The sequence below is a fragment of the Aedes albopictus genome, chromosome 1 (assembly GCF_035046485.1).
Source record: "Aedes albopictus strain Foshan chromosome 1, AalbF5, whole genome shotgun sequence".
Taxonomy (NCBI): domain Eukaryota; kingdom Metazoa; phylum Arthropoda; class Insecta; order Diptera; family Culicidae; genus Aedes; species Aedes albopictus.
Window position 1 is genome coordinate 55,697,586 of NC_085136.1, and position 71,846 is coordinate 55,769,431.

The 71,846-nt window shown below is 44.1% G+C and overlaps 2 protein-coding genes and 1 non-coding gene across 4 annotated transcripts; all 3 read right to left on the reverse strand.

The window, feature by feature from the left end:
* Window positions 1-26,930: 26,930 nt before the first annotated feature.
* Window positions 26,931-27,002, reverse strand: Trnaa-agc (transfer RNA alanine (anticodon AGC)). Its single transcript has one exon. It is a non-coding gene; the product is annotated as a tRNA-Ala (tRNA).
* A 5,601-nt stretch (window positions 27,003-32,603) lies between these two features.
* Window positions 32,604-33,196, reverse strand: LOC134288413 (uncharacterized protein K02A2.6-like). Its single transcript, XM_062853238.1, has 2 exons — window positions 32,981-33,196; window positions 32,604-32,915 (listed from the first exon to the last, which is right to left on the reverse strand). Exons 1-2 carry the CDS (start codon window positions 33,194-33,196, stop codon window positions 32,604-32,606), a joined length of 528 nt encoding a protein of 175 aa, XP_062709222.1.
* Window positions 33,197-66,009: 32,813 nt separating this feature from the next.
* Window positions 66,010-67,910, reverse strand: LOC109427500 (uncharacterized protein C6orf136 homolog). 2 transcript variants are annotated; one of them, XM_029855021.2, is made up of 7 exons: window positions 67,521-67,910; window positions 67,211-67,342; window positions 66,903-67,075; window positions 66,606-66,827; window positions 66,470-66,539; window positions 66,291-66,411; window positions 66,010-66,213 (listed from the first exon to the last, which is right to left on the reverse strand). In XM_029855021.2, exons 1-6 carry the CDS (start codon window positions 67,698-67,700, stop codon window positions 66,295-66,297), a joined length of 894 nt encoding a protein of 297 aa, XP_029710881.1. In that variant the 5' UTR covers window positions 67,701-67,910; the 3' UTR covers window positions 66,010-66,213; window positions 66,291-66,294. The 2 variants fall into 2 exon arrangements, with proteins under 2 accessions (XP_029710881.1, XP_019558595.2); XM_019703050.3 differs by having other exon boundaries at window positions 66,010-66,411.
* Window positions 67,911-71,846: the final 3,936 nt, after the last annotated feature.

Sequence of the window (71,846 nt, forward strand, 5' to 3'; positions counted from 1 at the left end):
TAAATATTTGAATGAAAAATGATCGATTGGCAAAGGTTGCGATGTTCTGCGTCTAATCATGATAAAAGTGCACAGCCATGCAAACTTTTTTCTGGAACTTGTTGGACTCGTAATGAACTTCAGTGAATCGTAACTCTGTTGAAGAGAATCATGGCTCACTCACCTGGTTTCATGAATCGATTCGTTGAGTCGATTTGCGAGTGAGTTACCCATGTCTAATACACGTAAAAACATCCGTTCCGATGCTTGTCAACATCCAGTCACGAAAACCAGAACAGACAAAATTGTTGCTTACAAATATACACCATGAACTAAAATCACAAACTCGTGAACTCTGTCCTGAAGCATATGCGTAACGCCTGTTCCATTCAAGAACATTCAAGGTTCAAGAACAAAAATCACATAATCGTGCACTGTGTTCGGGTATTTGGGAACTCAGTTCACGGAAACGGAAACTAAGTTCACGGGAACTAGATTTTAGTTCTTGGTAACAGAAACTTTCTTCACGGTAGCAACAATTTACAATGGTCTGTAATTGAGCGCTGGACTGGGAACAAAAACACCAGAAATGTATAACATAACCAGTTAGTTGACTGACATGTTCCTGTTTGCTGAAACAGATTCTCACCATGTTGCACCATAGGTACTTACATTTTCCTAGGAAAAAGATAATTGAATGATAATTACGGAATTCGTCATCACAATACCATTTCCATACAAGAAGAAAATAGATGTGATTCGAGGGGGAGCTGCAAAAACCAAACTGTAGCACCCGAATATGGAATTCTTCATTTCACTAGATGGAAATCTATCAGCTCTTAAACTGCATTGAATTATTATTTGTTATTTATTAGCATGAATGATTCTTTGGTGAAAGTAATGTTTTTAACTAACTAAGGAAACTAGAAGCAAAGATTCACGGCACTTATGTTGACAATCACTACTGGGTAAAAGTTTGTTTTTGAGCGAGCGTTATCAATGTTGACAGCGCGCGTGAAGTGAGTTTCTGCTATAGGGAACAAAATCACATATATGGTTGCATGAAGTCTGGTAAACGTGATTTGAGTTCACAATATTAAACGCGTTACTAATTGACAAGTGTGATTGAGCAGGCATGAACAGTGTTCTTGGATTTACGATAACTTATCACAAAATCTGGAAGCTTTGGTCACGTTTATCAGAACTATATCACGAATTTGAAAAAGCTGCAGGTTCCGTTTCTCGTGATTATTTGTTCCTGAATATTGGAACGGATTTCTAAGCGTGTATGTAGAAATTTAACGAAAAAGCGAAGGATCGGTACAATCATCACGCGGTCGCACATGTTTCTTTACACTGAATTAATTCTGAACATTGCCATCAGAAACGCATCTTTAACTGAAACAAATTGAGTGTTAATCAAATTCCCTCTCTCTCTCTCTCTCTTCTTGGCGTAACGTCCTCACTGGGACAAAGCCTGCTTCTCAGCTTAGTGTTCTATGAGCACTTCCACAGTTTTAAACTTAGAGCTTCCTCTGCCAATGACCATTTTGCATGTGTATATCGTGTGGCAGGCACGAAGATACTCTATCCCCAAGGAAGTCAAGGAAATTTCCTTTACGAAAAGATCCTGGACCGACCGGGAATCGAACCCGTCACCCTCAGCATGGTCATGCTGAATACCCGTGCGTTTACCGCCTCGGATATATGGGGAAGCAGGCTGAGAGAACGAAAAGCAGACGTCAATCAATTTTTGTTTTTTTTTTTTTGATCGACGAGGCGTTACGCTTCTTTGACATTTCATCACGACGTTCCTGAAGGGATAGCACTAAGACAGCCCGTTGTTTTGCCAAAACCTGCTGTGAGGCAGCACTATAGGTGCATATACGGCTAATTGGCACTAAACGCCTTGTCGTAAAGGCTACTATAATGCTGAAGGATTGCTATTTTAAATGCTTACTGGTTACTTGGGATATCTCAACAGAATTTAATCAAAGTTTGAACAGAAACTCTCACAAGACTCTAGTTTTGGATATATACGAGATCAACATTCTCCTGGACTCCTGGACGTAGTAAGGCCGGTGGGACACTGGGTCAAATCGGGTATAAAAAAAAACCAAATACGATTTGCACCCCCATAACATTCTTCTTAACGAAGTACTTCAGTTTGCATATTCCGATACCTCATGATAGTTGAAGTTGCTACAGGTTCGAATTTGAGATGTTTCTATAGATTTCTTGTGAGTTCTTGGGATATTTAACATTTCTGAACCATTGGATGGGCTACATTTATGTTTGTTGTTTTCAAATGGCATTAAACACGAGATAGTATTCCCTTATTGACCCCATAGCTCATCGGAGACACTTTTAGGATATGTGTTGACCTTGTATTTACTGAATATCTCGATGGATTGTCCGAATCCGCTATTACAAAACAAGATCACTCGAAATAATCTCCACGGATTATTTAATTTGTACCAATATTTGAAAATCTATATGTTGTTTGTTATATCAACAAACTGCAGAAGATTTGGACGATCTGATTGAAGTCATGCCTTGACTTCAGAGAACCGTAGATAGACTACAACTAGAGTTATTTGCACGCGGAAAACAACGATTAGCTCCAGAAACTAATACTTCATCGAGCAGCAGAAAGTAAATTCCTCAACCATATTCCTGAGTACCCGAGATGGCCTGATTCAAGTCAGGCCTTGAGGTCATCGAGCAGTCGAGAACCTGTCATCACATGTTTCACCAATGCGGAACCCCTGTGCACTACTTAATCTCATATTCTATCATGTGTCAATAAAAAGGTATCTTCTCAACTATTCCTAGGAAGATTTGATGACCTAACCTGCCTTGGTTTCAGAGAATTATAGATGAACAACAACAAGAGTTTTTGCACGCGGAAAAGAACAGTTGGCCCCAGAAACTAATACTACATCGAACAGGAGTAAGTAAAATTTTCGACAAGATTTCTTAGTACCCGGGATGGACTGATTGAAGTCAGGCCTTGAGTGCATTGACCTTTGGATAAATCAATATAAACTGTAATCACATGTTTTATCTATGTGAAACCTCTGTGCACTACCTAAGCTCATGCCCCCACCTTGGCCACCACCAGTTTTTTTTTTTTAATTCAAGCCAACTCAAAGATTATCAATAATTCAGAGTTCCAGAAAAAAAATTAAAAAAATCAACTATACTAATAATGATCAAATCATTTTTACTTGAGAACCCCAGGAAGTTTCTCCCAGGATTTTTCCAAGAGAACCACTTCAGTCTTATTATATGATTTTACCAAAAAATAAACTTTTTTGAATGGCTAAATTTTGTGATGTTTATTCATGGAATACAAAAACGGCAGCATGGGATTCTTTGAGAAATTCCTCAAAGTCCCTTGGTGTTTCTTCACCGTGAATTCTGCCATGGGCATCTTGCAGGGTGCAGATACTTATTTTTGGGTTTGTTGCAAGAAATGCATCAAGAATTCTTCTCACAATTCCTTCAGATTTTTTTTACAGATACTTCTGCAAGGATGCATCGACGAACTCATCCAGGATTTTTTTCATAGCTTTCTTCAGTGATTCCAGCATGGATTGCTCCAGAGAATTTTGCAAGAATTCCTCCAGGGATTCCTAAAGTAATATCAACAGAAATTCTTTTAGATATTTCTACAAGTGTTCCTTCAGAGATTTCTCCATATATTTCTTCAAGAGTTCCACAATAATTCAACCTGGAATAATTCCAAGTATGTATTTCAGAAGGAATATCTTCCAGAAACCCAAACAAGAAACTTTACCAGGGAATAGCTTAAAATTAATCCAGGAGTTGTACTATTGCACCAAACATTATTTTGGGAGGCCATCCAAAGACTCCTACAATAATTCATCTAAAAATTATTGAAGACATGGATTCCTTCAAATTGTTTTCCTACAGAAATTCTTCCAGTAATTTGTTAATAAAGCTTTTCTGGGATTTCCTAAGGGATTCCTCAAGATTTTCCTTTTAGAATTTCTCCAGGGATTCATCCGGGAATATCGTCTGTGTTTTTTTTTTTTCAGTAACAACTCCAGTGTTTATTTTAACAATTCCTCCGAAAATTTCCCCAAGAACACTTTTTAGAATTCCTACAGGAGTTCCGTTCTCTTGGAATTCTTTCAGGAACTTCTCCAGGAATTAATTCAATATCTTCTCCAGGGACTGTTAAGGGAATCCCTGGAATTGCTTCCAGGATTCCTCCTGGGGTTTCTTTAGGAACTCCTACCAGGGATTCCTTCAGGAAATGCTCCTCGAACTCTTCTTAGAATTCTTTCAGGATTTCTCCAAGGATTCCACCAGAATTTTTTTTCTGGGATGCCTTCATAAATTTCTTCAGATATATCTTGAGGAATTAATCCAGGGATTCCTCTGGGAATTGCTGCAGGGATTCCGCTAAAAATTCATCCAGGGTTTTCTTCTGAAATGCCTCTGGAAATTCCTCCAGCAAATTCCTCCAGGAATTCTTCTGTAAATTCCTCCAGGAGTATTTCTAGAGATTCCTCCGTATATCCCTACAGTCATTCTGTTAGGATATCCTCCAGGGATTCCTCTAAAAAATTTTGCAGGGCTTAACTCGGGAATTCCTTCTGGATCAACTAGGAATTTCTTCAGGGATTTATCAAGGAATTCCAACAGGAATTAATCAAGGAATTCCATCATAAATTATGTCAGAAATTCATCCCGGATTTCTTCAGGAAATCCTTAAGGGTTTCCTTCAGAAATTCTTCCAGAAATTTCTCTAGGCATACCTCCTGGATTTTTTTCCAGAATTCCTCCAAGAATTCTTCCAGATTTTCCTCCAGGAATTGCCCCAGGAGCTCCGCTAAAAATTCCTCCAGGAACTGTTTCTGGGATTTTCCAGAGATTTCTCCAGGAATTCCTCGATTTCTCCAGGAGCCTCGTAGCCGTGCGGTTAGGGTCACCAAACTTATAATCGCTCCATGCTATGGGGTGAGGGTTCGATTCCCGCTTCGGGCGTTGAAACTTTTCGTGAGAATAGTTTCTTCCCCGTTTCCACTGGTGCATGCTCCGTTGTCCGTTGTCTAATGTTAAGTTTAAAACAGTCTGTACAGCCGAAAGCTGAAGACGTTGTCCGTGTCTTTTTTCTCTAGAAATTCCTCCGGGAATTTCTCAGGGGATTTTTTCAGAAATTTCTTCCAGAGCTCCTCTTGAGATTCCCCCAGAAATCCATCCAGTACTTGTTGCAAACATTCCTCCAGATATTTCTCCAGGAATTTCTTCAAAGATTCCTCCAGCAATTTCCAAAGGAAACCCTCCAGGAATTTCTCCAGGAATTCCTCCAGGATTTTATCCAGAAATTTCTCAAAGAACTCTGCCAGGAAAGTTACTCCAAGAAATTCTTCAGGAATTCCTCCAGCAATTTCTCTTGGAATTGATCAAGGAATCGCTCCTGGACATCCTTCAGAATTTATGTCAACAATTTCTCCAGGAATTTTTCCAGAAAATCTTCTGAGGATTTCTCCAGAAAATCTTCTGAGATTTTTTTCAGAAATTCTTCCAGAAAACTCTTCAGGAATACCCTCTGGAACTTTTCATGAATTTCTCCTGAGGTTGCTTCAGGGATTCCTCCACGAATTTCTCCAGGGAATCCTCTAGCAAATTCTTCGAAGATTACTGCAGGAAATCCTCCAGCAGTTCCTCTAAGGATTCTTCCAGCAAATCCTCTTGGGATTTCTTCAGAAATTCTTCCAGAAAATTTCAGGGGGAATACTTTAATGATATTTACAAGGATTCCTCCGGGTATTCCTCCAGGAATTACTATCAAGATTCCTCCAGGGACTTCTTTACTAATGTCTGCAAGGATTCCCCAATTCTTTCTAGAATTCGTGTAGTGATTCCTCAAGGAAATCAATTATTTATTCCATCAGCAACTCCCACAGGAAAACCTCTAGGAATTCTTTCAGGCATTCCTCCAGGATTTAATACAGGAATTTCTCCAGGAGCCCCTCCAGGAATTTCTCCAAGAATTACCCCAGGAATTTCTTCAGAATTCGTCCAGGAATTGCTCCAGGGCATCCTTCAAAAAAATTTTGTCAGGAATTCTTTTAGGCATTTCTCCTAAGATTCCATCAGGAATTGCTTCAGGGATTCCTCCAGAGATTTCTCCATGAATTTCTCCAGGGATTTTCCCAGGGATTCCTCCAGGAAATCCTCCAACAGTTCCTCGAAGGATTCTTCCAGGAAATTCTCTGGGAATTTTTCAGAAATTCTTCCAGGAAATTCTCCAGGAATACCTATGGGAATTTTCAGGGATTCCTACAGGTTTTCCTGCAAGAATTCCTCTAGAGATTCCTTCAGGGATTTCTTCACAAATTTCTTCAAGGATTCCTCGGGAATTCCTTTGAGTATTTCTCCATAAATGCCTCCAGAAATTCATCCATGAATTTCTCACTTTTTTCAGAAATAGAAACAGTAATCTCCCAGAATTTCTCTGGAGATTCCTCTAGATATTCATCCAGTAATTCTTTCTAAAATTCCTCTAGAGATCCCTCCAGCAATTCCCACAGGAATACCTCTACGAATTCCTTCATTCATTACTCCAGGATTTTATCCAGAAAATGTCCCAGGAATTTCTTCCGGAATTTCGCCAAGAATTTCTTCAGGTATCCTTTGGAAATTATGTCAGCAATTCGTCTAAAAATTTCTCCAAGAAATCCTGTAGGGATTTCTTCAGAGATTTTTCCGCAAAATTCTCCAGGAATACTTTCAGGAATTTTTCAGGAATTCCTCCAGACATTCCTACAGGAATTGCTTCAGGGATTCCTCCTGGGGTTTCCCCTCGAATTTCTCCAGGGAATCCTTCAGAAATTCATTCCAGGGGTTCTTCCACAAAATCCTCCTGGAATTTCTCAAAGGATTTTTTTCAGAAATTTCTCCAGAAATTCCTCGTAGAGTTGCACTGGAGATTTTTCCAGGAATACTTCGAAGGGATTGCACCAAGAATTCATCTAAGAAATTTTGCAAGGAATATCTCGAGGAATTTCCGCAGGGTCTCATCTAAGAACTCCTCTTGGAATTACGTCAGGAATTTGTTCATAAGTTTTTCAGACATTCCTCCACGATTCTCTCTAGATTGATTGATTTATTTATCTTTATTTGAGAGACTTTCAGCCCTTGGATTCTCTCTAGAGATTTTCACAGGAATAGCATCACGGATTCCTTTAGGAATTTCTCTAAGAATTCCTCCAACCTCCAAGGATTCCTTCAGAAGATTTCCTCTATGAATTTCTAAAGAGATTTCTTATGATTTTTTTCTAGGCATTCGTCGCAGAATTCTGCCAGGAATTTCTCAAAAATTTCCACCAAGGAATCCTCCAGAAATTTATTTATATGATTTATAGAATTTCCTCATGAGATCACTTCAGAAATTTTACTAGGTATTCATCCCATATTTTTTCCAAGAATTCCTCCAGGGATTTCTTCGGGAATTCCTCCAGGGATTCATCTAGGTTTTCTTCAGGGATTTTTTCTGGAAATCTTCTAGGGATTGCTCCGGGAATTCCTCAAGTGATTTCTTCAGAAATTCCTCTTAGGTTCTCTTCAAAAGTTTATTTAGGAATTCCTTCGGAAATTTCTGAAGTCCTTCAATCTTCTTTTCAAGGATGTACCCAAGAACTTCTCCAGTATTACCTGATGATTTATTTGATTTTTTTTCAAGAATTTCTGAAGAAATTACTCCAGCGAACAGAATGGGAAGATAATTTAAAAAAGACGCATACAGGAATCTGTAAATTCTTGGTTAGTCCTCAAAAGAGTTCGTTATTTCCAAAAGAGTTCAGCAAGAATTTCTTAGGTACTTAAGAGAGTTCGACTGATATGTATGAACTAGCTACTTTATCGTTACTGCGTCAACAAGTGCAGTGCAGTGCAATATGATAGAAATCAAGTGAAACCAACCAAAAAATAAGCTACAGTTCACTTGACAAGAAATCCGATGTACAGACACAAACAAGACACCGACAATCCTATCTCTATGTCCATTCGAACAAAAAGCGACTAGTCAGAATTTTCCCTTTGAAGAAGACTCGAAACAGAGTCGAAACGTCAGGACAAATCTAAAACAGTCGTTTTGATTCCCCAAGACTGCAGCGCCGATAAAGTAGCTAGAATGTTTTTATATCATCGTGTTGCGTTTAGTTATAAAAGCTAGTAGGTAGAAATTTGCTGAGGGTACTTGCCCCCCCCCCCCCCCCTCCTGATTGAAAAGCTGGCTACGCCCTTGGACCGGATTCAGCGAACGAAGGATCTCTATTATTTTAATAGGGTATGTGTTCCATCATTAATCTCACGCTCCCATATTCATCCTATTCGAAAACAAGCGATTACGGCACCGATTGATTCTGTTCTTTGTGTTTTCATGGGTGCTCACTTCTAACAAAAAATAAAAAAATAAGAAACAAAACAAACAGCGCTTCAATCCTTTGTTTTTCGTAGGATGAAAATGAGAGCCACATGCTTAAGAAGGGAACCAATACCCTACTTGACTGAGTGAGCAAGCTGGGAGCCCTCCTCGACGATTTCGAACACAGGAAAAAACGACTTGAATGGCTGGTACAATCAGCACTTGAAGAAAACCAGCTGAACTCGACTATGTCGAATGGCTTGAGGACTTCCATCATGCTTTGTGGTGAGTGTTCTGTTGCCGGGGATAGAGGATGATCTGAACGATTGCAGTTGATAATACTGTCCGCATTCAGATGAACTAGGATACGAGGTAGATAAAGTCTTCAACCGAGGACTTAGTCCTCCACCATATCGAAAGTGTCCCCGTCTGTCGTAAGTAACACTGCTGTCTATTTGACGGTGTGCAGAAGAACGGTGATTAGCTGCGAAGGATACCCCACGAGCTCACTGCACTCTACGACGAATCTAGCATCCGCCAAGTAGCGAAAGCTAGAGGATACAATGGGCAGGGCATGTTGCGAGAATGCCAGACAACAACCCTGCATAGCTGGGGTTTGGAAGAGATTCCGATGGTATAAGAAGGCATTGAGGGTAGCGTCCGAGGTAAGCCGACTAGGTGTAGATTGATCTGGCAAATGTGGAATGCGGCCGAGGATGGAATGATAATGGACATAAAAAGAAGTAGGTGTGTATCATACGGCATGCACGATGATACTTCAAATATGCAAGAAAGTCAAGGAAATTACTATTGCAAAAATATCCTCTTCGGTTATATAGGCATTCGAGGTCTGGCAACCCGTCCTGGCTAAATTGAAAACCGGTAAGCAAATTGTATAATTAATTGACTATCAATATTGGCTTTCCGACGGTGGCGCGCGGTTGGGCTTACCTCTCGCGGAACGGTTGTGACAAGCACAAAACATTGTTTTATTAGAGGTTTGGCCTAGTGGAAGGTATCGGTATAAAATGCTCTGAAGAGGGTTTCACAATTCACTATGTAGTATTCTAGACATGTTGAAATGTACCAAATACAATTTATATTTGTACGATCTGTATTTCTGTATTCTAATATATTTGATTAAATAAACAGTTGTTCTATTTTTTTTATTTATTATCTTATGAATTCTATTTCTTCTTACTACCGTCGTTATATGTCTGAATATTTCATCTATTCTTTCTGATGTTTGTATCCATTTTCTTTTTTCTTTCTTTTTTTCTCCTCCAACCTGCCTTATTTATTCTTTGTTTTGAAGTTATCCACACTTTCTTCTTTTAATTTACACATAGTTCTGGTTTGCTATGTTATCCTGTTTAACCTGTTGATTTTGATGTTCTTCTATTCTGAACCTATTCCCAACTCTCCTGAACGATACATCCCACCCAGCTTTCCCTACTATGACGCTGCTAGTCAGCCACTCGCTCTTCCATCAATAGGGTTGCTAATTGATTCCTTTTTTAACGCCCGACTGTTGTTGGATTGAATGTTCGCACCCTCTTCCACGTTTACACAAAATCGATTCACAATCGAGCCAGCCATTAGGGCGCGACATCGATGGCGTGGCGGCGGCCGACGGTGGCTTTTAATGAAATTAGTTAGCACCGATTATATCGATATTGTCCCGTCATGAATGACCCGGTAGTTTATTGAATCTATGTAAACTTTGTAGAACCGTGTTCAACCATCGACGTCGCCCCGACACTTTAATGCAGTGTTGATTGGAATTCACACCGTTCTAAACGAGCCGGAAAACCAGTTGCACATTGCAGCAAAACTTTCCCTCTCGGCGCCGGGAGTCTGGTACAACCGGACCAGAATGGGAACAAGGGTTTCGCTTCTGTTTAACTTTTCCCGATTCTTGGGAAATTCTTCCGGGGGTTCGGAAAGTTGTGCTTTTCAGAGGAGTCCTCATTATTTGCATAAGGTTTTTGTGCTTAATTTAATTAATTAGGAGATCGTCCCTTCGGCGCCTGGCCTCAACTGTGTGTGACTTCCGGTGAGGAATTCGCTGCATATAACTAAATCAGACTTCCTAAGTATACCGAGAGAGAGAGGAATCCCGGCTGCAGTCGAGAAATGTAACTAAATTGGTCGGAAAAGTTTGACAATAGCATCTGCTACTGGTTCTGCCGGCAGGCGCGGTTGGGATGAGGAAAACTGTGGTCGAACTGTCGCAAAACAACTTTAACTTTCTTCGCTGAAACTTGTTTATGCATTTACTACTGTAGAGAACTGAAGTTGGTAGTTAGGGGGAAATGGAACAAAACTATTCGAAGGGGTATTCATTATATTAAACTTAATTTCAAACGCGTCTTGTTTAATTGACAGTTACTGCATTTCTTTGTATAATTCACTTACTCGAGTAAATCATTAACTTTAAGAGCTCTCTCAGTTTACATCTAGTACATTTCTTATTAAGGTTTCACGTGTTTCGGTATTTTTTCTACATCACAGATGTGAGGTCTATGTTTTTGTCCTCACAAAAATCCAGGCACGATTATTATCCAGCGTCACAAGTTCAAGAAATAACAGACGGAGTGGAATGCTATTAGCCGATACCCGACTCACCAGAGCGCGGTACAGGGTGGCATGAGAGTTAAAAAACGAATGAACGCAGCAAGAAATGGTAGAACGAAGAAACTGTGATTGCTGAAGCGCAAGAAAGCATGGATCGGAACGATATGGAGAGGTTTTATGCAACTGTCAATAATGCGCGGCACACAACTACGCCAGTGATCGAGAATGAAATTTGCTGACTGCCGATACAACGGTAACAGCCAACTGGAAAAAGCATTTCGAAGATTTGTTTATTGTAAACTAAGTTGGAAATATTGAATGTGTTGCGAGAAACAAGATTCTTATACAGGGGATACTCAAAATAACTATGACAGGTAAAATTTACACTTTTCAACAAATGTTCTACTCGCTGTAACTTTCCGAAAAGGGCATCAAACATTCTCTAATTTTTACTGTAAGTTTATCAACTAGTTGTGTATCCTTGGACAAAATTTGGAAAAGATCGGGCTATTCTCCACGAAGTTTTAAAGGTTCTAGAAAAAGGTATAATTATTCGATAGCCAACTTTGAGCTGTTATAACTCCGGATTCAATGAATCGAATGCATTGAAATTTTAATCATTCATGACGAATATAATGAGCTATTAAAAACTTTTGACTAAACTTAAAATTCTTTTCACGAAACAAAATAATAACGATTATATTATTTTTCTGACATATGACCAATTTATCCAAAACGTCATCATCGTTTCAAAATTCGAGATAGTAATTATAGTTCATTTAAATTCCCTCTAATTGACTTGAATATATTTATGTTTCGAAGGAAAGCTACCAAATAGCCGGTATTAAATTGAAAAAGTAATGGGATGCATATGAAAAATAGACAAATTTACTTATAAAACATAGAATAAATGAAATCGCTATTACTTTTTTTCTTAATAATAATTTCAAATTAAGTCAACTGTTTTTCAAAGTTCAATATATTAGTCATAAATGATAAAAAATTCATTGCATTCGGTTTATTGAATTCGGAGATATAACAGCTCAAAGTTGGTTATCGGATAATTATAACTTTTTCTAGAATCTTTATAACTTCGTGTAGAATGACCCGATCTTTTCCAAATTTGAACCACACATACACAACTAGTTGATGAACTTACAGTAAAAATTTTACAATGTTTGATGCCCCTTTCGAAAAGTTACAGCGAGTTGAACATTTTTTGAAAAGTGAAAATTTTACCTGTCCTAGTTATTTTGAGTATCCCCTGTAGCTTCGAATGAGTGTAATCAGTTTCGTACCTTTTAATTCCGCCCTATGTTGCTTATCCTTTGACAGATACGCGTATTTCGACTACCACTTGTAATCTTGCTCAGTGTCAGTTATCCACTGGATAACGAAACTGATTACACTCATTCGAGGATGGTATTCTGCTTAGAGGGCTTGAAAAGTCGGTACAAGATTCTCATAGCTGTTGAGGGTCAGCACGGTAATGGCCTTGCATAAATCTGGTATTTCTTCAGAAATTTCTCAAGGGATTTCTCCTTGGTGAATTTCCACCATGGACATCTTGCCGGGTTCCGATAATGATTGTTTTAGGGCTTGTCCCAAGAAATGCTTGAGAAATTCCTGTCACGATTCCTGCAGAAATAAGGAAGCATAGAAAAATAAATCCAGGCTTTCCTCCGGGAATTTATCCTGAGAAGTATTTCTGCAGGAATTTCTTTAAGAAAATTCTACCAGAGATTATTCAAAAACCCTAGTCGTGCATTGGGGTCATTATGACCCCTTAACGTGCACTGCATCAGTGGGTTGAGCGTCAGCTAATGCACAAAGAAGGTTAATCCAGGAATTCCTTCAAAATTTCAAAAATTCCTTCAAAACTTCGTCCAGAACAGGCATTCCTTCAGGAGTTGCAGGAATTTCCCTGAGAATTCCTACTGGGATCCTCAAGGAAATCCTCCAGGCACTCTTCCAGGAATTTCACCAGGATTTCTTCCAGGCTTTCCTCCAGGACTTCATACAGGTAATCCTCCAAGAACTCCACCAGTAATCACTTCAGGAGTGCCTCCAGGTACTTCTCCAGGAATTACTTTAGGCTTTTATTGGGGTATTCCTCCAGAAATTGACCCAGGAATTCGCCCAGAAGTTTCTCCAAGAATTGCTCCTGAAATTCCTCTGGGGATCCTACCCGGAAGTCCCCCAGAGATACCTCTAGCAATTGCTTCACAGATTCCTCTAGGTATCCTTCCATGAATTGTTTCACGGAGTCCTTCAGGAATTCCTCCAAGGATTCCAAGTGGTATTCTTCCAGAAATTCCACCAGAAATTTCTACAGGAATTCCTGCTGAGATTCCTCCAAGAAAGGCTCCAGGGATTCCTCTTGAAATTTTAGGTTCCTCATGAAATTCCTCCAGTAATCCTTCAGGGAATTCTCCTGAGAGTCCTCCAGGAATTATATCACGCATTCTTTCAAGACTTTCTCCAAGAATTCCATCCGGCATTCCTACAGAGATTTTACCTGTTATTCTTCTAAGGATTCCTCTAGGGTGTTCTCTGGGCATTCCTTCAGATATTCCTCCAGGTATTCCTAAGGGCATTCCCCGGGGTATTCGTCCGGGCACTTCTCCAGGAATTCCTCCAGGATTTCCTTCACGATTTTATTCCGGAATATCTCCAGGGACTCGTCTAGAAATTGCTCAAAGAACTTCTCCAGGAATCACCTCAGGAATACCCTCAGGCATTCTTCCAAGAATTTCTCCAGAAAAATCTCCAGGCATTTCTCCAGGAACTCCACGAATCCCTCCTAGCATTTTTTCAGGAATCTCTCCAGAAAATTCTTCAACAAATTTCCCCAGGAATTCCTCCCAGAATTCCCCAGGCATTTTTTCAGGAATTATTCCAGAAAATCCTCCTAGAAATCTTCCAGGAATTCCTTCAGGCATTAGCCTAAGCCCCTAAGCATTACTCCAGAAATTCCTCCAGGAAATCTTTCGGAAATTCCTCTTGGGACTTCCCCAGGAATTGCTCCAAGAATTTCTTCAGGGATCACCCCAGGAATACCTTTAGCCTTCCTCAAGGAATTTCTCCAGGGATTCTTTCGGAAATTCCTCCAAGGATTCTTTCAAGAATTGCTTCACGGATTCCTCCAGGAGTTTCCCCAGGGATTTCTCCGGGAATTCCTTCAGAGATTCCTTCGGGAATTCCTCCAGGAATTCCTTAACGTATTTTTCCAGAAATAATTCTATTTAATGGAGGTAATCAATTATAAATAATCTAATCTCCCAGTTATTGCCCCAAGAATACCACCAGCGATTCCTCCAGGTCCCGAAATTTATCCAGACATTCCTTCAGGTATTCCTCCAAGAATTCTTCTAGTACGTCCTCTAGGAATTCCTTCAACGATTCTTCCAGGGATCCTTCCAGCAATTTGTCCAAGAATTTCTCCAGACATTCTTCCAGGACTTTTTCCCGGGATTCGTTCAAGAACTCCAACAGGGATTTATTCAAAGATTTCTTCGGCATTATATCCGGAAATACCTGCATTTTTTCTTATAACTACTTCAAGGATTTCTAGAAGAATGCGTCCAGTGATTTGTATTAGAATTCTTTAAGGCAAAACTGGATTCATTTCCTCATTTTTGGTTTTTAATTTTTTTTTTTTTATTAAAAAACGAAGCAATATTTTCAAAATCGGTTTTCGTACACATGTAGAGCAACAAAAAATGAGGAAAGCTTCCAGTTTCGTCTTAAGATAATTTGGATGCAAACCCGAATAAAAAAATACAATAGAAAAACCGAACATTGTATTGTAACAGTACTATTTAAAACCATATTTTTACAATAGACACCGTTGTAAAAATAAAAATACAAAAACAATTAAATGTAATGTGGTTAACCATGCAGTAAATTGTAAATGAGATTTTTACAATGAATGGTATAGGTTGTTAAGTATCGTAACAATACAAAAAAAATCCCATATATTTTTTTGCAAAACCATACATTTTATTGAAAATAAATTGTTCCAAAAACCGATACATGGGTTCAAAAAACCTACATGGTATGGTATATTTATGGTTTCAAACAATAACGTGTATAGTAAATATATTGGTTTGGACTGTAATTTCAGTACTGGCTATACCATTAATTGAATGGTTTGCGAATGATTCTCTTTTGTTATGATAACTCATCATACATTCTAAGAATGGGTAGCCCCTAATTGCATTAACATTTGAAGGTTAGGCTTCCATGCTCCACCAGCCAGATAACTGGGTTTTGCAAACTAAGCATTGTTTGTGGCAACACTTTGAGCGGCATGATGGAACTATGCCGAGCGTGCTAAGTGTTATTATACCACTAATGTAGTTGGCATGAAGTGGTGACGAGTTACATAAGTAGCATTACAACGTGCTTAACCATTATTACCACATTTGAGGCACCCGTTTGACAAAAGCTTGGAATACATAACAAATTTTAATGCCGAATTAACTCAGAGGTTAACTCATGACAAAACTTTCAAGTTCGATTCAAATATAAGCTTTGTGTTCCAGACTAAGTTAGCGTACCCGTAGACGCACCTATATTAGAAGTCGTTTCAGTGTCCAGTCCATATGCTAAAGATGCCTCTATGTCAAAGATAAATTTCGTCAATCGCATTTGATTCGGTTGTGTAGGTTAGGTATTGTCGTCGCGGTTGATACCCAAGTTTCCCTACACGCGATAATCGTTTTTCTCCAAATCTATACGTTAAACCGAACGTCGGACATAGCATGCTGGACGACGGACATACATACATTACATTTATTTGTTCCACATCATTAAGACAAGACATAATCAACAATAGTACGCCACAATACTCGGTTTGTGGCTGCCGCTCTCCATCCTCGGTCACGCCCAATGCTCGCCAAGTCACGCTCCACCTGGTCCGCCCATCGTGCTCTCTGCGCTCCACGCCTTCTTGTGCCAACCGGATCCGTTGCAAACACCAGCTTTGCAGGGTTGTTGTCCGGCATTCTTGCAACATGCCCTGCCCACCGTATCCTTCCGGCTTTGGCCACCTTCTGGATGCTGGGTTCGCCGTAAAGTGCAGCGAGCTCGTGGTTCATCCTTCTCCGCCACACACCGTTCTCCTGCACACCGCCGAAGATCGTTCTTAGCACGCGTCGCTCGAAAACTCCGAGTGCTTGTAGGTCCTCCTCGAGCATGGTCCATGTCTCGTGCCCGTAGAGGATTACCGGTCTTATTAACGTTTTGTACATGGTGCATTTGGTGCGTGGGTGAATCTTTTTCGACCGCAGTTTCTTCTGGAGCCCGTAGTAGGCCCGACTTCCGCTGATGATGCGCCTTCGAATTTCACGGCTCACGTTGTTGTCAGCCGTCAGTAAGGATCCGAGGTAGACGAATTCCTCCACCACCTCGAAAGTATCCCCGTCTATCGTAACATTACTACCCAGACGGATCCGGTCGTGTTCGGTTCCGCCTACCAGCATGTACTTTGTTTTTGAGGCATTCACCACCAGTCCGACCTTTGCTGCTTCGCGTTTCAGGCGGGTGTACAGTTCTGCCACCGTTCCAAATGTTCTAGCGATAATGTCCATGTCGTCCGCAAAGCACACAAATTGACCGGATTTTGTGAAAATCGTTCCCCGGCTGTTGAGCCCGGCTCGTCGCATCACACCTTCCAGCGCGATGTTGAAGAGTAGACATGAGAGTCCGTCACCTTGTCGCAGTCCCCGGCGAGATACGAATGAACTGGACAGTTCACCCGAAACCCTTACGCAGTTTTGCACACCGTCCATCGTTGCTTTAATCAGTCTAGTCAGCTTCCCAGGAAAGCCGCTTTCGTCCATGATTCTCCATAGCTCTGCGCGGTCGATACTATCGTATGCCGCTTTGAAGTCGATGAACAGGTGGTGCGTTGGGACCTGGTATTCACGGCATTTTTGGAGGATTTGCCGTACGGTAAAGATCTGGTCCGTTGTCGACCGGCCGTCGATGAAGCCGGCTTGATAACTTCCCACGAACTCATTTGTTTTAGGTGACAGACGACGGAAGATGATCTGGGATAGCACTTTGTAGGCAGCATTCAAAATAGTGATCGCCCTGAAGTTCTCATATTCCAAATGGTCGCCTTTCTTGTGAATGGGGCAGATTACCCCTTCCTTCCACTCCTCCGGTAGCTGTTCGGTTTCCCAGATCCTGACTATCAGCCGATGCAGACAGGTGGCCAACTTTTCTGGGCCCATCTTGATGAGTTCAGCTGCGATACCATCCTTACCAGCTGCTTTGTTGGTTTTGAGCTGGTGAATGGCATCCTTAACTTCCCTCAGCGTGGGAGTTGGTTCATTTCCGTCCTCCGCTGCACTGGCGTCGTCGTTCCTTCCGTTGCCGTGGGCTCCCGTGCCTACGTTCTCCACGCCGTTCAGGTGCTGATCGAAGTGCTGCTTCCACCTTTCGATCACCTCACGTCCGTCCGTCAAGAGGCCTCCGTCTTTATCCCTGCATATTTCGGCTCGCGGTACGAAGCCGTTGCGGGATGCGTTGAGCTTCTGATAGAACTTCCGTGTTTCTTGGGAACGGCACAGCAGTTCCATTTCTTCACACTCCGCTTCTTCCAGGCGGCGCTTTTTCTCCCGAAAGAGGCGGGTCTGCTGTTTCCGCTTCTGCTTATAACGTTCCACGTTCTGTCGAGTCCCTTGCTGCAGCATTACCGCCCTCGCTGCATTCTTCTCCTCCAAAACCGTTCTGCACTCTTCGTCGAACCATTCGTTCCGTCGATTCCATTCCACGTACCCGATGGTGCTCTCGGCTGCGTCGTTGATGGCTGCTTTCACTGTACTCCAGCAGTCCTCTAGAGGGGCCTCATCGAGCTCGCCCTCGTCTGGCAACGCGGCCTCGAGATTCTGCGCGTATGCTGAGGCGACATCCGGTTGCTTCAGTCGCTCTAGGTTGTACCGTGGCGGTCGCCGGTACCGTACATTGTTGATGACGGAGAGTTTTGGGCGCAGTTTGACCATCACCAGATAGTGGTCGGAGTCGATGTTGGCGCCACGATAGGTCCTGACGTCGATAATGTCGGAGAAGTGCCGTCCGTCAATCAGAACGTGGTCGATTTGAGATTCCGTCTGCTGTGGTGATCTCCAGGTGTAACGATAAGGGAGGCTGTGTTGGAAAAAGGTGCTACGTATGGCCATATTTTTGGAGGCGGCGAAATCAATGAGTCGTAGGCCGTTTTCGTTCGTTTGCTGGTGGGCGCTAAACTTACCAATCGTCGGTCTGAATTCCTCCTCCTGGCCTACCTGAGCGTTCAAATCTCCTATGATGATCTTGACGTCGTGGCTTGGGCAGCGGTCGTACTCGCGTTCGAGCTGCGCGTAAAATGCGTCCTTGTCATCATCAGTACTTCCGGAGTGTGGGCTGTGCACGTTTATTATGCTGAAGTTGAAGAATCGGCCCTTGATCCTCAACCTGCACATTCTTTCGTCGATCGGCCACCAACCGATCACGCGCCTCTGCATATCACCCATCACGATGAAAGCTGTTCCCAGCTCGCGTGTGTTGCCGCAGCTCTGGTAGATGGTATGATTACCTCTAAACGTTCGCACCATGGATCCTGTCCAACACACCTCCTGCAGCGCTACGATGCCGAACCCGCGGTCCTTCAGTAGATCGGCGAGTATGCGGGTGCTCCCAATGAAGTTGAGAGATCGGCAGTTCCACGTACCGAGTTTCCAATCACAAGTCCTTTTTGTTCGCTGGGGTCGTTGCCGTTGGTCTCGGTTCGTATTATTCTGTTGCTGATTTTCCGTTACAATGGGTTTTTACGGCTGGCTCGTAGGGCCTGACACCAACCCCCTACTTTCCGGAGGACCATAGTGCACAGTTGAGCTTAGAGTCCTTCCCTGGCACTCGGACGTAGATCAGCCGCCCCTAACATGGGGATCAGACGCTGTTGTGAGCCGCTCCTCCTGGAGAACAGACGCTCAGGTTTGCCGAAGCAAACCCCCCCTTCCCTGTCAGCCTACGACCAAAGGTCCCACCGGGGTTGGTTACCCGATCTTCCCTAAGGTTGCTCATAGTTTCCGGCCGGTACCGCGTGGAGGTAGGGATAGGAGTTGCTGGGCAGAGGCTAGTGGATCACAATGGGATCTGAGTTGCGCAGCATACCCAGCCTTTACCGTGCCGCTGGACGACGGACCTGGTCCTCTATTCAGCGCACTATAGGATACTGCAAGATGACGCCATGAAGCTGTGAACTGATAGTTCAGAGAGCTCTTCACCTGGTATAAGTCACTGACAAGGGGAATGACATATCTTTTTTCTAACCGGAAAATCCACATTTATCCGTTCCTAACCGTCGCTAACCGATGCCAACTAAGCAGCAGTTAGACGGTTAGCAACGGATAAATGCGGCTTTTTTCCGGTTAGCAAAGGAAGTGTCATTACCCTGGTCTTTGGTGGAGATCCGGAGCCATAAAATTCTCTAAGAAGTCATCCAGGAATTCTTCCACAATTATTTCCAAGAAATCCTTTAGGAGTTCAGCCACGGTTGTGTTCAGGAATCCACCAACGAATTCCTTCAAGAATACCCCCTGCAGCTCCTGCAAATGAATTCCTTCAAAAATTCGTCCTGCAAATTTGACAGGAGTTTGTCCAGTGATTTTTTTTTCACTAAAAAAGCTTCAAGAAGTTATCCATGGATTCGTTCAGAAACTCCTTCAGAGAATTTGGAGTTTTCTAGGGATGTTTTTAGGGTGTTCCTTTAGAAAGTTCTTCAGGAATTCTCGAAGGAAATTCGAAGGATTCCTTCAGAACTTAATGGAACTGAAACTATATTTACAATATTGTGAAATCACAAACAAGCATATGTCTCACTTTACCCACTTCCAATCGTTTCTCTTTCTAACGGACTATTCAAATATTCTGTAGTACGCAAATATTTCGCTCATGGCGCTCGCATCGTTTATGCTCCTGTTTGACATTTGCTCACTACCGCCATCTACTCAGTGGGTTTGCGAAACAACGTATAAATAGTATTGGGCGATTACACTTTTGTGAAAATGATTTTAATCGCTCTTTGTTCCAAATAATACGTCTGTTTGTTTATGATGAAATCATGGTGTAACAATGTTCAATAGTGAAGTGTTATATAATTATAATTCAAGCTTGTGTTGTGACGGATACGCCACAATACCCAAGGTAGCCTAAGGAGTTTAAATAAGCTGGTTTCCAGCCAAAAGTTTATGAGAGGTGGTCTATTCCGAGTTGCGACTTATCTTGTGACTACGGCCTGAAGTACACAGGGTCATATATTTAACAATGAATGAACTAAAGAAACAACATCTGTTAAGATGTTTGAGTATTGATTACTTTTTGGACTAATATTTGACCCTGTGTACTGGGATCTTAAGATGCCTCTTCTATTTCAGAACAAACGAACGAATGGAGACGCATGGTTTTTCATCTGTTTTCGCAATATAGCACAGCACATGAAAGTGAAAAATAGGTGAAGAATATGCCGAAAATCCTTCAACGGTGTGTTCTGGAATACTTTCCCCTCCAACGCCACCATCAGTGATTTGCATTCGAAAATTTCCTTTCGAATTGAATAAGACCAACAACCATTCGAATCCCTATCCTTTCGCCGCCGCCGTTCCTCGTTCCCATCGATTCAAGGAGAACCACTTTCGTGGTTAGCTTTTCCATTTTGCATTTTAATTATTTAATTTCGCTTCAATCTGTGTCTCCCGGCCACCGCCGCCAAGTGTCTCCCCGTCGACGACGTCTGATTTCGTTCGTGTCTGGAGAGATTCCTCTGCTGTTCTGTGCTCTGGGTAACTTACCTTGCGCGCAGTTGGTTGCACTACAATACAAAAACTTCCTTCTGCCGTCGTAACCGCCGGTTTCCCATTCTAGAAGTCCGACAAAGAGACCAACAATTCTCCGAAGAGCAACAGCAGCAATAGTGCGGCAGAAAACTTTAAATTGAGATTGATCTGTTTTGTTACCGCAAATTCCCATTTGAATTTAATTTCGTAACTTCGGATGTCTGTCCCTGGTTCCTGCCTGGGTGGATGCTGTAGTGCAGCCTTTCTCTACTGGACTGTCTGACTGAAGGAGGAAGGTATTTATTGCGCGTTTGCATTTGCAACGAGGTGAAGATTTGCTCCACCATGAATCAGTTGCAAATGGTCCGGGTCGTTCGGGACGATGACGACGACGACGTTGGGAGTAGAAGATTGGCTTTCAATTACGTTCTTCTAGGAGGAATCGACAGCTGGTAGGAGTAACTATTGAGGAAAACAGACAGGATCTAGGGCAGAATGATAAAAACGCACCGTAGCCTTCCGTTTTTCGCGTTGTGGACGATGGCTGGTTCTCTCAGCAGCTGATGCAGCACGTGGTTCTTTCCTTCTCCAAGTCTCGTTTGCCATCTGCACTCTGCCGTAGATGGTACGCAACACCTTGATCAATCGTATCAGTTTATCCAAGAATCCGTATTCGTGCATAATCTGCCATAACTGGTCTCGATCAATTGTAACATACGCCGATTTGAAATCGATGAACAAGTGATGTCTGGGCACGTTGTATTCACGGAATTTCTGCAACACCTGGCGGATGTCGAACATCTTCTTCTTCTTCTTCTTCTTCTTCTTTATGGCACGACGTCCCCACCGGGACTTGGCCTGCCTCGCTTCAACTTAGTGTTCTTTGAGCACTTCCACAGTTATTAATTGAAGGGCTTTCTTTGCCTGTCATTGCATGAATTTGTATATTGTGAGGCAAGGACAATGATACACTATGCCCAGGAAGTCGAAAAAATTTCCCCGACCGGAACGGGAATCGAACCCGCCGTCTCCGGATTGGCGATCCATAGCCTTAACCACTAGACTAACTGGAGACCGAACATCTGGTCCGTTATAGCGCGTTCACCCATGAATCCAGCCAGATATTGCCCCACGAACTCTCTTGCAATCGGTAATAGACGGCGGCATTAAATTTAAGAGAGTATCTTGTAGGCAGCGCTCAGTAGTGTGATCGTGCGATATTTTCTGCAATCCAACTTGTAGCCTTTCTGTAGATGGGACACACGATATCTTCCATCAATTCCACCGGTAATACTTCCTCCTTTCAAATCTGGGTAATGACCCAGTAGCACCACACCAGTTCTTCTCCACCGAATTTTAGAAGCTCGTTTGGTAGTTGATCTGCCCCAGCGGCTTTTCTGTTTTTCAACCGGCTAACCTCCTCCTCAATCTCTTGGAGGTCAGGGGCCGGAAGTCTTTCGTCCTGTGCATATACTCCTAGATCTGTTACCACGCCACCTTCGGTACTTGCAACGTTGCCATTGAGGTGCTCATCGTAATGCTGCCGCCATCTCTCGACCACCTCACGCTCGCTCGTGAGAATATTCCCGTGATCATCTCGGCACATGTCGGCTTGTGGCACAAAGCCTCTGCGCGAGCGGTTAAGCTTTTCGTAGAACTTTCGTGTGCTTAGCGCGGTACAGCTTTTCCATCGCTTTGCGATCTCGTTCTTCCTGCTGGCACTTCTTCTTCCGGAAGACTGAGTTCTGCCTGTTCCGCGCCTGTTTGTATCGTGCCTCATTCGCTCTCGTACGGTGTTGCAGCATTCTCGTCCATGCTGCATTCTTCTCGTTTTTCAACTGTTCACATTCGCCGTCGTACCCCAGTCGTTTCTGTTATTCGGAATCGCGAAGCCTAGTGCTGTAGCTGAGGTACTACCTAAGGCGGATCGGATGTCCCTCCAGCCATCTTCAAGTGTAGCTGCGCCAAGCTGTTCTTCCGTTGGTAGGGCCACTGCTAACTGCTGCGCGTAGTCTTGAGCCACTTCTACGTTCGACTTCGACGCGTGGTGATAACTGTCGAAAGTTTTGAGCGCATGCATACAGCGAGTAAGTAATGATCCGAATCTATATTCGCACTGCGGTATGTGCGGACATTGGTTATATCCGAGAAGAATTTACCGTCTATTAGAACGTGGTCGATTTGGTTTTCTGTTTGATGGTCGGGTGATCTCCAGGTGGCTTTGTGGATATCCTTACGGGGGAAGAAAGTGCTTCGGACTACCATACCACGGGAAGCTGCAAAGTTTACGCTTCGCTGGCCGTTATCATTCGATACGGCGTACAGGCTGTTTCGCCCGATTACCGGTCTGTGCATTTACTCCCTTCCTACCTGCGCGTTCATGTCGCCGACAACGATTTTCACGTCACGCGGCGAGCAACCTCTAGCAAAGCTCTAACTGCGCGTAGAACGCTTCTTTCTCGTCATCAGGTCTCCCTTCGTGTGGGCAGTGGACGTTGATGATGCTGTAGTTGAAGAAACGGCCCTTAACTCTCAACATGCACATCCTTGCGTTGATCGGCTGCCACCCGAACACACATTGTCGCTTCTTGCCCAACACTATAAATCCATTGGCGATGCCACAGCTTTGGAAGAAGGTAGCCGCTCGATGCCCGCTGTTCCACACTTTCTGTCAAGTTCAACAAAGTTCTTGCAACGCCACGATGTCGAAGTTGCAGAGATGTAATTCATCGTAGATTATCCTGTCACATCCTGCGAAACCAAGTGACTTGCAATTCCATGTTCCAAGTTTCCAATCGTAGTCCTTTTTCGTACCTTACCTTACCGATCAGGCAAAGGCCGGGATGGCCTCTGCTGTACATAGTAGCCGTCTCCATTCCACTCGGTCCATGGCTGTTTGTCTCCAGTTCCGCACTCTGCGTAGGGTCTGCAGATCGTCCTCCACTTGGTCGATCCACCTAGCTCGCTGCGCTCCACGTCTTCTTGTACCGGTCGGATGACTCTCGAGCAGGGATGGGATCATTCATTTGCAAAGATTTACATTCACTTGATACTATCTTAGTTCAGAAGCATTATATCAAAAAACTATTTTTGGGTGAATTGAACCTTGTAGTTTTATCACAGAGAACAGACGTCCAAGCTCGTGTAGTGTAGTTGTGTAAAGCATTGCAACGGTTGTTTTGAAATAACTGGGAATGTGGCCATTACGCGGCGCTGTCAAATTTCGAATCGGGGTACAAATTTGCCGTTGTTTTACCTTTTGGCGCTAGTGTCACCAAGTGTGCACCCTAGTATAGTTCCACCAAGAGAATGTGTTGGTTTTACTTGGAAAACAATAATAGAATTCTAGTTCAACTTGTTTCTTAATGAAAATAATGAAACTAATTATCAATGGGTTGCTCAAATTTTGTTGCTGTGTTTGTTAAATAATCAAAAACATCTGGTTATATAAGCAAATACAGCTCAGAATCTGAGTAAGAAAATTTAAAGGTGCGCTAGTGAAATATTTCTTCAGAAAGCGCCATCATGGTGTCGAAACAAGTTTTTGAGTGGGAAAGTCACCGTCGTTGTCGCTACTGAGCTTGTTATTTATTTACACAAGAATTTCAAGCAATTTTGTTCGAGCATGTTCGTCTGTTCTCTGTGCTATCACACAATAGAAGAACACAACAGCATGACGAGAAAGGAATATTTCCGGAACGAAGTAAATGCAAACTACATACTTGTGTACAGTTTGACGATACACGAACGAATGATTTATTGACTATTTACATTCACAAATATAAACAATAACACTAGCTGACAATACACAACATGGTGTTCAGGGAATTTATGGACCAATCAAAAAGCGTTCGTCGCCCGTCGGTCAGAGCAGTGGACAACAATCAAACACCAATTTAACGCGTTGTACTTCGGACGGTGGGAACCTTAGGGTTCCCATCACAGGCGAGTATTCATGTGTAATTTCCTCTCCTCATGCACTCAACCGACTTACGTTGCAGACAAACACCGAGACCATCAGTTTGAACATGTACTACCAGAATGTTCGAGGTACCAGGATCAAGATTGACGACTTGCTGTTGAATGTGATGAAATGACCGTATCGACTCCCTACAATTATTTGGACAGTCGATCACCGTCTTTCGTTGCGATCGTAGCAGCATAAACAGTGACAAAGCGAGCTTTGGAGGTGTGCTGATAGCAGTTGATCGAATAGAGGTTATAAACTATAGAGCATAGGTTCCCAAACTTTCATGTCGCGCGACCCCCTTTTGCCAGCAGACGTAGTTTTCGCGACCCCCCATAGAAATTCCCTCATTTGATCTCTGTTACAGTTAAATATTTTACTGTCCCTTGCGACCCCCTGGATAAAGGCCGGCGACCCCCCTGGGGGGTCGCGACCCACAGTTTGGGAAACCATGCTATAGAGGAAGAATGTCGCTAGCGTCGCCGCTGCAACATCTCTTGCTGGCGAAGATAGGGAGGTATATAAGTTTCAAAGCAAAAATGTATGCAATTTGACAGATAGATACCCGGCAAGTTTGCGAACGAGAACACAAGGAACAGCAGCGACATTCGTCCTCTATAGTTTATTAACTCTATTGTTGATCGTCGTTATGCCAGTGCTCAGATCCGCATGCGCCGCGGTGAAATATTGGAACAAGTGTTTGTAGATGTTGCCATTGGTCGAAATCGCCTATTGATTGGTGCTGTGTATATCCCACCCGACCGAAGCCGTAACGTGAATCTGATTGAGGAGCATGTGGCCTCCGTTCGTGAACTTTGTGATCGCGCATCCTATGATGACCAGGTTTTGATATGTGGTGACTACAATCAGCCCCGTCTTCAGTGGATAAGGACCGACGATGGCGATGTACAGCTAACTGCATGGAAACTCATCTGTATCTCCTGCGTTAGTGAGGCTGCAGTTCCGTTGTTGCCAATTGATCTGCCTCATCCACCGCTGGTAATGCTGCTTGCTGTTCAACGTGAGTGTGAACGACAGACCGACGACTCGTCGCATGCCGCTGATGAAGCAGTTCCTGATTTTAACAAGATTGACTACAATGCTCTTCAGGATTATTTTACTGCTTCTGACTGGAACTGTTTGAACACTTGTCGAAATGTCGATGAAATGGCGGAGAATTTCTGTTCTGTAGTTCAACAATGGATGCGAACACACGTTCCTATCCGAAGACGACCGTTCACGCCGGCTTGGAGTACCCCATTACTCCGGAAACTAAAACGTGAGAAAAATACTTGCCAACGTAAACATCGTACCCAAAAATCGTTTGGAAGTAAGCTTAATTTTCAGCGTGCTAGCAATACGTATCGCAGACTGAATACAACATTGTACAAGGCTCACGTTATGAGAGTGCAAACTAATCTTCGGCAAAATCCAAAAAGCCTTTGGAAGTTCGTCAACAGCAAAAGGAAGGATCCGACTATCCCTAGGAATGTGGTGTACGATGATGTGGAAGCGTGTTCATCTGCGGAGTGTTGCGAACTGTTCGCTAAGTTCTTTGCTTCTGTGTTCGACCAATCTCCTGTTTCTGAAAGTCATGCTGAGTCTGCCCCCTCAGGTGTTCCGCTGGACTTTATTAGTCTGACTCCTTTCATAGTTACTCCTGAAATGGTTATCGCTGGCGCAAAAAAAATAAAGAGCTCGCTGTCTGCAGGCCCCGATGGCATTCCATCAGTATTGCTGTGTCGTTGTGTAGCCGTTCTGGCCGAGCCGCTTTCCGTCATTTTCACCAGGTCCCTCAATGACGGCGTATTTCCGGAGATCTGGAAGCAGTCATTTATGTTCCCCGTTTTCATGAAAGGCGATAGAAGAAATGTGTAGAATTACCGGGGAATAACCAGCTTGTCAGCCGTATCGAAGCTCTTTGAAATCATCGTCAGTGAAGTTTTCCTTAGTAAGACAAAACACTACATTTCAACTGATCAGCATGGATTTATGCATGGAAGATCTGTCGCTACGAATTTGCTCATCTTCACCAACACCTGCTTAACTGCTACGAAGGACTCACTCAAAGTGCAAATTTTCGGTAATACCAATCCGTGTGGTCAATTATGAATTTCAAATAACTCAACGTACATATGTACAGATGGGTAAATTATTGGTTAAATTGGGAAAAAATCCACAGCTCAGGTGAGATTTGAACTCACGACCCTTATTCGCTAGACAAGTGCTTTACCAACTAAGCTACCGAGCCAATTAATGACCCGGCAACTTAGTTTGTCATAACTACGAAGGACCACGCTCAGGTTGATGTTATATACACTGATTTGAAGGCGGCTCTTGACAGAATTGATCACAACATTCTAATGGCCAAGCTCACTCGTTTGGGAGCATCCAAAAAGCTTGTATCGTGGCTCGCCTCTTATCTGACCGGGAGACAACTTCGTGTTAAAATTGATTCCTGCGTGTCGTCGGCATTCTGCAACGCTTCGGGTGTTCCACAAGGAAGTAATTTGGGCCCTTTGCTGTTCGTTTTGTTCTTCCACGATTTCGCTTCGAAATAAGGCGTAAACTGCAGGCTCAACTATGCTGATGATCTGAAAATTTATTTGGTAATCCGATCGTTAGAAGACTGTCATCGTCTGCAAAATTTTATCGACCAGTTTTTTGAGTGGTGCCACGTGAATAAATTAATTGCCAGCATTCCGAAGTGCTCCGTTATGACATTTCATCGTTTGAAATATCCGTTTCGGTTTGATTACCATATCAATGGAACCATTCTTCAACGGGTGAAAGAAGTGACAGATTTAGGAGTGACACTGGATCCAAAATTGACGTTCAACAAGCACTACTCATCGATAATAGCTAAGGCTACACACTAAGATCAGCTCGGTATTTTTTCCATCTTTTTACTGAGTTCTCAACAGCAGATTTAACTCGGTACGCTCGGTTGTTTATTTTGCGGATATTCTGTAAATGAGTTACCGAGCTCAGCTATCAAACTGTCAAAAGTTACTGATGCACGGTAAATATCGTTACTGGTGAACGGTAAATACGATTACCGAGTGTACCGAAAAAAATCTGCTGTTGAAAACTCAGTAAAAAGATGGAAAACATACTGAATTCAGTGAAAAAAATACTGAGCTGGAACATCTGAATCTTAGTGTGTAATCTTCAGTTGGGCTTCATTGCAAACAGGGATGGAAAATGTCGCGGAATTTCATGAAAAAAAATGTCATGACATTTTTCTATTTACACCACTTCCGGTGTAAATTTCTGTTCGTACGCATCACCAGTCTATAACGCTAATTAGTTATGGATAATCAATGATGTCGTCAATTAACATTTCCAACTAAGTGCAGTGAAATTGGCGAATAACGAAATGACATTTTCCATCCCTGATTGCAAAAATCGCCAAGGACTTCACTGATCCTCACTGCTTGAAGTCATTGTATTGTGCGCTGGTACAACCGATTCTCGAAACCGCATCTGTTGTTTGGACGCCAAATGATGTTACTTGGACTTTGAGGATTGAACGAGTTCAGCGAAGATTCATCCGACATTTACCTTGGCGTGATCCACTCAACCTTCCAGCATATCCAGCTAGATGCAGACTGCTTAGCATGGACACGGAAAATACAACAAGCGATGTTTGTAGCTAAACTGCTGATGAATGACATTGATTCACCTCGTTTGCTGTCAATGCTTGATATTCGTGCTCCACAACGATCTCTACGGAATTGGTCATTGCTACAGTGCAGATTTTACCAAACTGCGTACGGCTATAATGAACCGATGACATCAATGGTTCGAACGATCACGTTGGTAGAGAGCTTTTTTGACTTTGGAGAAACATTAGTGCGTTTCAAAAATAAGATAAGTCGTACGTCTGTTTTATAATTTGTTTTTGTGTTAATGTTAGGACGTAGAGTTCCGATTTTTTATTCATTAAGAATTTGTAGTCAGATGGATTATAACAAAAAAATAAATAAATAAATAAACATGATCATGGTGTATCCCTCCCTCATAATAGTTGCCTCGATTACGAGGCCATTTTTATTAACGTCACTTTAAACTATAAAGTGACGTTAAAAAATGACCTCGTAATCGAGGGGTGCTTGACGAATGCACAAATTACATATTTCCAACAATTTCCAGCTAATTTTTTGTTCGAGCCCAAATGTCTGTTCTCTTTATTTTATTTTTCATCCTACTCAAGATCCAGATCTTTGAAACAATTCGACCTATCTGGGCCCAAAACCTGTTGGGTCAAAGAAATGGAGGCTTTCTAAACAGTTGGATGAAATTCACATCCATTTTACGTCGGTTGATGGTTTGTTGACACTGTCAGGCGTTGCAGTTATTGGATTTTCATTCGCTAAGTGACACGTAAACATGTTGCAGTTATCGAACGTCTACTGTAGTTTATAACTAATATCGCTACCAGCTCCACTTGTCTTTTTTTAAAATCCACAAACTGTGAATGAGTTTTATTCCACAAGATGTTGATCTACACACATGTCAGCTGAAGTGCTGAACTCATCGTTCAGCAAGTGCAATTCTAACGTTCCGTTTTCAAATATTGTCGGTTATGCTACAAATGTTAAAAATACTGAGAACTTATTACCTCGCAATTGTTGTTAAATCCTTCCGTTTTTTTTCAATTCCGAGTCCCTTATGATAAATGCAACTCATCACTCTACAATAAAGCTCTTTAAAAACACCATCATCGTGGTACTTGGTTGAATCAAAACTAAGATAAATAAGTTGCAAGCAACCAAGTGTCCCCCTTCTTTTCATTCCTAGAGCAGTGTCATCTGTCTCCATCACGAAGACGACGAGAATACCGAAGGCATTTACGCAGACCGGTTGCCCTTTTGGCATTCTTTCTTCCTATGGTGCCCTAGAGAAGTCTCAATTTCAGTACACCACTTCTCAAACCAATGGAAGACACTTCTTACACCATCTGAAAAACGGGAAAAATAGCAGAGGGAAGTCAGACAAACGGTTATAATTTATGACTCCTAAATAGTTGGGTAATTAAATTAAGACTTTGCGGTGGGGTTCAGTTGGTTGCTTGAGTCATCGTGTCTTCTGTCCGTGGAGAAGGGGAATGCGGAGTGAAAGACACTTTCTTTGGTAATATGAAATTTGACTACGAATAATTGAAATACACACTCTGTCTAGATGTCTGCACATGCATGTAACATAAGCATAATTCAAATATTGTAATGCACCATTCAAGCACAGACAAACAGACGTCTCACTCTACTCCCTTCCCGTCGTTACCCTTTTTAGCGGTTAGTTCAAATATTTTGTAGTTCGCAAATCGCTCGGTCACGGCGCTCGCATCGTTTTTGCTCCTGTTTGACGTTTGCTCACTACCGCCACCTACTGAGTGGTTTGCGTAACACAGCCTGGTTAGCATTGGGCGATTATGTTTTCGCGACGATGATTTTTATCGTAATTTGTTCCAAGTGGTACGTCTGTTTGTCTGTGATTCAAGCCTTCGTAGTGGAGTTTAACGTATACGTAACACTAGATTGCTAAAGCTATAATAGGGCATACTACCAACTAGCAAGCAGTTCTTCCTTTTCTTATATATTCAATATGTGTAGAAGTTGATACAGCTACTCACTATCGTGCTTGAGAAGCTCGGCCGGGAGTTCGTCCTTCCCTGTAACCTTGTTGTTCTTCAGCCCTATAATAACTGTATTGACCTCGTCTAGCGTCAGAAGTTCCACAACCTGCCCGTAATCGCCGATTTGAATTCTGCCTGTTGCGCTTCTGTTTCCATCGTTCAACAATTCCTCGAAGTGCTCTCTCCTCCTGGAAGCCACCATTGCAATGTATTGTTTTGTCTGTCAGCACGTTTCCATCGCGGTCGATGCACATGACGGGAGAAGGCGCTGCATTTCACTGCACGCCAGTGACTGTTTCGTAAAACCTCCGCATATCATTCTGTTCCATACTCTCTTGCGCTTTCTTTCTGCGGTGGATAAATACTAGAAATTTCCACATACATAAATGATCTGGTGTACATGATATATAGGAACAATGTTGTGAATCGCTAGAGAAGTAGGTTTGAAAACCTTGATGACAATGCAGGCTTTGCATTTTTGTTTATTTGTTTACCCTGTGCATTAACTTCCATTTGTGAATTCTATCAGTTGATGCAATTTGCCCCAGCAGTGAGTTTCCCTACTACAAGGATGAAACATTGAAGGATCTCCAAATGACAGAAAAGAAACATTCCCATCATAATGCAAAGGGCACCAGTCTGGCGCATTGTATCGGCAGGCGGGCAGGCCCTCACCTCATGTTCCCATCGGAGCATTGAGGTTAAGTGAACCCAAAATAACACTCAATTCCGTGGCGCCCAGCTACTACCGCTTACCATCGCCATCGAGAAATAGCCTTGGTTAGATAAGGGTACCGCCAATTTCACATTTGCATTGTTAGCGCCTGGGTTCCGGTCGGTGTGGTGGGTTCTTCCGTCCGTACTCTCGTTATCGGTTGTTGTTGTTGTTGTTGGTTGGGAGAACACTAATGACGGCGGGGCGCTTAGGTGGTTCCCGATGCCGAGCAGCAACAATAACATCGACGACGCCGAAGAAGGAATGGCGCGGATGGACGACGATGATGGAGATTGTTATTTTCATTCCACTTCACTGTTTGGAAGAGGAGAGCTCAGAAAAATATGAGAACGACAATTTGGCGTTCACTGCCTGTTTATTCCGTTTATGATGCAAATGCAAAAGAACGTGGTACCTATCGGCCTCTTAAGGGTCGTTAGTGTGGCGCAACGATAACGAGATGGATTGCTTTTGCCAATAAACACTAAGAACATAGCAGAGACGGGTAATTGCTACGGAGAAACAGCAAAAGCAGGCTTCTTAGACAGCTGGAAATCATAATGTTGGATTGTAAAAGCATGAAAGCATGGATCGGAACGATATGTGAAGATTTTATACAACATTCAATGGGGAATGGGGCTAGTGGGAACGAGACCAGTGTTGCCAAAACTACAGAATGATTTGTATTGCATGTCCTGATCATTTTCGTTCATCTCATGTACTTATCTGATCTTGAATGTTCTAAGAGTCAGATAGGGTTCAAACAGTTTGTTGTATATCCCGGGAGAAACGCAATTCCGTTGGGAATTCGGACGGCAAATTGCGTAGCACAAAAAGAAAACGCGTGTGAGCTTGTAGTACTAACTAACAGAATGAATCTTTTTATTTATTATTGTTGGTGTACATTCGGGTGGGAAATCAAAGTAGTTTATATGTCAATGTATGATAAAAATAGGGTAGCCCGGAATTCAAGTTGGCTATAACATCTCTTCCCCCCTTAATTCAAGAAAATCACAAATCAAGTCTTGTAGGCGGTCGCGTTGCCTTGCCGGATCTTCTCGGTGGCTGTCGGTAATCTCTCTGAACCGGCGGGACAGAAACGGTTGAACCAGGAACAACTGCCACTGGTTGATTCGTGTTATCTACTCCTGCAGTGTCCTATCAGTCGGCGATGATGGTGGTTGGAAATCCGGTTCTTATACTGGTTCGTTCGACACGTTGTTTCCTGCACTGATGTTCGGACCAGTATCCTTTGCTTGTGATGATACTACAGCTGGAATATTCGGTAGCTCACACGGCAACGGTACTCTGGTGCTCTCCAACCTGGAACCAACTTCCTTGAGCTGATCGATGTGTCTTTTCCATGTTCTTCCGTCATCCAACTGCACGTGGTAGTGCAGCTTACCGAGTTTTTCAGCAATGACTCCGTATTTCCACTTGTCGCTGTCAATGTAGTCTCTAGCCGCAACTCTCGCCCCCTTCGGAATGCTTCGTTCTTTCTATGTAACATCCTTTCTGGCAGTTTCTGGATTCGGAATCATCAAGTCCAAACGAGACCACAGCGGACGATTGTAGACCATCATAGCCGGAGACTGTCCGGTTGCTGGATGAAAGGTGTTCCTGTAGGTGAGCAAAACGTTGCACAGCTCCGCTTGCAGCATCGCCTTGTCGCACTTCAAACTCTTGAGCTTGGCCTTGAATGTCCCGAAGAACCTCTCCGCTAATCCATTCGTTGACGGATGGTATGGTGCACCCATCTGTTGGTAGATGCCATTCTTCCGAAGGAAGTCCTGGAATGCTTCAGAAGTAAACTGAACGCCATGATCCGAAACCAAGACTGAGGGAATCCCATATGTAGCGAAGTTTTCACGCAGACTTGTATGGTAGTCGCTGTTGTGATGTTGTTGAGGATTTTGACCACAGGCCACTCGGTGTACGCGTCTACCAGCTCAATGAAGTAGTTTTGCATGAACGGCCCCGCGAAATCCACATAGATGCGCTCAAACGGTCTCACCGGTTGTTGCCAACAGCGAGTTGGGGCTTTGGCCGGTTCAGCTCTCGTCGATTGGCAGCAACTGCAGTTTCGCACCATCTCCTCAATCTGGCCGTCGATACCCTGTCACCACACGTAGCCACGAGCCAGAGACTTTAGTCTTGTCATACCAAAATATGTTGAGTGCAGTTCGCTGAGGACTATATTTCGCAGACTCGAGGGAACGTACACTCTGATCCCGCTCAGAAAACAGCTTTCTGTACGGTGAACTCCGACTGATCAACTCCAAAACGGCGACCCGGCTCAATACTTCTTCCAGTTCGCAACGTCTTCACGGTATGATCAACGGCGGTGGCCTTCGCGAGCTCTTCAACAGTTAACGGCAAAGTCCCGATCATGTTCACCTCTAGTATGTCCGTCTCTTCAATAACGTTGTCCGGTTCTTTCTCCTTCAGCGGTAGTCTCGAGAACGCATCGGCATTCCCGTGTTGTTTCATTGGTCTGAATTGGATGGTGTAGTCGAACGATTGCAAGAATATCGCATAGTGTTGCATTCTTGACGCTGACATTTTCGGAAGGCCCTTCGTGTCCGACAGGATTTGCTTCAGGGGTTCATTGTCCGTGACCATAATGAACCGTCTGCCGTACAGGTATTGGTAGAATCGCCGGACTCCGAAAATTATCGCGTGTGCCTCCCGGTCAACCTGCTTGTACGCCTGTTGTATTGCGTTCAACGTTTGTGAAGCATACGATATTGGTCGCTCCGAGCCATCAGGATAAACGTGGCTCAATACAGCGCTGACCCCGTACGGTGATGCGTCAGTTGCCAGGACCAATGGTAGTAATGGGTTGTAATGTACAAGAAACCTGTCTGACTGCATCTGCTGCTTCACGCTGTTGAATGCCGCTTGACACTGCTACGACCAAACGAATGGAACAGCATTTTTGAGCAAGTTGTTTAACGGGTACAGTGTCGTACTGAGGTTGGGAAAGAACCTCCCGTAGTAATTTATTAACCCAACGAATGATCGTACTTGGTCTTTGTTCGCAGGTGTCTGCATGTTTTGAACTGCCTCAACGGACCTTATGAATACCGGTTTTGTCGATTCGGTATCCGCAGTATTCTATTTCGTCGGTGAAAAACTGGCATTTGTCGATATTGATTCGCATATTGTAAGCACTGAGGTGCTTCAGTACCTCTGTCAGTCGGCGCAGATGCTCTTGATCATTGGGACCCGTAACACGAATATCATCGAGAAATACAGTAACGCCCGGTATTCCGGTAATCTCCTCCATCAACCGTTGCCATATCGCTGGCGCAGACGCAACCCCGTACATCAATGGTCCACTGCACGAATATATTCTGGCCTGCTTACTCTCACACAGTGAATCAAAATTCAACCATCGCGCAACAATAATGACAATGTCGCAACCTGTACTTGTTGCGACAAACAAACCCATGCGACAAAAGTTTGTCCCAACTTGAAAATAATGGGATTAACATCGTAAACCACGAGTTTAGAGATTTTTATGACTTGCATTGCGATTTTCGAACGGTAACTTCGAGTTGGTAAACACTGCAACTCTGGCGAAGCTCTATCATCAAACAGTTTCGACTTTGGGTTAGCAATAATCGATTATTCACGAGTTGAAAAGTACGCAACAAACTCAGTGTCCGTTTTGTCTGCAACAAAAAAATCGAGATCCTGTCATTATCTGTTACCAGTAGGGATAAAGAGTAATCGTCGCACCTTCTTTGTTGCTTGTTTTGTGCCTCTTTTGTCTGACAATTCTCTTCACTGCTCTCACACGAAATTTGACGTTTGAGAGGTGCCGACACCGCTCAAACGTCAAATTTCGTGTGAGAGTAAGCAGGCCAGAATAAATTCGTGCAGTGGACCATAGCGTTGGCCGGTACAGACCCTTATGCGTATTCAGAGTCAATACCTCACGATCCTCTTCCTCATCTTCAAGCTCTAGATAGGCTTGAGTTAGGTCAATCTTTGAAAATTTATCTCCTCCGGCAACGTTGGCAAATAGTTCCTACATAGTAGGCAGCGGGTGTTCGTCGACGACCAAGTTAGGGTTGACTGTGATTTTATAGTCGCCACACAATCTTAGGGCATCGTTATAGTTAGGCGTGAGAGTGGGAGTGCGCGTGTGCGAAGCCGCAAAAAAGAATATCAACAATAGCAAATCCACGAAAATCCTGTGTACGCGCACTCCCACTCTCACTTTGACGCGGTACTATGGCAGCGCAGTTACCCGATTGTTGGCCTTCATCACCGGCACTAAGGGCGTGGCCCACGCACTTTGGTTGACCTTTTCTAGGACACCATCCTTCACCAGCTTTTCCAACTCCTGTTCAACAGTACCACGAAGAGAAAACGGCACCGGTCGTGCCTTGATGTAAACTGGAACCGTATCCGGCTACAGGCGTAGCTTCGCAGACAAACCTCGAATCTTCCCGATAGAGTCGTCGTAGAGATTCGCGTACCTCTGTACCAGCGCTTTGACATCAGCAGTAGAAACTTTCGGTAGTTCAGCAGGAACACGCTCCGGAACCGATGTAGCAACAGCTATCGTTGCAGGAACCTTCGGCAGTTTGGTAGTTACGCTATCTGGAACCGGAACAGCAGCAGCAGCAGCAAGTGCATGAACATCCGAATAGGCCACGTCGTTAAGATCAATCCGCAACCTTCGCATCCATTGACGGCCCAGTGGGTGTTTCCTCATGCTTGTAATGTATGTACAAAGCAATGTCCAGCATTCCCTCGATACCGATATTCGTATTGCAGAAACTAACGAGCTCCATATTCGGCGGGTGTAGCTTCTTGCCGCCGAAGAATCTCCGGTGGTCATCTACGTTAATGATCGAAACAGGAGCTCCCGTATCAACCTTGGTATCAACTTCGAAGCGTACCTCCTTTCCGTCCACCTTGACTTGGAACCGAGGGGCTCGGCAACTGCATCCAGTTTGCACAATTCCTCCAGCGTAACGACCTCGTTCTCGTTCTCGCGAATCCGTTGGAATCCTCCTCCAACAAATTCGCAGAAGATTTACGGTTTACGGTTTTCTTCGCCTTTAGGCACACTCTCTGTAGGTGTCCAACCAATTTGAAAAAAGTTACAGACGGTATGCATATGTGGACACTTCGGTAGCATTCACCCTTCGATTCCCCAGTTTTCCCAGCACCTTTATTTGTCGTATTTCTCTTTGCACCCTTTACCTGCACTTTGTAGCTCCTTTGACGATCGACCAAGCTGGCGTCCGGTCTGTCCTGCTTGGATTGGATCTCTCTTCCTCCCTTAGAAGATAGTTCCATGGAAACCGCCATGTCTCGAGCCCGGATCAAAGTCAGATTTCGTACTTCCAACAAACGAGCTTGAATCGTCCGGTCCTTGAGTCCAAAAACGAATTGGTTGCGTAACGCCGTTGAGGTAATCGTTAAACTTGCACGTGATGACTAGCTTCCGTAGAGCGATCAGGTACTCGTCGATGGATTCATCTGGACGGTCATCCCCTTGGCGCCGGCACTTGAATCTGAAGTTTTCCAGAATTTCAAGCGGCTCCGGATTGAAATGATCCTCCAGCGCAGTAACAATATCAGCATACGTTCGTTGTTGGGGTTTCTTGGGTGCCAGTTTGTCGCACAGAATGGCATACGTTTCTCCGCCCATAAAGTGCAGCAGCAGAATCGGGTGAGACTCAAAGTAGTTCATATGTCAAGGTATGATAAAAATAGGGTAGCCCGGAATTCAAGTTGGCTATAACACAGTTTCTGACGGAACTTTCGAAACTCACACAAGCTATGCTTAACCCTTTATAAGGCCGAGAAAACTAGAAGAGTAATCAACGCATACTATTATGGAAATGATTATACTCATGATTAGATGTACAAGACAATTTTTGTTTGAAAAAAACTCTCAAAAATTTAGGTGGCAATATAGTTGCTACTGCCCGTTTACCCCAAAAACGAACTTTTGAGGTGGCAATATAGTTGCCACTGCCCGTTTAGGCCACCAACGCTGGTGGCAATATTCTTGCCACTGCCCGTTTAGGGTACTTTTCTTCTTTTGACTTCGCCAAAAAGCCGGAAAAGAGATCTTAGAGTGGATTAGGGCTTAACCCATAATTTAAACTGTGTAGTTCAGCTCATATCAACCCACAATTTGATTATTTCTTAAAATATTTACCAAATCTATAGTTTTACAATATGTTTGAGCTAATTTTCTTCACGCGGTCAAATTTAGCCATTTTTGAGGCTACAAATGGATCCCAAATTATTGTAAAAGCTTTGTTTAGCACCAAAAGAATACCAGGCGTTGTTAGTAATCCTAATTTTGCGTAAACCAAAATGAAGTTCGAAATAAATTGTTATAAAACAGAAAAAAATAGAAACAGTAGGTGGCAATATAGTTTCCACTGCCTTATAAAGAATTAAGCTTAAGAAATTTCATTGAAAAACAACGTCACGAAAAGGTAGTCGCCCAATGCTAAACATACTGTGTTTGGCCGTGAGTGAGTAAGGGGTGGTACTCACTTCGTAAGTACTGTGTAAAAAGATAGGCCAAGAAACGGTCAAGAAACGATTTTCTGTCGAAATTTCTTGAGCGGTACTCAGCTGAAACGGAAAAATCGACGAACTTGATGATCAATGATGATGGTGACAAGCGTGGTGATGATTGTGTCGATCAAGCCAGCTGTCAATTTTTCTTTTGGGAAAAATACCCTGACCAATTATTCCGCAAGGAAAAGTGACGTTTCTCGCGCTGCACAGTAGGCCTGTCCAGCTTTTCAAAAATGTTCTCTGATTCTCAAGTCCACCCCCATATTTTGATTGGCATCCTAGAAGAAGTAACTGGTCAAAATTTCAGCCAAATCCATTGAAATTAAGAGGTGCATCAAATCAATTTTGTGTTTTTCGACTATTTTTGAACTTCAAAAAATCATAACTACATTAAAACTTGTCAAAACTTAATTCTTTTGGCAGAAATTGAAAGCTATACTTGTTTGCTACAACTTCTCCGAATAACGTGTGCCAATAAAATTGAAGGAAACATGTGTAATTATCACATTTGGGATCAGAAAAACCTTAAAAAGTTGATTTTTTGATAGATTTTGTTCTGGAACACCCTAATATACGTAATAAGTTGGATTTTTCAAAACGGCATCATATTCTCCAATGTTTTGTGGTGATTTGCTTCATCGACACCAAAGCTGTAGAAGTTGAGCAAAAATTACTAAAATTCGTGAAAGCCAAATGTGGCCTTAAAACTAGCTTTTTGGAGGAAATCACGTTGTGGCGCGAAATTGTACTGAACGTAGTAGCTTTGCTTCCTTGTAGTTTGCCTTGGCTACCCCCTATCACGGGTGATAACAAACAAGCGTGATGACAGGTGTTGGCTATCATATCAGTGCTGACGCGATGCCACTTTTTGCGCGCCAAAGCGTGATTGCGCCCGAAAAGCTAGTTTTTAGGCCACATTTGGCTTTCACGAATTTTAATAATTTTTGCTCAACTCCTACAGCTTTGATGTCAAGGAAGCAAATAACCACGAAATATTGGAGAATATGATGCCGTTTTGAAAAATCCAACTTATTACGTATATTAGGGTGTTCCAGAATGAAATCTATCAAAAAATCAACTTTTTAAGGTTTTTCTGATCACAAATGTGATAATTACACATGTTTCCTTCAATTTTATTGGCACACGTTGTTCGGAGAAGTTGTAGCAAACAAGTATAGCTTTCAATTTCTGCCAAAAGAATTAAGTTTTGACAAGTTTTAGTGTAGTTATGATTTTTTGAAGTTCAAAAATAGTCGAAAAACACAAAATTGATTTGATGCACCTCTTAATTTCAATGGATTTGGCTGAAATTTTGACCAGTTACTTCTTCTAAGATGCCAATCAAAATATGGGGGTGGACTTGAGAATCAGAGAACATTTTTGAAAAGCTGGACAGGCCTACTGCACAGTGGCTGATTTCGTCATTTTAGCGCGCTTAATTAATAACTTTTTTACAATGAAGTTTAGCGTCATGGTGTCTTCGGGGAAGTTTTTTACTATGATAAGGAGCTTCTTTTGAGCTTCTGTGAAAAATGATCAATCCCCCTAAAAGTGAGATAGAAAATTTATTTTTTGAATTTTTCAAGATACGAGGTTGGTGTCTTCACAAAAGTTGTAGAAAATGTTGTTTGGAGCAACTTTGCCGAAGACACCAAGTTTGTAACTTCGTTACTTTTCAAGATACGTTACGTTTTCTTTCATCGACCCCTTGAAAAAGGTTTTTGCGCAATAACTTTCTAAAAATTGATTCTACATTTTTCTCATGTTCTGCAAAGTTATAGATAATGGTAAAACACACAACTTTGCCGAACATGACATCTAGCTAATTCCAAAATTAAAATAGTTATAACGGTTTTTATAGTTTGTTGGGCCATATTTCAAGCATATATAACTTAGCTATAGGCAAATATATGCAAATTTCCTTTAACACATGTGAAAGTACATGTAATTGCCTCTCTTAGAAAGCCAAAATCATCAAACTGTAAGAAACTGTAAGATGGTTTTTGTATAGAAACTTACATCCATTTATGTTACTCTTATATGGGATTCATATATATTTTCAACATATTTATTTGACAATTCATGTCAGTTTGCATTTTTATTGTTATTGTAAGTGTGTGTTAATATAAAGAAAGGTTTGTTGTGTATTCTGGGTCATTCATGAAGTATGTTACATAAAAATTCACCAACTAGTTCTATTTTCTTACTAACTCACAATGCTCCACGTGGTCCACGAAAAAAAAACGCATAAATTGAAACTTCTTTCGTCGGATCACGATTTAACAGCAGCTTTCTTTGAAGTGAAATAAGATTTATAATTTACTATAACCAATGTAGACATAGATATGTACTAGTGAGAGCGTTGACAGCATATGTCACGCGCATGTTTGGAATTTTTTAAGAAATGGCACTTCATTCGCTCTATTCGTGGACTACGTGGAGCATTGTGAGTTAGTAAGACAAAAGAACTAGATGGTAAGTATTAATGTAACGTACTTCACGAATGATCCAAAATGCACCACAAACCTTCCTTTATATTAACACACACTTACAATAACAATAAAAAGGCAAGCTGTTAATGTAAGAGTAACATAAATGGATGTAAGTTTCTATACAAAAACCATCTTACAGTTTCTTACAGTTTGATGATTTTGGCTTTCTAAGAGAGGCAATTACATGTACTTTCACATGCGTAAAAGGAAATTTGCATATATTTGCCTATAGCTAAGTTATATATGCTTGAAATATGGCCCAAAAAACTATAATAACTATTTTACTTTTGGAATTAGCGAGATGTCATGTTCGTCAAAGTTGTGTGTTTTACCATTATCTATAACTTTGCAGAACATGAGAAAATTGTAGAATCAATTTTTAGAAAGTTATTCCTTCGGGGATTCCTCCAGGAATTCCTTCGGGGATTCCTCCAGGAATTCCTTCGGGGATTCCTCCAGGAATTCCTTCGGGGATTCCTCCAGGAATTCCTTCGGGGATTCCTCCAGGAATTCCTTCAGGGATTCCTCCAAGAATTCTTCCAGGAATTCCTCCAGGAGTTCATCCAGGAATTCCTCCAGGAATTCTTCCAGGAATTCTTCCAGAAATTCCTCCAGAAATTCTTCCAGGAATTCCTCCAGGAATTCTTTCAGGAATTCCTCCAGGAATTCTTCCAGGAATTCCTCCAGGAATTCTTCCAAGAATTCCTCCAGGAGTTCTTCCAGGAATTCTTCCAGGAGTACATCCAGGAGTTCTTCCAGGAGTTCATCCAGGAGTTCTTCCAGGAGTTCATCCAGGAGTTCATCCAGGAATTCCTCCAGGAATTCTTCCAGGAATTCTGCCAGGAATTCTTCCCGGAATTCCTCCAGGAATTCCTCCAGGAATTCTTCCAGGAATTCCTCAAGGAATTCCTCCAGGAATTCTTCCAGGAATTCCTCCAGGAATTCTTCCAGGAATTCCTCCAGGAATTCTTCCAGGAATTCCTCCAGGAATTCTTCCAGGAATTCCTCCAGGAATTCTTCCAGGAATTCCTCCAGGAATTCTTCCAGGAATTCCTCCAGGAATTCTTCCAGGAATTCCTCCAGGAATTCTTCCAGGAATTCCTCCAGGAATTCTTCCAGGAATTCCTCCAGGAATTCTTCCAGGAATTCCTCCAGGAATTCCTTCGGGGATTCCTCCAGGAATTCCTTCGGGGATTCCTCCAGGAATTCCTTCGGGGATTCCTCCAGGAGTTCCTTCGGGGATTCCTCCAGGAATTCCTTCGGGGATTCCTCCAGGAATTCCTTCGGGGATTCCTCCAAGAATTCTTCCAGGAATTCCTCCAGGAGTTCATCCAGGATTTCCTCCAGGAATTCTAGCAGGAATTCTTCCAGGAATTCCTCCAGGAATTCTTCCAGGAGTTCATCCAGGAGTTCTTCCAGGAATTCCTCCAATAATTTCTCCAGGAATTCTTCCAGGAATTCTGCCAGGAATTCTTCCCGGAATTCCTCCAGGAATTCCTCCAGGAATTCTTCCAGGAATTCCTCCAGGAATTCTTCCAGGAATTCCTCCAGGAATTCTTCCAGGAATTCCTCCAGAAATTCTTCCAGGAATTCCTCCAGAAATTCTTCTAGGAATTCCTCCAGGAATTCCTCCAGGAATTCTTCCAGGAATTCCTCCAGGAATTCCTCCAGGAATTCCTGCAGGAATTCCTTCGGGGATTCCTCCAGGAATTCCTTCGGGGATTCCTCCAGGAATTCCTTCGGGGATTCCTCCAGGAATTCCTTCGGGGATTCCTCCAGGAATTCCTCCAGGAATTCCTTCGGGGATTCCTCCAGGAGTTCCTTCATGGATTCCTCCAGGAATTCCTTCGGGGATTCCTCCAGGAATTCCTTCGGGGATTCCTCCAAGAATTCTTCCAGGAATTCCTCCAGGAGTTCATCCAGGAATTCCTCCAGGAACTCTTCCAGGAATTCCTCCAGGAATTCTTCCAGGAATTCCTCCAGGAATTCTTCCAGGAATTCCTCCAGGAATTCTTCCAGGAATTCCTCCAGGAATTCTTCCAGGAATTCCTCCAGGAATTCTTCCAGGAATTCCTCCAGGAATTCTTCCAGGAATTCCACCAGTAACTCTTCCAAGAATTCCTCCAGGAGTTCTTCCAGGAGTTCATCCAGGAGTTCTTCCAGGAGTTCATCCAGGAGTTCTTCCAGGAATTCCTCCAGGAATTCTTCCAGGAATTCCTCCAGGAATTCTTACAAGAATTCCTCCAGGAGTTCTTCCAGGAATTCTTCCAGGAGTTCATCCAGGAAATCTTCCAGGAGTTCATCCAGGAGTTCTTCCAGGAATTCCTCCAGGAATTTCTCCAGGAATTCTTCCAGGAATTCCTCCAGGAATTCTTCCAGGAATTCCTCCAGGAATTCTTCCAGGAATTCCTCCAGGAATTCTTCCAGGAATTCCTCCAGGAATTCTTCCAGGAATTCCACCAGGAATTCTTCCAAGAATTCCTCCAGGAGTTCTTCCAGGAATTCTTCCAGGAGTTCATACAGGAATTCTTCCAGGAGTTCATCCAGGAGTTCTTCCAGGAATTCCTCCAGGAATCTCTCCAGGAATTCTTCCAGGAATTCTGCCAGGAATTCTTCCCGGAAATCCTCCAGGAATTCCTCCAGGAATTCTTCCAGGAATTCCTCCAGGAATTCCTCCAGGAATTCTTCCAGGAATTCCTCCAGGAATTCTTCCAGGAATTCCTCCAGAAATTCCTTCAGGAATTCCTTTGGGGATTCCTCCAGGAATTCCTTCGGGGATTCCTCCAGGAATTCCTTCGGGGATTCCTCCAGGAATTCCTTCGGGGATTCCTCCAGGAATTCCTTCGGGGATTCCTCCAGGAATTCCTTCGGGGATTCCTCCAGGAATTCCTTCGGGGATTCCTCCAGGAATTCCTTCGGGGATTCCTCCAGGAATTCCTTCGGGGATTCCTCCAGGAATTCCTTCGGGGATTCCTCCAGGAATTCCTTCGGGGATTCCTCCAGGAATTCCTTCGGGGATTCCTCCAGGAATTCCTTCGGGGATTCCTCCAGGAATTCCTTCGGGGATTCCTCCAGGAATTCCTTCGGGGATTCCTCCAGGAATTCCTTCGGGGATTCCTCCAGGAATTCCTTCGGGGATTCCTCCAGGAATTCCTTCGGAGATTCCTCCAGGAATTCCTTCGGGGATTCCTCCAGGAATTCCTTCGGGGATTCCTCCAGGAATTCCTTCGGGGATTCCTCCAGGAATTCCTTTGGGGATTCCTCCAGGAATTCCTTCGGGGATTCCTCCAGGAATTCCTTCGGGGATTCCTCCAGGAATTCCTTCGGGGATTCCTCCAGGAATTCCTTCGGGGATTCCTCCAGGAATTCCTTCGGGGATTCCTCCAGGAATTCCTTCGGGGATTCCTCCAGGAATTCCTTCGGGGATTCCTCCAGGAATTCCTTCGGGGATTCCTCCAGGAATTCCTTCGGGGATTCCTCCAGGAATTCCTTCGGGGATTCCTCCAGGAATTCCTTCGGGGACTCCTCCAGGAATTCCTTCGGGGATTCCTCCAAGAATTCTTCCAGGAATTCCTCCAGGAATTCATCCAGGAATTCTTCCAGGAATTCTTCTAGAAATTCCTCCAGGAATTCTTCCAGGAATTCCTCCAGGAATTCTTCCAGGAATTCCTCCAGGAATTCTTCCAGGAATTCCTCCAGGAATTCTTCCAGGAATTCCTCCAGGAATTCTTCCAGGAATTCCTCCAGGAATTCTTCCAAGAATTCCTCCAGGAGTTCTTCCAGGAAGTCTTCCAGGAGTTCATCCAGGAGTTCTTCCAGGAGTTCATCCAGGAGTTCTTCCAGGAGTTCATCCAGGAGTTCTTCCAGGAATTCCTCCAGAAATTTCTCCAGGAATTCTTCCAGGAATTCTGCCAGGAATTCTTCCCGGAGGAATTCCTGGAGGAATTCTTGGAGGAATTCCTGGAGGAATCCCTGGCGGAATTCCTGGAGGAATTCCCGGAGGAATACCCTGAGGAATCCCCGGAGGAATTCCTGGAGTTCATCCAGGAGTTCTTCCAGGAGTTCATCCAGGAGTTCTTCCAGGAATTCCTCCAGAAATTTCTCCAGGAATTTTTCCAGGAATTCTGCCAGGAATTCTTCCCGGAGGAATTCCTGGAATAATTCTTGGAGGAATTCCTGGAGGAATCCCTGGCGGAATTCCTGGAGGAATTCCCGGAGGAGTACCCTGAGGAATCCCCGGAGGAATCCCCGGAGGAATTCCTGGAGGAATTCTTGGAGGTATTCCTGGAAGAATCCCTGGCGGAATTCCTGGAGGAATCCCCGGAGGAATACCCGGAGGAATTCCTGGAGGAATCCCCGGAGAATTTCGTGAAAGAATCTCCGGAGGAATTCCTGGAGGAATCTCCGGAGGAATTCCTGGAGGAATCCCCGGAGGAATTCCTGGAGGAATCCCCGGAGGAATTCCTGGAGGAATCCCCGGAGGAATTCCTGGAGGAATCCCCGGAGGAATTCCTGGAGGAATTCCTGGAGGAATCCCCGGAGGAATACCCGGAGGAATTCCTAGAGGAATTTTTGGAGGAATTCCTGGAGGAATCCCTGGTGGAATTCCTGGAGGAATCCCCAGAGGAATCCCCGAAGGAATTCCTGGAGGAATCCCCGGAGGAATTCCTGGAGGAATCCCCGGAGGAATTCCTGGAGGAATTCCTGGAGGAATCCCCGGAGGAATACCCGGAGGAATTCCCGGAGGAATTCCTGAGGGAGCTCCCGGAGGAATTCCTGAAGGAATTCCCGGAGGAATTCCTGGAGGAATTCCCGGAGGAATTCCTGGAGGAATTCCCGGAGGAATTCCTGGAGGAATTCCCGGAGGAATCCCCGAAGGAATTCCTGGAGGGATTCCTGGAGGAATCCCCGGAGGAATACCCGGAGGAATCCCCGAAGGAATTCCTGGAGGAATTCCCGCAGGAATTCCTGGAGGAATCCCCGAAGGAATTCCTGGAGGAATCCCCGAAGGAATTCCTGGAGGAATCCCCGAAGGATTCCTCCGGGGATTGCTCCAGGAATTCCGCCAGGAATTCCTCCGGGGATTCCTCCAGGAATTCCTCCGGGGATTCCTCCAGGAATTCCTCCGGGGATTCCTCCAGGAATTCCTCCGGGGATTCCTCCAGGAATTCCTCCGGGGATTCCTCCAGGAATTCCTCCAGGAATTCCTCCAGGAATTCCTCCGGGGATTCCTCCAGGAATTCCTTCGGGGATTCCTCCAGGAATTCCTTCGGGGATTCCTCCAGGAATTCCTTCGGGGATTCCTCCAGGAATTCTTCCGAAGGTTCCTTCAGGAATTCCTCCAAGGATTCATTATGGAATTCCTTCGGGTTTTTTTTTTCCAGGAATTCCTCCGGGGATTCCTCCGGGAATTCCTTCGGGGATTCCTCCGGGGATTCCTCCGGAGATTCTTCCGGGGATTCCTCCAGGAATTCCTCCAGGAATTCTTCCGAAGGTTCCTTCAGGAATTCCTCCAAGGATTCCTTATGGAATTCCTTCGGGTTTTTTTTTCCAGGAATTCCTCCGGGGATTCCTCCAGAAATTCCTCCGGGGATTTCTCCAGAAATTCCTCCGGGGATTCCTCCAAAAATTCCTCCGAGCATTTCTCCAGGAAATCCTCCTGGAATTCCTCCGGGGATTTTTCCAGGAATTCCTCCGGGGATTCCTTCAGGAATTCCTCCGGAGATTCCTCCAGGAATTTCTCCGGGGATTTCTCCAGGAATTCCTCCGGGGGTTCCTCCAGGAATTCCTCCGGGGGTTCCTCCAGGAATTCCTCCGGGGATTCCTCCAGAAATTCCTCCGGGGACTCCTCCAGGAATTCCTCCAGGAATTCCTCCAGGAATCCCTCCAGAATTTCCTGGAGGAATCCTTGGAGGAATTCCTGGAAGAATCCTTGGAGGAATTCCTGGAGGAATCCTTGCAGAAATATGTGGAGGAAATATTGGAAGAATTACTGCAAGATTTTCCGGAGTAATCCAGGAGGAATTCTTAGAAGAATTCCTGGAGTATTCCCTGGATAAATTGCTAAGGAATTCCTTGAAGAATTTCTGGAGGAATCCTTGAAAAAAATCCTGAACGAGTCCCTGGAGGAATCCCGAAGGAATTCCTGGAAAAATCGACGGAAGAATTCTTGAAGGAATTCCTGGAAAAATCCCCACATCCCATAAATTCTTGGAGGAATCCTCGGAGAAATCCCCGGAAGTATATCTGGAGGAATACCTGGAGGAATTTGAAAAATTTCTGGAAGAATTCCTTAAGGAATTTAAAAAAGAAATTCTGGAATTTTTACGATAAGAGTTCTTGGAGGAATTCCTGGAAGAAACTATTGGAAAAAAATCTGGAGAAACTCCTGTAAGAATTCCTGTAGAAATTGGTTGAAGAAATCCTGGAGGAATACCTGGAACATTTTCTGAAGGAATTCCTGGAAGAATTCCTGGAGGAATCCCTGGAGGAATCCCTGGAGGAATCCCCGGAGGAATTCCTGGAGGAATCCCCGGAGGAATTCCTGGAGGAATTCCTGGAGGAATCCCCGGAGGAATTCCTTGAGGAATCCCCGGAGGAATTCCTGGAGGAATCCCCGGAGGAATTCCTGGAGGAATCCCCGGAGGAATTCCTGGAGGAATCCCCGGAGGAATTCCTGGAGGAATCCCCGGAGGAATTCCTGGAGGAATCCCCGGAGGAATTCCTGGAGGAATCCCCGGAGGAATTCCTGGAGGAATCCCCGGAGGAATTCCTGGAGGAATCCTCGGAGGAATTCCTGGAGGAATCCCCGGAGGAATCCCCGGAGGAATCCCCGGAAGAATTCCTGGAGGAATCCCCGGAGGAATTCCTGGAGGAATCCCCGGAGGAATTCCTGGAGGAATCCCCGGAGGAATTCCTGGAGGAATCCCCGGAGGAATTCCTGGAGGAATCCCTGGAGGAATTCCTGGAGGAATCCCCGGAGGAATTCCTGGAGGAATCCCCGGAGGAATTCCTGGAGGAATCCCCGGAGGAATTCCTGGAGGAATCCTCGGAGGAATTCCTGGAGGAATCCCCGGAGGAATTCCTGGAGGAATCCCCGGAAGAATTCCTGGAGGAATCCCCGGAAGAATTCCTGGAGGAATCCCCGGAGGAATTCCTGGAGGAATCCCCGGAGGAATTCCTGGAGGAATCCCCGGAGGAATTCCTGGAGGAATCCCCGGAGGAATTCCTGGAGGAATCCCCGGAGGAATTCCTGGAGGAATCCCCGGAGGAATTCCTGGAGGAATCCCCGGAGGAATTCCTGGAGGAATCCCCGGAGGAATTCCTGGAGGAATCCCCGGAGGAATTCCTGGAGGAATCCCCGGAGGAATTCCTGGAGGAATCCCCGGAGGAATTCCTGGAGGAATCCCCGGAGGAATTCCTGGAGGAATCCCCGGAGGAATTCCTGGAGGAATCCCCGGAGGAATTCCTGGAGGAATCCCCGGAGGAATTCCTGGAGGAATCCCCGGAGGAATTCCTGGAGGAATCCCCGGAGGAATTCCTGGAGGAATCCCCGGAGGAATTCCTGGAGGAATCCCCGGAGGAATTCCTGGAGGAATCCCCGGAGGAATTCCTGGAGGAATCCCCGGAGGAATTCCTGGAGGAATCCCCGGAGGAATTCCTGGAGGAATCCCCGGAGGAATTCCTGGAGGAATCCCCGGAGGAATTCCTGGAGGAATCCCCGGAGGAATTCCTGGAGGAATCCCCGGAGGAATTCCTGGAGGAATCCCCGGAGGAATTCCTGGAGGAATCCCCGGAGGAATTCCTGGAGGAATCCCCGGAGGAATTCCTGGAGGAATCCCCGGAGGAATTCCTGGAGGAATCCCCGGAGGAATTCCTGGAGGAATCCCCGGAGGAATTCCTGGAGGAATCCCCGGAGGAATTCCTGGAGGAATCCCCGGAGGAATTCCTGGAGGAATCCCCGGAGGAATTCCTGGAGGAATCCCCGGAGGAATTCCTGGAGGAATCCCCGGAGGAATTCCTGGAGGAATCCCCGGAGGAATTCCTGGAGGAATCCCCGGAGGAATTCCTGGAGGAATCCCCGGAGGAATTCCTGGAGGAATCCCCGGAGGAATTCCTGGAGGAATCCCCGGAGGAATTCCTGGAGGAATCCCCGGAGGAATTCCTGGAGGAATCCCCGGAGGAATTCCTGGAGGAATCCCCGGAGGAATTCCTGGAGGAATCCCCGGAGGAATTCCTGGAGGAATCCCCGGAGGAATTCCTGGAGGAATCCCCGGAGGAATTCCTGGAGGAATCCCCGGAGGAATTCCTGGAGGAATCCCCGGAGGAATTCCTGGAGGAATCCTCGGAGGAATTCCTGGAGGAATCCCCGGAGGAATTCCTGGAGGAATCCCCGGAAGAATTCCTGGAGGAATCCCCGGAGGAATTCCTGGAGGAATCCCCGGAGGAATTCCTGGAGGAATCCCCGGAGGAATTCCTGGAGGAATCCCCGGAGGAATTCCTGGAGGAATCCCCGGAGGAATTCCTGGAGGAATCCCCGGAGGAATTCCTGGAGGAATCCCCGGAGGAATTCCTGGAGGAATCCCCGGAGGAATTCCTGGAGGAATCCCTGGAAGAATCCCCGGAGGTATTCCTGGAGGAATCCCCGGAGGTATTCCTGGAGGAATCCCCGGAGGTATTCCTGGAGGAATCCCCGGAGGAATTCCTGGAGGAATCCCCGGAGGAATTCCTGGAGGAATCCCCGGAGGAATTCCTGGAGGAATCCCCGGAGGAATTCCTGGAGGAATCCCCGGAGGAATTCCTGGAGGAATCCCCGGAGGAATTCCTGGAGGAATCCCCGGAGGAATTCCTGGAGGAATCCCCGGAGGAATTCCTGGAGGAATCCCCGGAGGAATTCCTGGAGGAATCCCCGGAGGAATTCCTGGAGGAATCCCCGGAGGAATTCCTGGAGGAATCCCCGGAGGAATTCCTGGAGGAATCCCCGGAGGAATTCCTGGAGGAATCCCCGGAGGAATTCCTGGAGGAATCCCCGGAGGAATTCCTGGAGGAATCCCCGGAGGAATTCCTGGAGGAATCCCCGGAGGAATTCCTGGGGGAATCCCCGGAGGAATTCCTGGAGAAATGCTCGGAGGAATTTTTGGAGGAATCCCCGGAGGAATTTCTGGAGAAATCCCCGGAGGAATTTCTGGAGGAATCCCCGGAGGAATTCCTGGAAAAAAAAACCCGAAGGAATTCCATAAGGAATCCTTGGAGGAATTCCTGAAGGAACCTTCGGAAGAATTCCTGGAGGAATTCCTGGAGGAATCCCCGGAAGAATCTCCGGAGGAATCCCCGGAGGAATCCCCGAAGGAATTCCCGGAGGAATCCCCGGAGGAATTCCTGGAAAAAAAAACCCGAAGGAATTCCATAATGAATCCTTGGAGGAATTCCTGAAGGAACCTTCGGAAGAATTCCTGGAGGAATCCCCGGAGGTATTCCTGGAGGAATCCCCGGAGGAATTCCTGGAGGAATCCCCGGAGGAATTCCTGGAGGAATCCCCGGAGGAATTCCTGGAGGAATCCCCGGAGGAATTCCTGGAGGAATCCCCGGAGGAATTCCTGGAGGAATCCCCGGAGGAATTCCTGGAGGAATCCCCGGAGGAATTCCTGGAGGAATCCCCGGAGGAATTCCTGGAGGAATCCCCGGAGGAATTCCTGGAGGAATCCCCGGAGGAATTCCTGGAGGAATCCCCGGAGGAATTCCTGGAGGAATCCCCGGGGGAATTCCTGGAGGAATCCCCGGAGGAATTCCTGGAGGAATCCCCGGAGGAATTCCTGGAGGAATCCCCGGAGGAATTCCTGGAGGAATCCCCGGAGGAATTCCTGGAGGAATCCCCGGAGGAATTCCTGGAGGAATCCCCGGAGGAATTCCTGGAGGAATCCCCGGAGGAATTCCTGGGGGAATCCCCGGAGGAATTCCTGGAGGAATCTCCGGAGGAATTCCTGGAGGAATCCCCGGAGGAATTCCTGGAGGAATCCCCGGAGGAATTCCTGGAGGAATCCCCGGAGGAATTCCTGGAGGAATCCCCGGAGGAATTCCTGGAGGAATCCCCGGAGGAATTCCTGGAGGAATCCCCGGAGGAATTCCTGGAGGAATCCCCGGAGGAATTCCTGGAGGAATCCCCGGAGGAATTCCTGGTGGAATCCCCGGAGGAATTCCTGGAGGAATCCCCGGAGGAATTCCTGGAGGAATCCCTGGAGGAATTCCTGGAGGAATCCCCGGAAGAATTCCTGGAGGAATCCCTGGAAGAATCCCCGGAGGTATTCCTGGAGGAATCCCCGGAGGAATTCCTGGAGGAATCCCCGGAGGAATTCCTGGAGGAATCCCCGGAGGAATTCCTGGAGGAATCCCCGGAGGAATTCCTGGAGGAATCCCCGGAGGAATTCCTGGAGGAATCCCCGGAGGAATTCCTGGAGGAATCCCCGGAGGAATTCCTGGAGGAATCCCCGGAGGAATTCCTGGAGGAATCCCCGGAGGAATTCCTGGAGGAATCCCCGGAGGAATTCCTGGAGGAATCCCCGGAGGAATTCCTGGAGGAATCCCCGGAGGAATTCCTGGAGGAATCCCCGGAGGAATTCCTGGAGGAATCCCCGGAGGAATTCCTGGAGGAATCCCCGGAGGAATTCCTGGAGGAATCCCCGGAGGAATTCCTGGAGGAATCCCCGGAGGAATTCCTGGAGGAATCCCCGGAGGAATTCCTGGAGGAATCCCCGGAGGAATTCCTGGAGGAATCCCCGGAGGAATTCCTGGAGGAATCCCCGGAGGAATTCCTGGAGGAATCCCCGGAGGAATTCCTGGAGGAATCCCCGGAGGAATTCCTGGAGGAATCCCCGGAGGAATTCCTGGAGGAATCCCCGGAGGAATTCCTGGAGGAATCCCCGGAGGAATTCCTGAAGGAATCCCCGGAGGAATTCCTGGAGGAATCCCCGGAGGAATTCCTGGAGGAATCCCCGGAGGAATTCCTGGAGGAATCCCCGGAGGAATTCCTGGAGGAATCCCCGGAGGAATTCCTGGAGGAATCCCCGGAGGAATTCCTGGAGGAATCCCCGGAGGAATTCCTGGAGGAATCCCCGGAGGAATTCCTGGAGGAATCCTCGGAGGAATTCCTGGAGGAATCCCCGGAGGAATTCCTGGAGGAATCCCCGGAAGAATTCCTGGAGGAATCCCCGGAGGAATTCCTGGAGGAATCCCCGGAGGAATTCCTGGAGGAATCCCCGGAGGAATTCCTGGAGGAATCCCCGGAGGAATTCCTGGAGGAATCCCCGGAGGAATTCCTGGAGGAATCCCCGGAGGAATTCCTGGAGGAATCCCCGGAGGAATTCCTGGAGGAATCCCCGGAGGAATTCCTGGAGGAATCCCCGGAGGAATTCCTGGAGGAATCCCCGGAGGAATTCCTGGAGGAATCCCCGGAGGAATTCCTGGAGGAATCCCCGGAGGAATTCCTGGAGGAATCCCCGGAGGAATTCCTGGAGGAATCCCCGGAGGAATTCCTGGAGGAATCCCCGGAGGAATTCCTGGAGGAATCCCCGGAGGAATTCCTGGAGGAATCCCCGGAGGAATTCCTGGAGGAATCCCCGGAGGAATTCCTGGAGGAATCCCCGGAGGAATTCCTGGAGGAATCCCCGGAGGAATTCCTGGAGGAATCCCCGGAGGAATTCCTGGAGGAATCCCCGGAGGAATTCCTGGAGGAATCCCCGGAGAATTCCTGGAGGAATTCCTGGAGGAATCCCCGGAGGAATTCCTGGAGGAATCCCCGGAGGAATTCCTGGAGGAATCCCCGGAGGAATTCCTGGAGGAATCCCCGGAGGAATTCCTGGAGGAATCCCCGGAGGAATTCCTGGAGGAATCCCCGGAGGAATTCCTGGAGGAATCCCCGGAGGAATTCCTGGAGGAATCCCCGGAGGAATCCCCGGAGGAATTCCTGGAGGAATCCCCGGAGGAACTCCTGGAGGAATCTTCGGAGGAATTCCTGGAGGAATCCCCGGAGGAATTCCTGGGGGAATCCCCGGAGGAATTCCTGGAAGAATCCCCGGAGGAATTCCTGGAAGAATCCCCGGAGGAATTCCTGGAGGAATCCCCGGAGGAATTCCTGGAGGAATCCCCGGAGGAATCCCCGGAGGAATCCTCGGAGGAATTCCTGGAGGAATCCCCGGAAGAATTTCTGGAGGAACTCCTGGAGGAATCCCCGGTGGAATTTCCGGAGGAACTCCTGGAGGAATTCCTGGAGGAATTCCCGGAGGAATTCCTGGAGGAATCCCCGGAGGAATTCCTGGAGGAATCCCCGGAGGAATTTCTAGAGGAATCCCCGGAGGAATTCCTAGAGGAATCCCCGGAGGAATTCCTGGAGGAATTCCGCGAGGAATTCCTGAAGAAATCCCCGGAGGAATTCCTGGAGGAATCCCCGGAGGAATTCCTGGAGGAACTCCTGGAGGAATTCCTGGAGGAATTCCCGGAGGAATTCCTAGAGGAATCCCCGGAGGAATCCCTGGAGGAATTTCTGGAGGAATTCCCGGAAGGTTTTTCACCAGATATGTTATTTGGAACTCCTAGAGCAGCGGTTTTCAGATCGTGCACCGCGGTGCACTTGGTGCACCGCAAAGCCTTGACAAGTGCACCGCGGCGCTTAAAAAATTCTGCATACACTTCAAAAGTCATTACCTGACCTGATGCAAAATAAATAAAATGAACGAAAACAAGGAAAGTCTACGGTTAAAATATCGGTGCTCCAGCAGACGAGAGAAAATTTTGCATGATTTAGGCCAAATTTAAGAAGCAATACAGCATAACCATACCAGGCATTCACGAAGAAATATGTACCAAACGTCTCGATGGAAATATCATAACGTTTTTCTCAAGAATTTGTATATCTTGAGCATCTTCACTAAAATTTCCCATAAGCAATTCAGTCCAGGGTTGTGCTTCGAATCCAGTCCACAGAATCGTAAGTTGTTCTGTGGCTTAATTGATTGAAGCGCCACACAACAAACATTGTTGCTGTACAATAGAAGAATAAGCCATTCATAAGCTTAATTTTTGAAATTTTGATTGAATAAGCTGGTATTCAGCTACCATTGTTAGTTGGGCAGGACCTAAGCAGGGATCAATCAATTACCTTGAAATTAGTTTACCACGAATTCTTCTGAACACGTGTTCGCGATTTCTAATAAATCTTGTAAGAAATGTACCAAAGTTCTAAAAATTAGTCTCTCAAGGATTTTGGAGGGATTTTATCATGAAATTCACCGAAAATTTAGTGAAACGTCCATCAAAAACCATACTAGTCAGCGATCAACGCAGGACTTCTCCGATGTTTTTATTTGGAATCTTATCACTAATAGAGATGAACCAGCCGAGGGCTGTAAATCTCGATAATAAAGACAAATAATAATAATGATAACTCATCACTAATGTTGCAGACATTTCTGCTAAATCTGCTGACCTCGCTCAGCATTCCAAAGGATTTTGTCCGAAAAAATCCAAAAATATCCCCAACAAGAAAATTTCCAACGGCGAACAAACGCATCACTGGTTCTAAGATGCAAGAATTAATGAAAACAAAAAGCAAGTCAGTATAATAATGACATCTGTAGGGGAGGAAATATTTCAAGCACTAGTGGTTGCACCTGGGAATAGGGTTTTGAAAAATACGACTGCCTATTTAGCAAATTTGAAATTCCATTATATGACCAGGTGCACCGCGTGGAGATTTATTTCCAAAAAGTGCACCGCGAGCCAAAAGGTCTGAAAATCCCTGTCCTAGAGGAATGAATCCCCGGGGGAATTCCTGGAGGAATCCCCGGGGCAATTCCGAGAGATATCAGAATGAATTCTTGAAGACCCGGAAGGTATTTCACCAGGGATTCAAGATGGAGCTCCTAGAGGAATTCCTGAAGACCCGGAAGGTATTTCACAAGGAATTCATTATGGAACTCCTAGAGGATTTTCTGTATGAATCCCCGTGGGAATTCCTTAACAGAATGAATTCTTGAAGACTCGAAAGAGTTTTCACCAGGAATTCAATAAAGAACTCCTAGATAAATCCCCGGGGAATTCCTGAAGAAACAATTTCCAGAGGAACCCCAGAAAAAATGGCTGGAGAAATCTTAGAAGGAATTCCTGGAGGAATCCCAAATGGAAATATGGATGAATCACAGAAGGAATTTCTGGAGAAATCGCGGAAGGAAATCCTTGAAAAAAACGGAAGGCATTCCTGAAGGAATCCCGGACCCGGAAAAATTTTCTGGAGAAATCCCGGAAAGAATTCCTGGTGAAACTCCGGAATAAATTTCTGAAAGAATCCCGCAAGGAATTCCAGGAGAACTGCAGAAGAAAATTTCGCGGGCGATTCCGGAGGGAATTCTAGGAAAAAATCGCGGAACAACTCTGTTTGAAATCAAGAACATTTAAAATCGCAGGACTTCCTGGAACAAATCACAAAAAAAAATATTACTTGCTAAGGATAAATTCTAGAGGGAACTGCTGGGGGAATCCTTGAGGCTATTCTAGAAAGGATTCCTGGAATATCCCAAAAGATCTAATGAAGAAATCTCACAAAACTCCTGGATGCATCTGTGTTTTTGGAAGAAAGTTGCTTCCGGAATTTGTAGCGAAGTATCCGACCGTGTGTTGTGTGCAGTGTTGCGCTTCTCCGGGAACCACCAGCTGGAATTCGCATCCTCTTCTGAAACACAGGCAGCACCCGGTCCCGAGAAATTAAAATTTAAAATTAGGTATTATATTAAAAATTATTTTGCACTCGAAGCAAATTTGCTTCACAAGCCGATGCCAAGCAGCGATCATAGGACAGATCGGTGAAGTACTAGATTTGTAGTAATGAGCTGAATTTTAGTATGGTGAGAAGGTCAATTCTCCGTTTCTGCAATGAAATGGTGCAAAAAGCGTGGGTATTATGATTCCTTGCCTAATTTTATGCTGGTTGAGCAAAACTTTGGATAACTATGTTGTTTATGTTGCCAGAAATGAAGAAAACAACAACACTGTTGCCCAAAGTTTTGCTCAAACAGCATAAAATTAGGCAAGGAATCATAATACCCACGCTTTTTGCACCATTTCATTGCACGCTTTTTGCACCATTTCATTGCAGAAACGGAGAATTGACCTTCTCACCATACTAAAATTCAGCTCATTACTACAAATCTAGTACTTCACCGATTTGTCCTATTCTCCGTTTCTGCAATAAAATGGTGCAAAAAGCGTGGGTATTATGATTCCTTGCCTAATTTGATGCTGTTTGAGCAAAACTTTGGGTAACAGTGTTGTTGTTTTCTCCATTTCTTGCAACATAGACAACATAGTCATCCAAAGTTTTGCTCAAACAGCATCAAATTAGGCAAGGAATCATAATACCCACGCTTTTTGTACCATTTTATTGCAGAAACAGAGAACTGACCTTCTCACCATACTAAAATTCAGCTCATTACTACAAATCTAGTACTACACCGAACGTGCCCCATTGTTTGTAAACTTCCTAGCGTTTGTTTTGGTCCGAGAGTTTCGTCGATTATTTTCTTCTTCTGTTCATCCCAAGATCGATTGTCAAAATTACTTTGGTAAAAATGCCTTTTTTTCCTTGACCTCATTTCTTGCCATCTGAGTACTAAGCTTAAACGTCAAACAGGAGCAAAAACGATGCCAGCGCCTCGAGTGGTCTATCGACCATCTACTGAATATATGAATCAACTGTTCAAAAGGCAATCGATGGAAAACGATCAGAGTGTGACGTCTGTTTCTCTGTGGTATCCACCTATCCGAAGTTTTGGAACGGATACAAAGTGACAGAAGAACTGTTGAACATCCATGTAAGAGACAAAGTTAAAGTGACCAGATTTATTTTGCATTAATGCGGGACACAGTTAACATAATACAAATCAAATGTTATTCAGTGATTCAGTGGCCGTATTTCCTACTTAAAACTTAATAATATCAAAATACTGGTTTCAGACGTAACAAATAGAAAAGTGAAAAAAAATTTAAATTTTCATACAAAACTGAATTATTTATGAACTTGATTGACATGTTTATCAAATAAAGATAATGCATAGCAAAGCTCCAAAATGCCTCGAAAGATCTTTCATGGTATTATTTTAGAGATGCTTCTTGTGAATAAATTTACAACTTTTTTGCGATTTTCTGAAATTTATCTTTAAAAATTTCAAGAGAATTCTATTGAAAGCATGAAGAGAGCAATTTCTGTTCAAACATTAAAAGAAATTGCTGGAGAAAATATAAGGGAAGAGTTTTGGACACAATTGTAACTTTTCGCTAGAAATTCCTTGATCATCTCTAAAAATTTCCTGGAAAATCTATTGACGGGTATCCTTGGAGAAACCTTTAAAATGCATAAAAATTCCTGCAAAAGAATAGCTAGTGAAAACTTTGGAAAAAAAAATGTTAGGGATTCTTTCATGCATTTTAAGATGAAGAGCTGGAGGAGTTCTCGAAGGAAAATCCCGGAAAAATCCTGTGGGAATTTCAAACTACTTTGCATAAGAAAATCTTGAAGGGACTGTAGCAATGTTTCTAGAGAATTTTCCCTAAGGATTTTTTAGTATTTTGCTGGAAGATTCATATCTAACGCAATTGTGCATTTTTAATTGAAACTTTTCAGGCATAACTCAAAAAAATATCAAAATAATCTTTGAAGAATTCGTGTTTGTTCAAAAAGTTCTACTATTTTTATACACGATTCCAACATTTGACTGCTCTTGGGATGTTATCTGTATTATTCAAATGACGCCCTGAGGGTTGCTGTTGGGTGGGTGTATGCATCGATATCTGTGGGAATACTTTAAGGAATATTTGAAAAATAAGGTGGACGAAAGTTCTGGCAAAACATCTTTAAATTCACTTTCAGAGAGCGGAAGAATTGAACAAAATGCGTGAAAAATCAGCATTAAGGCGAAACTGGAAGCATTTTCTCATTTTTTCGATTTTTGATTTTTCAATTAATAACGAAGCAATATTTTCAAAATCGGTTTTCGTACACATGTAGAGTATGGATCAAGGTATCTTCTGAATTTTTTTGAGGTGGAAAATGTTTTCCATTTTTGCAGAAACCATTTTTATGTGAAATTTCGTTCAAAAATGGTTTCTGCAAAAACGAAAAACATTTTCCACTACAAAAAAATTCAGAAGATACCTTGATCCATTCTCTACATGTGCACGAAAACCGATTTTGAAAATATTGCTTCGTTATTTAATAAAAAATCAAAAACCAAAAAGTGAGGAAATGCTTCCATTTCGCCTTAAGGTAAAATTCACAAAAAAAAAGAAATCAAACAAAATGAACCACGTTGATTGATGACTAAAACATTTTTATCATATTTTCTATTCTTTGAATTCTTTCGAAGTTTAATTTTAAGAAGAACAGAAGCAGTTCAAGAAAAAATAATAGGATATTGGTTCCCTTATTAAGCATGTGGCTCCCATTTTCATCCTACGAAAAACAAAGGATTAAAGCGCTGTTTGTTTTATTTCTTATTTTTGTATTTTTTGTTAGAAATGAGCACCTATGTAAACACAAAGAACGGAATCAATCGGTGCCGTAATCGCTTGTTTTCGAATAAGATGAATATGGGAGCGTGGGATTACTGATGGCACACATACCCTATTTTAGCAATTATTGAAATCCGGGACTTTTCCGGGACACTTTACAATGCGGGACGGCTGGCATGAATGCGGGACTGTCCCGCACAATCCGGGACGTCTGGTCACTTTAGACAAAGTATTATAGAAAACTCAACGTTCGGTAATTATCAATTCACAGATATGAGTTGTAGCAATTTGTTTTATCACCAGAGATGCCAGTCCTATTATCATATCTTTCAATTGCCATACAACTCCAGCAATTTCCTTAAAAATTGAACTAATTCAATCAACTAACGCCATTTTCAAAAACTTTGCCCATTTCCACCTGCGGAGCAGAAATCGCTGGCGGCCAACTTCTCCGTTTGCCAAACAGCCTAACAGCTAGAAACTGACCACGCAACGACTCCCCAGAGGACCATTCTGTCGAGCGAGATACCATAGAGAGGCTCGCTGCTAATAGCGTAGTGTAATCATGAATAGAGCGAGCGGAGAGCAATTTTCACGCCGCCGCCGACACGCCGGCGGTAGCAAACCTTATCACAAACTGGACGAACTCTGGTTCCGGATGATGTTCCGCCGGTATCTTCCTCCCACCTCTTCAACTACTATATGCCCAGAAAGACAAAGTTTTACAACGGTCTCCCACCGGGATTAATAACGATGGGACCCTCTCCTCTCTATGTTTCCTCCGATGAAAAGCGCTTATCACGATCATCATTACCGTTGCTGCTGATGGTCGAAGCGAGGAGAGGAGAGGACAAACCGGATTTTCGGGGGACGGGAAACTAAATCCAACTGTTTGGTGTTTTCGTTGCGCTTTCTGGGGTGGTTAAATCTGTTTTGAACATCCGCCCCTGCTTGGTTGCATACATTCAGGGGTTAGCGATAGGTAGATGGCGCCTTTTGGCGGGCGGTTGGGAAGTGAAAACAATAACCGAATTAGAGCATTGGGACTTGGCGTGAATGAGCGAGAGGAAAGTTTAATCGAGATTCGACTAATCTTTGCTGATTCTATTTCCTTTTCGCAGAGCTGAAGACTACATTACACGACAAGTGTAAGCCGCTAAGACGATCGGTGTACAATTTGAAGGAAAATGGAATAATATTGATAAGGAGCCGTTTGTATGAAGAGAGAAAAGCCGCTAGGAAAACTCCTAATCTTAATCTTGTGAAAGCTTCCGGTGAACCAGAATTGGCTCAGTATTATTTCAAAGAAACTGTTTGATAAAACAGAAACTCGTCTCGTGACCGCAGAAGGCCACCGGAAACATCAATGTTTTGATCAGGGGAATTTTGTTTTCTTTTGGGACTTAAGCTGGTTACGCAACCCGTAAGCACAGACATACTACTTAGAAGAAAATTGTTTCAAAAACATCGTTTGGCATCTCACTAGCACCCTCTATAATGCACAATCCGAAGCATTCGTTTGCAGGTGTACTATCCCTTGGCTCGATGTAATAATTTAGCAGGTGACCACTCCCCTGTGGCGTTACCCATTCATGAAAGATGAATAAAGGTTCATGATTGAGTCATTTTATGTAAACATTGATCGGCTTCGCGTTCATTTCTCTCCAAAAGTGAGACGTTATGTAGAAACAGCAGCGCCACCATGACACATGCGAACACAGTCCGAACCACACTGCATTTTCAAAATGACCGTTAAATCGTGCGACGATTGCGATTTGAGTGGTATGTCTGTTTGTCTGTGCCGTAAGTCTCTCTTCATAGCTGCAATACCCCTTAACTTCAGCGAAATGTCATTGTTGCATGTCATGTGTGTTCCGAGATATACAGATTCATTAACAACTTCAAGCACATCCCTATAATACTAATCACTAGGGGAATGGAATAGGTATAGCCAAGTTTGACTTAACCTTGTCGTAAACTGGCATGCACAAAATGGTAACGAATGCTGATATGCTTCATACGATGATTGTATGCTTCATTGCCAGCGATGGAATTAGTTGTCACAGAAAATGGTGATAGGTACATTTGAGTATGCAATTTGTTCCAATGAGGCATTCCAATCATTGATAAAAAAAATCATACACGAATATGGTAATAAACATCATCTGGTTACGAGGAATCATCCAGGATAAGGCCGAATTTTTTCAGGGCGTTCCACACACGACTGAGACCATGAAGCGCTTTCTTGAAGTTGCAAACTTTGCAGGTCATTGCAGAAAATCCTTCCGGTTGCATCATGAAAATGTCCTCGTCATTCAGCTCACCCTGGAGAAATGTGGTCACCGTATCCATTTGACCAACGTCCAGGCCATGTTTCATTGCCATCACCATCAAGAGACGCACCGCGCTGGAAAGTATACCTCATCGTAGTCCATTCCTGGGTGTTGGAAACGTCCCTTCAAGACAAGTCGCGCTTTTTATCGTTGAATCCATCGGGACGCTTTGTCACACCAGATCACTCCCATTTGTTTCCGTCCTTCAGGGGGACTATCCGGAACTCACGGTTGGTTCTCGTACAAGGATTTCATCTCGCCCGTCAAAGCCTCGATCCAGCACATTCGATCCGGCCGACACAGGACTTTCCTCGGGGGTCTCCAGTTATCCTAGTGGTTAAGGCTATGGTTCGCCAATCCGGAGACGGCGGGTTCGATTCCCGTTCCGGTCGGGAAACTTTTCACGACTCCCTGGGCATAGTGTATCATTGTACTTGCCACACAATGTACAAATTCATGCAATGGCAGGCAAAGAAAGCCCTTCAATTAATAACTGCAGGAGTGCTCAAAGAACACTAAGTTGAAGCGTGCAGGCCAAGTCCCAGTGGGGACGTAGAACCATAAAAAGAAGAAGAAGCGTCCGTCGTCAATGCCGCGCCTGATGCTTCAAGCCCCATTATCAGAGGCTCAGAGGCTTCATATTCATTCGTCAGCAGCGAAGAATGCTGCTCGGTAGCGTAGTCACGCGAAAAGTAGCATCGCCGTCGTTCGGTCGATGTGAGTATTGCGCTTAGCAAGAAAAAGTTTAGTTTCACACTTTTACCGATCTGTCAGTCAGTTGTGCGCAAGGGTGAATCTCATATCATGGGTCGTATCCATATTTGCATTACAGTAGACGTTCGATAAGTGCAACATGTTTACGTTTCACTTAGCGAATGAAATTCGATAACTGCAACAACTGACAGACGTCAAAGAACTGTCAGTTGCTGCAGAATGCAGCCAATGTGCATACGGAAAACATCGCACTGCAACAAAAGTGCATGCGAAAAACATCGCATCGCTGTTGACATTTCGTTTTGACGGATAGCGGTGCGATAACTGCAAAATTGTTGCACTTAGCGGACTTGCAGTTAAAAAGCATTGCAGTTGAAGCGTTTGCACCGAGCGAACGTCTACTGTACTTAAAACATACCCAACCGGTATCGACCGCGTGCGATCAGTACAAGACTGCTTGCAACAAATAATGGCACAACCAATCGAATCAGCAACAATTCCAGAAAATATTGTTTTATTACCGTTACATTAAAAAAATCACGAAAGGGGCCATAATAAGATATCTTACCTTTCCACGCAAATTATCAACAACAACAACAATCAGCCGGTGGGCGAGCGTCGATGTTTGTTTTGGTCGCAGACAATGGAAACGTGCTGCGTGTAGCTTTGGCGCGCAACGACGTCGTCTGCTTTCTTGCTCCTGATTGGCTGCGCGCAACTGGAGTGGAGCTGCGCGTAACTGCCCGGCGCGCAAATTGCGCAACGAAAGAAAAACTATACAAAATATTCGCAATACGTGTTGCAAAGTGGAAGCACAGACAAACAGATGTCTCATTCTACTCACTTCCCATCGTTTCTCTTTTTACCGAATTATTGAAATATTCCGTAGTTCGCAAATCGCTCACTTATGGCGCTCGCATCGCTTTTGCTCCTGTTTGACGTTTGCTCACCACCGCCATCTACTCAGTGGGTTTGCGTACCACAGCATAATTAGCATAATACCCACCGGGATCAAACAGCAACGTTTTCAATTTGATGACGATCGCCTCGTTCTCTACCGCGGCGGCGAGCGAGCAGATCCGATCCGTTTTGTTTCGCACAGGTCTCGTAAGTGTCACACTCATCAAAGACCACTGTTTTTTACGTTTTCGTATTCTAATTCGCTCTGTACATTCGGTTTCTCCTGTGGGCCGATGACGTCAGCGATCGGATGCTGACGACCGAATCAGCTGATATTGTTTCTCCGCGCTTTGTGTGAGACGTACACACTCGATCACCGCTGATGACGCTTTGCGTCATCGATGTTTTAGTCCAGTCATTTTGTGGCTAGGTTTTGTCACATATTGGAATCGCCACCTCCGCCGTTCCCTCGCTGACTTTGCTCCCATTGCGTTGCCGTAACACTGCTCTCCTCTTGGCGCGGAAATCCGATTTCATTTTCTGTGCAGCCCTTCGAAATTCCTCTTCAATCTTCACCAGGTCTTGCTGGTACTCTTCTTCAATACGACGTTTTTCCTCTTCGTAGTACAGTCGCCGCAACTCACTTTGCTCTTCGTGATGCTTCCATCATAGCTTGCTCTTCTCTTCTAGAAGGGAAAGTTCTCTCAACGTACTTTCCATGGCGGGATGCTTCAGGATGATGAATTACATTTATTGAAGTTTGTTAGGACGATTTGTCGCGGAACTAAAACCATCCATCGACAGCAGCTTCTTACTCCAAGCAGCTTCAATACTGCAAATATATTTATTTAATTAATATTACATTTTATATTATTATCAAATCTTACAATGCGGTATTCGTTCTCGGGGCAGACGTATCTCCTAACCACCGTGCCCTTTCAGGTTCACGAACCAAACGACACTGCCGAGTTGCAAAATTATACAGGGTGTCTACTCAAAACTCATAATTAAATTCCCTGAGTTTTCCAGGTTTTTCCAGATGAAATTTTAAAAGTTCATAATTCAAAAAATAACCCAAATTTTCTAAAAATAATTTAAAGGGTGACTTAGGGTATCATCGACAGTTCGGTTCTCTTCGTCATGAGGGTTTATGTCGGCCAAATTGCCTGAAACTTGATCATATTCAGCTTGGTCGGGAAGCATTTTATGCCAACTCTGAGTTCAACAGCTGAAACAAAAAAAAACATGACAAAGAGAACAAAACTGCCGAAAATACGTAAGTTCCCCTGCTCTTCAAAAATCTTTCAAGATTTCTGAGCGTAATTTCTGGAACTTCTTACAAAGTAACTTCCTGGCTTTCCGCAAGATTCTTTCATGAGATATCTGTTTGATTATGTCCCGATATTACTTTCAAAAGTTTTCCGATATACTTCCAGAGATTCTCGCTGGATTCCTCCTGAAGATCCATCCAAAACTATTCAAAGTTTCTTCAAGAATGTCAATGGTTGAGCCTCGTAGCCATGCGGTTAGAGTCCGGATGGATGAGGGTTCGATTCCCACTCCGAGCGATGAAATTTTTCACGAGAATAGCTTCTTATCCGTAGCCACTCCGTGTTAAATATCGTTCAATCGGTACAGCTGACGGCTGAAGCCAGTGTCCGTGTCTTTTTTAGCGGTTTTCCGGGATAGCTATCCAATAGTTTATATCGGGATTTTCACCGATAGTTTTCAAATATTTCTCTTGTTTTCCTCGCGGAACTTCGTCCGTAGCTACTTTCAGGATTCCATGAGGTATTCAGAATTCCTCCTTGGATGTCCTTAATATTTCTTTTAGGGATTATTATGACCTAGAACTTTTTTCGAGATGTCTCATTTTATCTCCGGTTTCTCCTGAAGTTCCTGTCGAGATTTCTTCAATAACACTTTTCGGAGTTTTTCGCAAGATTTTATTTAAATTCCCTCGAATATTTCTCCAGGAACTTCCTATAAGGTATTTCGTAAGTTATCTCAGGAGACATTCTGAGGAAAACCCGTAGAAGAATCCCTGCAATAATTTTCGGAGAAATTTCTAAAGGAGTATCCAGAATCTCGGGATAGTTTCTGGTAAAGATTGCTGGTAGAAATTTGGGAATAATGTAGATAATATCTGTAAAAAAATCTTAGGTGGATCACTGCCAGAGATCTGGAGGAATAGCCTGGCTCTGAAAGAATGCAAGTGAAGAATTCAATGAGAAATATCAGCAATAACTCCTGTGGAAATCCCAGAAGGCACTCTGGAAAAAAAATCTTAGGAGAAAGTCCAGGGTAAATTCAGAAAAACTCTGAGAAGCATCTCATGACCAACATCGGAAGGAATCTTCTGAGAGAAGTTCCAGGAGATACTCCGAGAGAAATCTCAGATAAAACATCAAAAAAACCTCGCGAAAACTTTTAAGACATTCCTGTAGGAGACCAGGAAGAACATCTCGAAGAAAGCCCAAAGCAATTGTTTGAAGATATCACAGGAAAAAAAAAGAAAGAAATCTCTTGAGGAAACTATTGCAGTAAATTCGTGAAAACTCCTTCAGAAACCTTTGGAGGAATTTTAGAAGAAACCCCAGGAATAACTCCTTTAGCAACTCCAAAAGAAATTCTGGGGAAGTCCCAAGAGGAACACCGGAAGAAATCGTGTAAAATTTCCAAGAGGAATGCCGAAAGAAATTCCACGATTTATCCCGACAGAAATTCTTATAGAGTATTCGGGATAAATTCTGGTGTAAATCCTTCGAATATTTCTTTGAGCAAAACACTTTGAGCAAACTCCGGAACGAAATAGCATCCCCGTGAGAAACTCCAGGAGAAATCGGTTGGTATTCAGGAATCCGGGAAGGAATCCGGAAGTATACCTTTCCGGAAAAAAATCAAAATGGAATACCAAAAAAAATAGCGTCAAAAATGCGGAAGGAATTTTATAAGAAATCCTGAGAGACATTCCAGCAGGTAATTCTAAAGATGTTCCAGAAAGAAACCCTGACGAAATTTCTGAAAAAAAATCCTTGTAGCGAAATTTCTATATGGATTTTTACTAACAGATCTTTATTTATTCATACGATCCAATGTTTTTTTTTACCGGAGTAAAATTTCCCTGAGTACTCAAGATATTCCCTGAGTATTCCAGGTTTTTCCCTGTTAAATAAAATTCCCTGAGGATTCCCGGTTTTCCAGGTTTTTCCAGGTAGTAGACACCCTGTTATAACCAGAGTAGACCTCCGCGCCGCCGCTTATGCACTCAACTATTGCTTCTGGGTTACCAGTTCCACTCAGCAGCAAGCGTAGGTACGTGAAATTGAAAGGATAGATGACCTTTCTCGTTACAGTTGAAACAGCGTATAACTTGCAATTGCCTTTCGTCATCATCAGCGGCTGAAGACTCATTCCGGTCGATGTTCTGCGACGCCTGATCTTTCACTGCATCCTTTTGGACATATGGGTTCATACTCATAACAGCTCTCATCCGAAGATAACGTTGGAGACAACGAATGAGCTCCTTGACTTGGTGCAAATTCTTCGACATCAGATACTCCTGGATCTTGTCATTGTTCACGTGTTCCTTACAATGTAGGCGATGACAGCTATGTCCGAACATACGACTCTCTATCGCAATCCTCTGAATTTCATAAACATAGTTTTCCTCGTCTTCATCCTTGTCACGGATTCGCTTTGCTAGTTTGAAGTGCACGTCAACTTCGTTCAAGCGGCTTGGAAACGCTTCACAGATAGGTAGATGTCTTGAATCCAACGTGGTTTCGTCCTGTGCTTTGAACCATTTTCTCGCTGTGCCGGTCAAACTCGAGTGCGCCTCTAGGTGCGCGTAGTGTAATCGAGTTCGCGTTGACCATCCATAAACAACGGCATATCCTTTGATCTTGTTCATCCATCGGCTGCATCCTCCTTCTTTGCCGTTGAAGGTACGGAATAAGCCGTTCAATTTCGACAAGATGAAGAAAAGATTCACGAGCGGAGTGACGCAAATGTGCGCTGTTGCGGCCGCAGGATTCAGATACGGTGGAATTACTTGCTAAGCTATTATATCAGGCATAATGCTATCAAAAAATAGTGTATGGAGGTCTTAACGCTTGTATTTTTATCTGAAAGCTAGCTAACAGTCCTCCATACACTGTTCTAAGATGCTTCTTAGCTGAGATAATAGCAAATGAGTGCAACTCATTCCAGTGAGAGTTCCCATCCCTGTTGATGACTTGTTTTAATATCGCAGCTCTCAGGTTGTTGGAAAAAAAATCTTCTGCCAATAAAAACGAAACTAATGCGCTGAACAGGGATGTTCTCATTAAATAACAGACAAACAAAGGTATCATTCCTTCTTTATCAACAGCCCTGCATTGCCTGCGGCACGATCTGCAGGACTGCTTCCGTTTCCATCTCCGTCTATTATACAAAGCACCTCATAGCTTCACCAGGCTTCGATTCACATTGCAGTAGTAGTAAGTAGGTACTTACGAGCATTATACCATCCGGAGAAGCTACGAGCCTCATCATGGGCTCGAAAAGAACTCCTAACGAGACTTGGTTGGTTAATTTGATAGTAAACAACTGTGTTACTAACTATTCTACATTAAGCGATCCACTTAACATTCCTAGCACTGTTGTCCCACGATGGGACTAATTTCCGCCGTCAATCCCAGGAACAGCGCAAGCTTGGGCGAAATCACATTCTTCGGGGGAACCACCACCTTGTCGTCGTCGGGCATTATCTGAAAATGGATGCTTGTGTTTATTGAAATCTTGTTGAGCAAAATGGCACCCTCTTACCTTGTCAGCCACATGCTTATAAATCAGACCATCGGGCCCAACGTGAAACACCGAGAAGCCGTCGTACCAGCTGGGGAACGAAACAGAGAAGGATAGTTTTTACTCTTGGTGGTCAAATCGTGCGCGCAATACTCACGCTTCCGTTTCGGCGAAAATCTCCTTCAGCTTCCAGAGCTTGTACTTCCAAAACTGAAACATGACCTTCAGCGCGCTGATGCCCTTTATCCGCCATCGCACCTTGATGGTGTTGTCCTCGGGGTGTTTAGTGATTTTGAGGATCTCCAGCGTCACATAGGCGAACTTTAAATGCCCTACGGTGCGCAGTAGTGCGACCTGTTTGACGTAGTGGTACAAACCCCTGAAAACATGATGAAATGCGATGGTATAATTACATAGAAAACAGTGGTTCTCTAGATTTCGTGTTTAAACATACTCGGTTCGCATGCCACGGATGTTGTTCTCGAATATAAGGTTTGGATTGTAGATGGAGTAATCCAGTGGTTGGATGAACAGCTTCGGCAGTGTGTTGGCCAGTACATCGTACACTCGGTGGAGCTGTTCCTCCGATGGTTGGTTGCTGTTGCTGCTGCTGGCAGGGATTGAGTCCTGAAATTGATGTAAGAAGTTTTTCCAATTTAGTTAGATTTTTTATGTATAGACCCCCACATAGAGCACTAGCTGAGAAGCAGGCTCAGTTCCAGTTGGAACGACCAGCAGGACAAAAAATATGTTCAAACTTACATTTTCATCGGAAACGGCCAGCAATCGATCCGCTGGTGGTAGAGAATTAAGGCTCGAATATTGCGTACAAGCTGCCGCGTTGTTTCGAATGGTGTCCTCCAGACTACCAAACCTGTTAAGTGGTATTCGCAGCTGCAATAAAAATTTAAATTAATAAAAATTACCTGTTTTTTAGGGCCAAATATCCATTGCATTGAGTGAGGTTAAGGCGTCAGCTGTTTACACCCGCCCGTGCGTCCGTCCCCAGCCCGATACTTTGTTATGCAATGTTTCAAAATTCATAATCATCGGATAAAATTTAGCTGCCTACCGGGTGAGCCTGGGGTCGTATCCCGGATGCAGTCCCGCACGAAGGATCAACCTCCGCAACGGCAGCCGGCGATGATGATGATGATGCAAGTGATCGTCCGGTGACGAAAATCCTGCCAATCGAAGCAAACCGGGTCGACGTCGTCGTCGCCGTCACGAAGCTTCGCAAGCAGTTTGCCATTATTCCCTACAAATTTCCTCACAACGTAGGTAGTACGATTCCGAACTGCTAAATGGTTGCACTCGCGACGGAAAACAAATCAAAATTTAATACTCATTTCGAAGAAGAGACGATTTTCCGAGGAAAAATTTCACACGCCGCCGGGGATCGCTCGCGCACCGATTTCGTCTTGCTGGCTTGTATGCAGTCCGCACCGCAGAAGAGAAACGAAAACATTGAAGCGAGGAAGTACTAGAGTTGTGACATTTCGGTGGCGAGGGAAAGCTAGGGGTGATCAGTCATTAATAAAAGTATAAAAAGTCGATTTGGATGTTTGTGCATTGGCGCAACTCACATTATTTAAATTTATTGTCGTCGCGGTTGAAACCCGAATTTTCCTCACACCCGACAATCGAATTTTCTCAAAATTTATACGTGAAACCAAGGGAGAATCCTATTGTCGCATGGGGCCCATGTCCGCCCTATTACACCTTCAATTACGGGTAATTCGTGTATGGTGTCAATGTGGAGCACTGATGATAATGCCTGGTGCCCTTGGGGCAAGACACTTTGCCGGAGAGTAAATTTTTCTTCACAGAGTTGCTCAGAATTCCTCCGGATTGCTCCCGTTTTTGCTTGAGTGTTGCCTGATTCATCGCAAAATCAAAACAATATTGCCCGATATCTTGCCTTTCTTGCAGTTTTAGGGGTGTTTTTCAACACATTTCGTCGATCATTGGTGAAAAGAGTTACTCAGAATTTCTCAGAGTTACTCTCGTTTGCACAGTGTCTTGCCCCTAGCTGGTGCCCTGCCGCCCGGTCGTCCAAACTTCCGTTGAGCCCTCGTGGAGTGGCTTCACCGGCCGAAGCTGCACGTGGGGCTCTCGACTGTCGACGTGGCTTTCCTGGCACGATTTGTCCACCGGGATCTTGGGGCAAGACACTTTGCCGGAGAGTAAATTTTTCTTCACAGAGTTGCTCAGAATTCCTCCGGATTGCTCCCGTTTTTGCTTGAGTGTTGCCTGATTCATCGCAAAATCAAAACAATATTGCCCGATATCTTGCCTTTCTTGCAGTTTTAGGGGTGTTTTTCAACACATTTCGTCGATCATTGGTGAAAAGAGTTACTCAGAATTTCTCAGAGTTACTCTCGTTTGCACAGTGTCTTGCCCCTAGACCGGGATTACATACGGATACGGGATATTTTTGCTTCACATTCTATGTACTAGGTTCTCTCACGAAACTTGAACATTCCTTCAGTTTCCGTCTGAGGTTGCGGGTGAACTCAACTCAGGAGTGTTTATCCTCGCCGTCTGTATAAGATTTCTTTAGTAATTTTAGTAAATAATGATCCAAGAATTTCCGACGTTGTTCTGGGATCTTCCACCGGGGGATTCCGGTGGGAATTCCTGGAGTAATCATCGGTGGAAATTCCTGCAGTAATCGTTAGTTTGACTTCCTGATTAAATCATTGGTAGGAATTCCTGGACAACTCCCCGCTGGGAATTCTCGGTGGAATCTCCGGTGAAAAAAAATGAAGGAATCCCGAGTTGGAATTCCTTTAAGAATTCCTGGAGTAATCTCCAAAGGGAACTCCTGGAGGAAAAATTCTCACCGAATTCTACACACTGAAATGAAAACTCCATTATTTTTTATGTGCGAATATCAGATAAAAGCGAATCGATTGAACAAATCTCTATTTTATATGCGGCTTTTAGATTGTAAAATCACAGACAAACAGACGTAACACTCTGATGATTCCCATCGTACATCAATTTAACGGTCTATTGAAAAATTTGATAGTTGGCCAACTGGCCATCCGTGGCGCTCGCATCGTTTTTGTTCGAGTTTGACGTTTGCCTACTACCGCCATCTAGTTGATGGTCGGCCAAACTTAGACTTTTTAGCATTAGGCGAACATGTTGCCGTGACTATGATGTGAATCGAAAAATGTTCGAAGTGTTACGTCTGTTTGTCTGTGGTAAAATGTTTGCATTGAATAAAATTATGATGCACATATTTTTTATATGTACTGCTATGAAATCTAAAGCTAATGCGTTTACATCCTATATTAATCGAATTTAAATTTTGAGTGTATCAATTGATAATTCAAAACATTCAGTAACGGAAAAATGATGGAGCAAGAACGATTATTGACGGCGATTGAGTTAACGATCGATACCAGGACCTTCCGGTCGAATTGCTGCAGTTTTTTGAAGGTAGGGTATTTTATTATATCGATATATAAATTGCGAGATTGTTATATTTTACCAGATCGAGCTTACGACGCGTCAAAGCTGGTCAAAGTGACCAAAACAGAACTTTCCCAAGTGTTGTCCGAATCTGGCCCAAACGCCCAAACCTAATTGTAATTGAAATCTACCGGATCTTTGCTCGGAGAAAAGATTCCGTAAGTATTCCTTCTTGACGCATAAAGAAGCTTTTGATTCTACTAAAGGCTTTCTTTCAGGGTTTTCATATTTATAAACTTTGTCCAAGTTGGAAGTGCTGGCAGATTGGCCTTGCTGCGACGCAAAATATCAGGTCCAGTGACGCTTGCACTACCGTGATCTTCCGGGGAAAAGGTTCCGGCCCGCAGAAGTCCGAGGTATCGTCCACACCGAGTTGCTGTTTTGTTCGGCCCAGATCAATTGCCAACTTTATCGGAAAACAGGAACATTGCTTTGGAATGATCCAAGCAAATACTTAACAATGTACATATAATTTGGAGTAACTAAATATATTCTTGTTTTTTTAGCGTGAAAATTCATCTGAATTATTTTATTTTTAGAAAATCACATTAGTATTTATTTGTGATCACACATAAAATTTAATAGGTTGGCCATTTAAATGAAAAAGTACAGACCTTTGATATTCATTTAAATTGCATGTAGAAACTAAGAGCCGCTAGAAATCTGATTTTATGTGCGAAGCTAATGAAATTCATGGGCAAAGCTTGATTGCAAAAATCTATGTGCGTGGCATATGCAAAATAGATGCGGTTTATTTTTAGTGCACTAGTTTCTTCCGAAAATTCTCCCACTACCAATGAATAAAAAATCATCTAACAAGTCATTTTGGAGAATTCTCCTTACTGGAGTATCCGCCAGAAATTGCTTCTGGGGAATCCTCGAGCAATTTCTCCTTAAGCAGTATCTTTTGGTCAATCTTCTATCAGATCCATCCAAAAATCTGCTGGCGATCACTTCCGGAAGATGTTTACGAGGCAATCCCTTTGATGTATTTATAATGTTTGTTGTGGCGGTAGCAATCTTGGGGCAAGACACTTTGCCGGAGAGTAAATTTTTCTTCACAGAGTTGCTCAGAATTCCTCCGGATTGCTCCCGTTTTTGCTTGAGTGTTGCCTGATTCATCGCAAAATCAAAACAATATTGCCCGATATCTTGCCTTTCTTGCAGTTTTAGGGGTGTTTTTCAACACATTTCGTCGATCATTGGTGAAAAGAGTTACTCAGAATTTCTCAGAGTTACTCTCGTTTGCACAGTGTCTTGCCCCTAGGTAGCAATGGTAACAACAGGTGAAAATTTTTGACAGGTCTGGAGCAGTGAACTGAAATTTTCAACAACTGTGATGCTGCAAGGGCTGTCGGCAAGAATGGGGCACGTTCGGTGTAGTACTAGATTTGTAGTAATGAGCTGAATTTTAGTATGGTGAGAAGGTCAATTATCCGTTTCTGCAATGAAATGGTTCAAAAAGCGTGGGTATTATGATTCCTTGCCTAATTTGATGCTGTTTGAGCAAAACTTTGGATAACTATGTTGTTTATGTTGCAAGAAATGGAGAAAACAACAACACTGTTGCCCAAAGTTTTGCTCAAACAGCATCAAATGAGGCAAGGAATCATAATACCCACGCTTTTTGCAACATTTCATTGCAGAAACGCAGAATTGACCTTCTCACCATACTAAAATTCAGCTCATTACTACAAATCTAGTACTTCACCGATCTGTCCTATTGTCAGAAATGATTCACCCCTCACCACAGCGTAAAAAGCTGGATAGATTTCACGCCGACCTGCCAGAGGGCCGGAGTGAACCCGAGCTGCTACACATGTTCTGGAAAGGATTAGCAGTGACCAACACTGACCCGCTAAATGGATAGACTGATCTACTTGGACATAAAAACTTTGTTCAATACTATCAGCAA

What these genes read in the sequence shown, in the direction of transcription:
- LOC109427500 (XM_029855021.2), bottom strand. Translation starts at nt 67,700, where the DNA reads ATGGCAAACTGCTTGCGAAGCTTCGTGACGGCGACGACGACGTCGACC. An exon ending in TACGACCCCAGGCTCACCCG is followed by an intron (nt 67,343 to 67,520) that starts GTAGGCAGCTAA and finishes TTTTTATTGCAG; the next exon opens with CTGCGAATACCACTTAACAG. An exon ending in TGGCCGTTTCCGATGAAAAT is followed by an intron (nt 67,076 to 67,210) that starts GTAAGTTTGAAC and finishes CATCAATTTCAG; the next exon opens with GACTCAATCCCTGCCAGCAG.
- LOC134288413 (XM_062853238.1), bottom strand. Translation starts at nt 33,196, where the DNA reads ATGGTGCGAAACTGCAGTTGCTGCCAATCGACGAGAGCTGAACCGGCC. An exon ending in CAACAGCGACTACCATACAA is followed by an intron (nt 32,916 to 32,980) that starts GTCTGCGTGAAA and finishes CATGGCGTTCAG; the next exon opens with TTTACTTCTGAAGCATTCCA.